Source organism: Nansenia antarctica (genome assembly GCF_963989245.1).
Source record: "Nansenia antarctica genome assembly, chromosome: 3".
In the NCBI taxonomy this organism is placed as follows: domain Eukaryota; kingdom Metazoa; phylum Chordata; class Actinopteri; order Argentiniformes; family Microstomatidae; genus Nansenia; species Nansenia antarctica.
In genome coordinates this window covers 1001642-1056170 of record NC_137688.1, presented here as the reverse complement: position 1 = coordinate 1056170, position 54529 = coordinate 1001642, and the positions used below count along the sequence as shown (strand labels likewise).

General features: G+C 44.5%; 2 protein-coding genes across 2 annotated transcripts in view; one reads left to right on the top strand and one right to left on the bottom strand.

Annotated features, from left to right (window-relative positions):
* Positions 1 to 2030: 2030 nt before the first annotated feature.
* LOC308153475 (integrin beta-1-like) lies at positions 2031 to 37005 on the top strand. Its single transcript, XM_080526633.1, has 16 exons — positions 2031 to 2117; positions 16152 to 16218; positions 16879 to 16964; positions 17674 to 17896; positions 18435 to 18605; positions 20556 to 20749; positions 21070 to 21231; positions 21388 to 21483; positions 21593 to 21682; positions 23213 to 23353; positions 23586 to 23782; positions 25418 to 25659; positions 26266 to 26488; positions 26918 to 27153; positions 27527 to 27587; positions 36263 to 37005. Exons 2-15 carry the CDS (start codon positions 16152 to 16154, stop codon positions 27559 to 27561), a joined length of 2163 nt encoding a protein of 720 aa, XP_080382759.1. The 5' UTR covers positions 2031 to 2117; the 3' UTR covers positions 27562 to 27587; positions 36263 to 37005.
* A 16430-nt stretch (positions 37006 to 53435) lies between these two features.
* Positions 53436 to 54529, bottom strand: part of LOC308153479 (sperm-associated antigen 6) — a gene marked incomplete at both ends in the record, with an annotated part of 9567 nt that continues 8473 nt past the window's right edge. Inside the window, 2 exons of the mRNA XM_080526637.1 lie at positions 53436 to 53499; positions 53764 to 53909. Of these exons, the coding sequence (XP_080382763.1) occupies positions 53436 to 53499; positions 53764 to 53909 (210 nt within the window). The remainder of the gene's footprint in view (positions 53500 to 53763; positions 53910 to 54529) is intronic.

Here is a 54529-nt window from a genome sequence, read left to right as displayed (position 1 = left end):
GTGAGCAACCATGCCGCTGACGCTGCCTCAAGGCACCCTTCCCCCTCGGGCTCGGCTAGCGGCCTCTCCCTGGAACCGCCAGGCGTGCCTGACACTGTCGAGTTGGCACTCATGGCTTCCATCTGCATCGATGCTCAGGAGCTCGGCGCCGTCTCCTGGCCCCTCCTCGCGCAAGAGACAGCGGCTGACGCACGCCTCGGCCGCCTGCTGGACATGATTGAGCACGGGGACGGAGTGGACGCGCATGACCCTGCCGTGGTGAGTTTGTCGCCGGTCTGTGACTCCATCTATGCGCAGGACGGGGTCTTGCTGTATCAGGATCGCGTCGTGATTCCCCTATCCCTCCGCGAGAGAGTCCTTCGACACCTTCATGCTGCCCACCAGGGGGTTTCGGCGATGGAGCAGCACGCCCGGGCCATAGTCTACTGGCCTGGGATGTCTGGGGATATCCGCACTGTCAGGACCGGGTGCGCGGACTGCAACCGCAATGCTCCATCACAGGCAGCTACGCCCCCTTTGTCATCTCCGCCACCGTCCACCCCGTTCGAGGCAGTGTTTGCTGACTTCTTTGATTACGGGGGCCGCCACTACCTGGTCGTCGGGGATCGGCTCTCAGGCTGGGTGGAGGTCCTGGGCGCTGCGGCCGGGACTGATGCTGGAGGCGCAGCTGGCCTTGTTCGCCACCTCCGCTCATTCTTTCGGACCTTTGGGGTGCCTGAGGAGCTTTCAAGCGATGGCGGCCCGGAATTTATGGCAAGCCACACTCAGGACTTCCTCCGCCTATGGCAGATCAGGCATCGTGTGTCCTCCGTCAGTTTCCCACAGTCTGTTAGACCCCAACCACAGCCTGTTAGACCCCAACCACAGTCTGTTAGACCCCAACCACAGTCTGTTAGACCCCAACCACAGTCTGTTAGACCCCAACCACAGCCTGTTAGACCTCAACCACAGTCTGTTAGACCCCAACCACAGCCTGTTAGACCCCAACCACAGTCTGTTAGACCCCAACCACCCCAACCACAGCCTGTTAACAAGCCACAAGCCCACTGTAGACAAATACAAATACAATCTTCATATACACCATGCAGGCTACTGATTAACAGTAGGCAAATGCCCATTGAACAGATTTATTCATTATCCTATCTTAAGAAAACTAATGTAACACTCTCATCTGGGGATTTACACGGCAAATCAAATGAAGAACTACAAATCCCAGATGACAGGGAGATGACGTATGACTGCTCTGATGAATCAACCCCTATTTCATTAATGTTCTCTATATAACGACGTCGATCATTGATCGGCAACGGCACTATATAATAGTTTGCCTAACTGGCCAACGGATTTGGGCTCCTAATATCTAAAAAGCACTACGGCTTTCTTATTTTTATCGGATTAAAGTAGCAAAGACCAGAAATTTCCATTGACCGCCAGTCAAACTTCTCCACTTCTATCACCCAAAAAGGGGCGTGGACATGACGGGAGAGCAAAGTACCCGGATGCGTTAGAATTGCATAGAGAGTTTGAATGTTGTCAGCTGGAAAGCGGATGTGTTTCCTAGAACATGTAAATGCAATTGCGTATCACATTATTGCATTACAATTTGAATATTGACTCAAATAACGCAGGCAAAAGTGGCAAATGAATATGCTATTTTGGGATTGCAAAGTAATTTGCACATTAGAATGAACTTTTGAATTTTGTCAGCTACAAAGCAGCGCATGACTTTGAAAATTAAATGTCAAATGGCTTTGCATTATAAGTTTAATATTGACAGCGAATGTGCACATCAGGTACATGCAAATGAAAATGCAAATCATTAGAATTGCATTTTAATTTGAATATTGTCTGAAAGAATACATGCAAAAGTGGAACATGCAATTGCAATCTCATATTGCATTAGCATTTGAATTAGGTCTACTATATGCTTCCATAGAGCTGGGCTCTCTGCCTACGTTATATAACGTCCTACATCTCATCCATCGTTTATTTCGCAATCGCTGACATTAATTATTTTCTTCAATATACAACTAGTCCAAGTCGTGGTGGATCCAGGAACACAGCTGTCACAGTTCTTCTTTGGATAAAACGCAAGGCAATAGACAATACAACGAAAGGTCAGTTTCTCCCGTTATTACTATTTTTATATTAACGTTATTACTCCCGTTATTCTCAAATTGTCCGTTTCTAAACTAAGGCTGGTCAAGACTGAACTTTGGGTGGGGATGGCGTGGCGACGAAAGACTTTGTTGTCAATCCACTCGTATCGAAATAAATACTTTTCGGCGCAATGTCACTTTTCTAAATGTTTTCTGGCTGTGTGTGTGTGTGTGTGTGTGTGTGTGTGTGTGTGTGTGTGTGTGTGTGTCCTGTGGAGGGCGATTTTCACATAACAACGTGGAGTCGAGGTGAGCGACATCTTACAGAGATGAGAGGTCTGGTCTGCTCAGAGTAACGGATCACTCATGACAACTCTCACGCTGCCCAAACAAGTCTCACGCTAAAAGAACTATTGTATTTTGAAATACATTTTCTATTGATCAATAAATTGTTTGTAACGTTGAATATACAGTGTACATATTCCAAGGGCATGTTTGAATGTTTATTAAAACAAAATACGCGTGATTAAGCCCATCAAAATCTCACTTCAGCCCAAAGTTTGCAACCCTGCATCACGATGAGCGCAATCAGCGCAGGTGTTTCCTTATGAATGTTGGTGATGGCACACAATGTCCTTTATGAATGTTGGTGATGGCACACAATGTTCTTTATGAATGTTGGTGATGACACCCAATGTCCTTTATGCATGTTGGTGATGGCACCCAATGTCCTTTATGAATGAATGAATGAATGAATGAATGAATGAATGGTCTTTATTGTCATTGCTATAGTACAGGTACCAAACAACGAAATTTAGGAGGGGTGGCTCCCCCGGTGCTAGGAAAGAAAAAAAAACTAAAAAAACACAAGAAGGGAAGGAGCTGGTTTACATAAATAAAGGCTATGTACACTATCCACTATACTATACTGTACAGATAGACGACTAGGGTTGTCATATTGCACATAGTGTTATTGCACATTCATTTGAAGTGTCGCAGTTTGCAGGCTAGAAATGTACATATTTGTGCCTCAGCACTACACCTGATTTTTTTTTCAGTCCAGCAGCTGCCATCAATCCGTCCAGACTGTCCAGGGCCCAGAACCTAGGTCTTTGCTGTGTTCAGGGCCTGGATGGCCCTGGGGTAGAAGCACCCAATGTTCTTTATGCATGTTGGTGATGGCACCCAATGTTCTTTATGCATGTTGGTGATGGCACACAATGTTCTTTATGAATGTTGGTGATGGCACACAATGTTCTTTATGAATGTTGGTGATGGCACATGTTATATCCTAACTAGGTATGTTGATATAACTAAATATACTTTCTATATAGTAGAGCAAGCAGGAGATGGAGACCGTGTTACGGTAGTGGTGATAACTTTATTAGTCAACAACGGAAACGGATAACACGTCATACATATATACTAGGCAGTACCCGGATGCCCCACAGGGTGGTAGTATAAGTACATGACAACTCCTTCCCACTTAATGAACAAGTAGGCTCACTAACAAACCCTTGAAATTAACAATCGCTCAGAACTCCCATCACAACAACAAGATCACTTTGTTAACTTGTTATAAACCATTCATCTTATTCTAAGGGAATGAGTTACGGACTACTCAAACCCTGACATGACCCAGGGGATTATTATGCCCCATTCTTGAGGGTCTGTCACATCCCTACTACAGATCCAGGCGTTTCGGCGGTCGCCGCTCTCTCTGTGACTGGCGATGAGTAGTACGGCCATCCGGCAGAACTACACTGTCTGTATCCGGAACAGGTTTCGGTGTGGAACACGGCGACAGTTCTGTCTCCGATACAGCGGTGAAAGTGGATCCAGAGTCAACAGGCTCCACTGTACCTGGTGTATCCTGGATGAGTGTGCTCTGGATTGGGCTGCCCCGGTTGCTTGGCTCAGCAGCAACCACTGGTGTGTTTTCCCCAGGTGTTGCAGACCCCGCGAGAAGCTGGTCGGTGTGTCTCCTCCAGACTAGGTCATCCTTGGTCCGCACTGTATAAGACACCGGCCCGGTCTGTTCCAGGACTGTAGCAGGCGTCCACTTAGCTCGGTTGTTATAGTTACGTGCCAGTACACGGTCACCGGGGCGGAAGGTCCTTTCTTTTGCTCTCTGCTCACGTCTCTTGACCTGAGCCTGTTGTTTCAGGTGCACAGTCTCTTTGGTCTTTGGGGGTTTCAGAAGGTCGAGATTGGTGCGGAGTTGTCTCTTCATGAGAAGTGCTGCCGGCGCGACTTGAGTGGTTGAGTGCGGTATATTTCTGTATGACAGCAGAAACCTATTGAGCCGCTGGTGGAGAGATCCTTGTCCCTGTGAGGCCTTCAGGCCGTTTTTCATGCTCTGAACAAATCTCTCAAATTCCCTCCAGGAATCTCTCAAACTCTTGTGAGACGAATTGGGGCCCGTTATCGCTCACCAGCTGTTCTGGAAACCCGAATCGACTGAACATCTCTCCTAGTTTCTCGATGGTTTTCTCTGCTGTGGTCGATCTCATTATCGCCACTTCCGGCCACTTACTGTGGGCATCAACCACCACCAGGAACATCCTCTCCTCCATCGGGCCAGCGAAGTCCACATGAACTCGCTGCCATGGTGCCTCCGGCCAATCCCACGGATGGAGGGGAGCTGGCTGCGGCATGCAGCGCACCTGCTGGCATGACGTACATGTTTTCACAGTCTCCTCGATCTGACCATCCAGTCCAGGCCACCAAAAGTAGCTTCTCGCAAGCTCCTTCATGCGGACGATCCCACTATGTCCTTCATGTAGCTGCAGTAGTAGCGTTTTCCGTAACACAGGCGGAATAATCACCCGGCGTCCCCAGAGGAGACATCCTGCCTGCACAGACAGTTCACTCCTTCTTGTGAGGTAGGGCTTGAGCTCGGGAAGGTCTCCCCTCCTACCGGTGATCAGTACATCCATCAGCGTTGACAATACAGGGTCATTCCGGGTGTGTCTCTTCACTTGAGCTGCTGTGATGGGCGCTTCCTCAACTTGACTGAAGTAGAAAATGCCGGTCCGTGTCGGCTCGGCACGGACCACAGGCAGGGGTAGTCTCGAGAGGCCATCCGCATTGGCGTGCAGCTCCGACTTGCGGTATTTGATGTCGTAGTCATGAGCAGACAACAACAAGGCCCATCTTTGCATCCTTCCCGCCGCCAGGGATGGAATGCCGGTGTGGGGCCCGAAGATTGTTGTGAGGGGCTGATGGTCAGTCAGGAGAACAAACTTTCTCCCAAAGAGATAGTGATGAATTTTTTTTACTCCAAACACAATCCCCAGTGCTTCACGTTCTATTTGTGCATAGCCGCTCTCAGCCTTGCTGAGTGTACGGGAGGCGAATGCAATTGGCCGTTCCTCCCCGCTGGGCATGATGTGTGAAACAACTGCTCCCACCCCATATGGGGAGGCATCACACGCCAGTTGTAGGGGCAGTGCGGGGTCAAAATGTGTCAGGGCGTCAGATTCCAGCAGCGCCCGTTTCGTTATCTCAAACGCAGCCTCACATTGTTGAGTCCATACCCAGGCTTGCCCGTGGCACAGCTGCTGATGTAGGGGTCGCAGTAGAGAAGACAGGTTCTGGATAAACTTCCCGTAGTAATTGAGGAGCCCCAGATAAGAGCGGAGTTGACTCACATTTTGAGGTGCTGGTGCTTCCACGATGGCCTTGGTTTTGGATGGAGCCTTGTGCAAGCCCTCCGCGTCAATCACGTGACCCAGATACTCGACGGAAGACTGGAAAAACTCACACTTTGACTTGCGAACTTTTAATCCATATTCTTCCAGTCGCTGCAGAGTGGCCTCCAGGTTCCCCAGATGTTCCTGTTCTGTCCTTCCAGTGATGAGTATGTCATCCAAATAACATTGGACCCCGTCTAAGCCGCTCAGTATCTGCTCCATCGCACGCTGGAAGAGAGCCGATGCAGACGTAATCCCGAAAGGTAGTCTGCAGTATCGGTACAGGCCCTTGTGAGTGACTATGGTGAGCAGGTCTCTAGATTTCTCGTCGACCTGCATCTGTAAGTAGGCTTGGTTGAGGTCGATTTTGCTGAATCTTTGTCCTCCAGCCAAGCCTGTGAACAGGTCCTCTATGCGAGGGAGTGGATAGTGTTCAGCCTCTAGCACAGGGTTCAGGGTGACTTTAAAATCTCCGCAGATTCTCACCGAAGTATCTTTTTTAATGACTGGTACGATGGGAGTGGCCCACTCACTTCGACTGATGGGCTCCAGCACCCCACTCTTGACCAATGATTCCAGCTCAGCTTCCACTTTTGGCTTTATGGCGTATGGGACTTGTCTCGCTTTCAGGAACTTGGGTCTGCTGTCTGGCTTGATGTTCAGACTGACTATGATGTCCTTCATTTTTCCAAGTTCCTCTTTGAACACCTCCGCATGTTTGTTCAGGATAGCAGTCAGAGGGGATTCCCCTTTGTTCAGCATGTGAACCTTGGGCCAGTCCAGTCGGAGTTCCGCCAGCCACGAACGGCCTAGCAGAGATGACAAGCCGCCCCCCACGACGTACAGTGGTAGGTGTGCGGTTTGCCCATTCACCTGGACTGTGACATGGATGACCCCCTTGGTTGGCACTGACTCGCCGGTGTAGGTTCTCAGTTTGAGTTTCGTTGGTTGTAGTGGCAGATGCGGCAGGGTTTCTTTGTAGACAGCATACGATATAAGAGAGACTGCTGCCCCAGTGTCTATTTCCATACGCACTGGTTTCCCCTCCAGCAGTGGAGTTTCGAAATAACCCCCTGCACCTCCCACTACTGACAGGACATACACAGGTTCCTCGTCTGATGAGCTGCTGAGATTAGCCGTAGCTTGGCTAGGTTGTACACTATGCACAGGCTGTCTCTTTTGGAATCTGTATTTTGACTTATTGTTGTCCAGACTAGGATTTTTAATCAGTCCCTTACTTTCGCATGCCCGTTCAATGTGACCTTTTTTTCCACACTTCCTGCAGTCCACATCCTTACTCCAACACTCAGCAGCCAAATGTCCACTCTTGTCGCATCTGTAACATTTGCTCTGGGTACCTCTGTCCTCTGCGGAGACTCTGTGCAGCGTACCGCTCTCCCTGAGCTGATGAGCGTCCTTGGTCGCTAATTCCATGGACACACTCACTTCAATAGCTCTTTCCAGGGTAAGTGCACTTTCAGTTAAGAGGCGTTTCTGGGCAGCCTCACTCCTGAGGCCGCACACGAGCCTGTCCCGTATGGTGTCGTTCAGTACATTGCCGAATTCACAATGCTCTGTCAGCCTTCTAAGGGCAGCCACAAATGTCACTACTGACTCCCCCTCCTCTTGGTTCCTTTTATGGAAGCGAAACCGCTCCGCAATCACCAGGGGCTTTGGTGAAAAGTGCTCTGACAGGGTTTTCACAATAGCAGCATAGTTTTTAGTCCCAGGTTTGTCCGGCTGGACTAGTGCACGGAGCAAATTATATGCTTTAGGTCCCATGACACTCAAAAACGTCGGCACCAACTTCACCCCTTCAATACCATTTGCTGCTGCAAAGTACTCAAAACGTTCAGTGTAGGAGTTCCACTGCTCCGTACCTTCCTCAAAGGGGCCGATGCTTCCCAATATCCCCGCCATAATAACAGCTGGGATAGGCTGGGCTGGTTCAGCTGGCTGCCGCTGTTCGCCGTCAGACATGCGTCACTTTCACTGCCGGTGCTAGCAATGCTAATGTTGTTAGCATACCTTGGTAGCCTGGCTCCGTCGTAACGTCTCCTAACTCTACTACAAAACCGACGAAAACACACGTAAGTCTTGCCGATCCTCGTCGCCACTTGTTATATCCTAACTAGGTATGTTGATATAACTAAATATACTTTCTATATAGTAGAGCAAGCAGGAGATGGAGACCGTGTTACGGTAGTGGTGATAACTTTATTAGTCAACAACGGAAACGGATAACACGTCATACATATATACTAGGCAGTACCCGGATGCCCCACAGGGTGGTAGTATAAGTACATGACAGCACACAATGTTCTTTATGAATGTTGGTGATGGCACACAATGTCCTTTATGAATGTTGGTGATGGCACACAATGTCCTTTATGCATGTTGGTGATGGCACCCACATGTTCTTCTGGGGAACATTCGGTACGTTTAATAGTGTCGTATATTTCTGTAGTATGTATGATCTATGTATGAATATGTAGTATGTTTTGAACACACACACATACCAGGGCATGCGGGGACATGATGCCCTCTAACGGTGAGGGTTCTATGGCAACCAGATGACCAACAGAGACCTTTGGGGGTTGGGCAGGGACACACATGCACGCTGGCCCCTCCCCTCTGGAGGGGAACGGGGAGAGAGACACAGAGAGCGCTCTCTTCCCACCCGAGGTCCATGGAGAACGCATGTAATGTATGAATCTGCCTGTAACTGATTAAATTGTCTTAAACTAACTGTTCTTTGATTCATAATCAATAAGAATACACGACAGTAAATGGCGAGCAAGCAACGGAGATAATATAACTTAATTTACAGTATTGTGCGGACTCTTCAATTCGACGAAGAAGGTAGATTTTCTGCAGAGATCTCTCTCTAGTCGATTGGTGTGTTTAAAATAGGCTGTAAATCTCAGATAAGTTATAGTCAAAAGAATCTGTGTAACGGTAATCTTGTTGGAATAGAAGCAAACTTTTCATAATCTTTGATGGGTGGGTGGTGAGAGCCGGACTTGGAAGCCCGTTTTTTGTAAAATATAGTGTTTGATGGTAAGGTTTGTTTGTACGGTATTGGAATATCGTGTGTGTCTGTGTAAAATTCGGTGAGGTTGTGTTTATGTGTTGGAGTGTGGGTGGACTTGGTAGTCTGTTTTATATTGTAGCAGTGGAGAACATGTGAGACTCTTTGTCTGTGTGAGAGGACGCCATTGTGTGGGCGGCCATTTGCAGTGTACTGTCGGCGGAGTTTAGACGCCATTTGCATTTAGACGCCATTTGCAGTGTGTCAGAGAGTCCATTCTTAGACGCCATTTTTCTTTGTCCTTGGGGAAGGACACACACAGAGGCCATCTCTGTGTGGGAAACGTGAATACATTGTAGTGATTCAAAGATAGAAAGATAGTGGATTGATCATCGGGGGATTTAAAGTAGTTTAAAGATATTTGTCATAGTTTGTTAAAAGTAAAGATAGATTGTGACTTTAGGTTAGATTCAAAGCATATGAGGCAATTTGTGCGTGAGCCTAGACAAGGCTGCTTTCCCTGAGCAGAATCACAGCAGGGTCACAGACCCCAATAAAACGGCCCTGCCTGCTTGCATAGAATGTTGACGAGAGATCTGTAGAGATCACTCATAGATTGATGTTTTTAAATGATTGTTCTATATTAAATTACTTTAATTAATTTAATTAATTACTTATCAGTTGAATTAATTATTCAGATCATTCATTTTCTGTTTCCCAAAACAATTGATTGATTCCATAAGTTTTAAATCAATGTATATGATGATATAGTGAATAATTCTAACTAATCATTCATTCCTTTCACTTAACAATTGATTTAGGTATAGATTGTAAAAGTAAAAAAGATAGATTGAGAGTTTTAGGTAAGATATAGTCATTCTGTAAGACATCTTCGGTGTGGCGGCCTCTACTGGTCGAAACACGATGGGATGTTTTTAATTATTGACTGCCCTCTAGTGGATGAAACAAGATAGGACGTTTTTAATTATTTACTGCCCTCTAGTGGATGAAACAATATAAGACATTTTTAATTGTTTGCTGCTCTCCAGTGGACGGAATACGATAAGACACTTTGGAACACTGGTCCTCCATCAGTGCATCCGCCTGAGGTCGACGACATAGTCTTTTACAATGATAAATGGATGGTTACTTCAATTAATTTAAGTAATTACAAATTGATTGAATTAATTATTCAGATTATTTCATTTTCAGTTTTCACAAAACTTTGATCAATTGGTTTATAGTGGTCTAGGGATGACGTTTTCTTCCACAGGATTACATCAATGAAGTGTAAATGACTAAGTCTAGTTGATTGTGCATTCCTTCCGAGTAGCAGGTCGATTTCCTTACAGATTGTAATTGATAATTGATCATTTTGTTCCTTTCAAATAACAAGTCGATTTCCTTACAGATTGTAATGAATAATTAATCATTTTATTCCTTCCCAATGACAAGTCGATTTCTTTACAGGTTGTGATTAATATTCGTGTTTTACATCTTTTTATTTGCAGTTAAGTTCTTTTTTCACAGTTCTTGATTAAAGAATAGCAGAACAGTTTCTATCTGAGGATTGATCAAGCAAAGGGTTTTTGTGGATCGGTGAATACTTAGGTGTTGATCAGCCTTTGTGATTTAATAATTGTGTTGACCAGAACTGTAATTAGTATTGAATGAGTAATTAAGTGACACATTCATAAACAATTAGGAAACACATTTAAGTATAAAGTACTTACACAGAGATTAGATTTAAGTTAATACTGCACTGACATACACAAGAGGCAAGTCTGTTATTCTGGAGTTGCAGGGTTTTTGTGGGGATGGTTAATACAGTTATATTGGACTAGCATTTGTTTAGCAAACAAGACAAAATAAGGTGGGTTGTAAGAAGCGTACACCTTATCTAATATAGAATATTGTCAGCATATTGAACAAGTAGAATGGGGTCAAATTCTACGAAGCTGTTAAAAGATATTAGTGAACATCGTGGAATGTTGGCTACGTTATCCCCTATGGCTATAGTGGAAAAAATGAATCCTCTTGTTAGGGAAATTAGCAAAATGTCAACGAAATGGAATAGCCGTTGGGCATACATTGAACAGCCGTGGCCGAAAGAGGGCAGCATTAATTTACAATTAATTGCAACATTGGAAATACTTATCAATGGGCACAAAGCACATCAAAGAGGAAAGATTAGATCAGAGAAACGCAAGTTAGAGTTAGCTATTTTAGATCTATTTAAGGTAGAGGGACAGAAAATAGCTCAGTGTCCTGCCTCCAGTCCCCCTCCATATGCTAAGGCACTGGAGGATCATTCCCAGAAGAAGAAGAAGGAGCCAAGGGGAAAAGGGGACGACAGGAGTGACGAGGAGGATGACAGCGAAGATGGCAGTGAAGACTCAAGTGATGACGACAATGCAGATGGAGGCTACAACGCGCAGGTCAGGAAGATGATAGCCACAGCCGAAAGGAAAGGTGGGAGAAGACGCCCGGAGAAAGAGGGAGATTGTCACCGAATGTCATCAAATACATTAAAGAACTGTCCAGTGCTGATTCGGGGTAACAAGATGGAATATCATCCGTGGCATCATACAGATTTGTCTGAAGTGATCGAGAAACTCCCAGTTCTTCAAGAGGGAGGACATTCGTGGACGCGAGAGGTCGACGTGATACTGACAGGAACGCAGGCCGCGATGGGAGACCTGAAAAGACTCTTAGCTTTTATTGCAGGATTGGATACAATGCAGGAAATATTGATGAAGGCAGGACTTCATAGATATATCAATACATCAGTTTATGATCCAGAGCTCTTCGCAGCAAACAGAGGCAGGCTGTGGAAAGCAATCAGAGAGACCTACCCTACTCACATTCACCCAGACAATATCATTGTGAAGCCACTGGGGGGGGATGAGAATCCCAGGGGTTATATTGCCCGTATGCACTCTCAATGGAGAAGTGTGACAGGGAAAGACGCTGAAGATAACCCCTTAGAAAAATCCATAATCAGGGAAAAAATACAAGAAGGGCTTCCTACCCCAGTTAAGGATAAGCTAGCAGAAGTGGTGGGGCTACGACACATGAACAAAGCTGTTTATATAGACCACGTAGCTCATCAAGTTGAGTTATATCGAAAGAACATTCAGATACAGAAGGCACGAGACGAAGAATCCCTCAGAATATTGACTCATTTGCAATTGACTGAAAGCGAGAGGAACATAGAGGGAGTGCAGGCTTTAGCCCCACAGCAACAGCCCCCTGGAGTGCAGACTGCTACTTACCAGTCCTACTCACAGGGGCCACAAGGGGGGTATCCTGCTACTTACCAGTCCTACCCACAGGGGCCACAAGGGGGGTATCCATACCCACAAGGGCCACCAGGGGTGCAAGCGGTTCCATACCAGATGTACACACAGCCTGGCCAAGGACCACCACCAGGGGGATGGACAGCAGCAGGGAAGGAGATGCTAGAACCATGCCAATGCGACCAGAATGGACATCTAGCCTGTGCCTGCTGCAACAGGCCCCAGGGGGGCGCAGGGGGGAGCCGAGGAGGAGGATATTGGCCCCCTACTACACCTGCTCCAGGAGATATGAACCCTTACGGAGGCCCAGCAGCTGGCCTATAGGGGTGCCCGGAAGATCCGAGTGGGAGGTGCCAGCTGGTGGTGACAAAGAAGCCTGAAGGCGCCACGCACCTCCCTATGTCTAGAGAATATGTGAAGACAATCGGATTTGAGGGAATTAAACAGCTGATTCCTACAACTGAGCTTGTAGACTTAGAGTACAAGGGACAGAGAGCAACTCTGTCAACACTTGTGTCAGAACACACGCCAACAGGGCTGCTAGGGAGAGATGCTCTATGCCAATTGAACTGTACAGTAAAATGCACACCTGACGGCTGTCAGGGGACGATGCCATCCGGTGCTCAGGTTCCATCGACAGCCAGAGTGATTAAGCATAGAACAGACCTACAAGCTTTGCCTTTAAAGGGAGCTGATATAGAATATTGGGTTGATGGGTCTTGTTACGGGGTAGGAGAAACGTTGTGCGCTGGGTATTCCTTAGTTAAAGCACAGAATTCAAAGTTTATTGTAGAACAGGCTGAGGCAGTTCCTCAGCCTTGCTCGGCTCAGTTGGCTGAATTGATTGCCCTCACAGAAGCATGCAACTTGGGAACCGGACGGAGAGTGACAGTGTACACCGACTCTGCCTATGCACATAATGTTTGTCATTTTAATGGAGCTGTATGGAGGGGGCGGGGTTTTAAGAGAACTGATGGTACGCCTATACAGCATCACGCACAGATCATGAAGCTGTTACAAGCCATGATGAAGCCAAAGGAATTAGCTATAGTGAAGTGTGCCACACACAGGTCTGACTCATCACATGTCACACAAGGTAACAGGGCTGCAGAGGATGCAGCCAAAGCCATTACAGGAGCAGACAAGGCAGGTAAAGGTCTTCTGGTCACACATGAAAAGCAATTACAGGGCATGGTCACACTTGAGGATTTATTGATGTTACAGAGTAGAGTAACTACGTTAGACAAGAGCGTTTGGCTAGCAAGGGGGGCAAGTCAGGATGACACAGGTCTATGGAGGAATCATGAGGGGTTGGTTGTAGCACCCTCAGATTTATTAGGCATGTTAATACAGGAAGCTCATGGATTAGCACATGTGGCTAGGGGGGAGGTAAGACGCAAGATCACCAAGAAATATGGGTTTTGGAGTCCATATTTGATGGAACAGATTGACCATGCTTTAGGTCAATGTGGGGTCTGTTGGAGAAACAACATCAGAGTGGGTACACCAGTGGTGTCTGGGCATATCCCTACCCCAATAGGGCCACGGGTGGTGGACAGGGGGGTGGATGTACAGAGTAGGCAGGATGTTGTGCCAACAGGTGCCGAGGTCCCCAGAGAACCTGAGAAGGAGGAGCTACGAGGAGATGCTGTGGTGTTGCCAGAGCCAGTGGCAATGCCAGTGTTACAGCCAGTGACATTACCGGCAGTGCCTGAAACCGAGGGGACAGTGGAAAGCTGTCCAGATGCCAATAAACCAGAAACTAACGAAGCAGAGAGGGTTGACAGTCTGGAGGTCCAGCCTGGGAGTGTCCAAAGCCTGGACACCTGTGCTACTGGGGATGCTGGCGAGTGCCTGCACCATGCTTCAGATGATGCTGAGGGCGACTCCCCAGACCTTGATCAGCGTGGGAGGGGACCAGGCGGTTGCCTGAACCTCAATGACACTGACGGACGACGACCAGTTAGGAAAAGATTAAAGACTATGAATAGGGTAGTGAAGCAGCAGATCAAAGGGAACGACGGGAATGGACAGCAGATGATAGCATGGCTGGAAACGGTCTTAGGGGCATGGGAAACTTATTTTGCCAAGATAGGAGCACCTATTATAGCAGACATGATTTTTGACTTTCTTAGGAGGCAGGGCCTCATTGACTGTTTTTGGAAAATCAGTCACTCAGTCCACGTTAATGAACTTTTCAGAAGACTAGTCCTCACCTGAGGTGAAGATCTATGCATTAATGCATTCCCTTTGTCCTATGCTTACTGTTGGAAAATTATGTGTTATGATAACTGAATGTCATTATTTGTGTATTGTTTGTTTATTTCTATATCGTATGTGATTGATGTCAGTTGAGAAGTGATGTAGTGGTTATGCAAAGATAGGAAAGAGGTTCTGTTCCTAGCGCAACGAAAATGGAAGCTGCTGACTATGAAAGTGTTATCAATCTGAGACAGCGGTAAAGGCTGTTCTCCAACTGGGTACAAGTGCTAGTAACCTCTGACCCTGACGCTTCAAGGACAAAGAAAACATCGGTCGTTGGAAGTTTCTGTATTGATTTGTGCATGATGAACTGTGTTTAGTTTAATTGTGATTGTTATTTTCAAAATTCTTTTTATTATTGGTTGTTTTCTATTTTTTGTTTATGATATCTTTGGTTCCTAATACTGGTCCTGGGTTGGTCTGTGTTATTGTGCTTCTTGTGTTGTGTGTTGGTGTAGTTTTTCTGTCTGTTGTTGTTTATTTTTTAATTTTTAATTTTATTTGAAAAAAAAAAAAAAAAATTTTTTTTTTTTTTGGGGATGTTTTGTGGGGTTTTGTGTTTTTGTTTTTGTTTTATGGTAGTTTAGTTTCGGAACACCCTCTGGGTGGTCCGAGGGGGGATGTGTCGTATATTTCTGTAGTATGTATGATCTATGTATGAATATGTAGTATGTTTTGAACACACACACATACCAGGGCATGCGGGGACATGATGCCCTCTAACGGTGAGGGTTCTATGGCAACCAGATGACCAACAGAGACCTTTGGGGGTTGGGCAGGGACACACATGCACGCTGGCCCCTCCCCTCTGGAGGGGAACGGGGAGAGAGACACAGAGAGCGCTCTCTTCCCACCCGAGGTCCATGGAGAACGCATGTAATGTATGAATCTGCCTGTAACTGATTAAATTGTCTTAAACTAACTGTTCTTTGATTCATAATCAATAAGAATACACGACAATAGACCTGCCATCTGAGGGCTGAGGGGACATGGGACACCGGGGATTCTAGGGCTACATTTAGCTTACTTACACTGCAGTGAAATGTGACCCAAATCCGACCTGGGTCGCGTTTTGAGGTGGTATTATATCGGATACATGTCTGATATTTAACAACGTCTGAACTGTCAAGTCGCATTTAATGCGACTTTTACGTCACTCTAGCAGGGTTGCCAGATGGGATTGACAATTTACAGCCTAACCAGCCCATAACCGCTAAATCCAGTAGCCCATTCGGCGGTAATCCGCCCCATCTGGCAACCCTGCACTCTAGACGCAATTGCTCATATCTTTACCGGCTTCCACTGCACAAAAACTTGACAATGAAGCCGGTGTTATCCTATATATATTATCCTATATATTATATATCATAAATCTAGATATACTTGCAGTATACACTCAGAGTAGACCTACAAATCCTACAAAGAGACTTCGATTTAGATATAGTAATCTAAAAATGTATTAGGCCCCTATACTTTATTTTATTTCTTTTTTTGTTTCTTTTTATTTTACTACTTGATCTTTTCAGTTTGTAAAGCATCAGAGGCTTGTTAGCCTACTTCTGATTTAATCGGATGGGCCAGATTTCCTAGGCTTTTTGACAGTATGTGGACAGTAGGGTTGGGCAATCCAATGCTTAAAACCATTAAACCGTCCCCAAATTTCACCGCAGTATGCGGTATTACCGCGGGATTAAAAATCACATTGGAGGGCTTTGACGGAGCTGCCAATTTCAACCCTCTCTGCTCTGTGTGTTTCTCGTTGCAGATGGATCTGAGGCTGTTGCTGATAGCAACGTTACTAGGAATCCTTTGTTCCTGCAGTGCACAGCAGGGTAAGGGTCGCTCCGTTCACTCACACTGTTGTACGACATCTCCTCTTTAGTCTTTACTGTCCTGTTTAGTGTTGGAATATATATATATATTAAACGCACGTTCGCCATGTTACCAAAGTGTGGTAACTCATTTGTTAAGGCAGTAAGTGTAGGAAAAACTCGCACACTGCTTAAACTTTAAGGAAAACTCCTTAGACAGAGATTAGAAAAATATTAGTTTCTTTATTTTATCATGCTCTTAGAAAAGTGCTAAGTGATCTGGTGCAAAAAGAATGCACTAGAATAGAATATTTAAATGTTTTATTTTAACTAATGACGTTACTTTTCAGGATGCCATGTTGCAACTGGCCGGGGACTTCAGCTGAAAATTAGTCGACTAGGCTAACGCTGCCTTTTTTACCGTATTTTATATGGTTCATGTATTTGGATTGTCCTCGATATAATAAACTAATAAACTAAACTAAACGAAACTCATTTATGCTGAATGTCCTTGTTTGATGATGTCATTAAGTGTAGATGGCTTCGGCATGACTGGATAAACTGAAAGCAATGTTGTGTTTCAGAGCCAAGAAGAAGAGGCTGTAATTGAATTCAATCTTTTTTTGTGAATGCTGTCTCCGTTAGAAAAGTGTCTTCATGAAATGATTTGTGTGTTTTCAGAGGGCAGTGATTGTATCAAGGCCAACGCCCAGTCCTGTGGAGAGTGTATCCAGGTGGCAGAGAGGTGTGGATGGTGTACAGATGCTGTAAGTGGAAAAGCTAAGTTATCAGAGGAGAAACCTGGCTTGTGCGTGCGTGCGTGCGTGGATCAAAGTAAAGGCCGGTTTAGGCTTCTGCGTAAAGTCGACGCCGTAGGCTACGCGTAAGCTTACGTAGTCCCGCATGACCGTGCGTAGCCTTGACGTGCTCCTCTCAAAAAATCTAACCACCCGTCAGAGCGCACGTAACCGTAAGCTCTGTGATTGGTCCGCTTGGTAGAACATGATTCAGACAAGATTCCGACTCTCTCGTCGCCCAAAATGCGGAAGTCATGACAGAAATGTCATTCACCTTTTCTGTAATTACTTATTAATAACGATTTGAAAAAGTATGCTAACCATCGTATTATCTTAGTTTAATGTCATTTCAATGCATCATAGAACTTTTATATACAACAAACATAACAACAAAAAGATCGCTATTATGCCGCTTTGAGCTTTGAGCTCCGTTGAGTTCCTAACCGGAAGAGGCACAGCACAGGGGCTGAAAACACACTGCCACCTAGCGATGTGACGGTGTAATTGCAGCGCGGACCAACGTCGAACTATAAACTTGGAGAGCCCTCGCGTAGTCTACGGGGTAGCCGCACGTAAATTCGACGCAGAAGCCTAAACCGGCCTTGAGTACGTCAATGTTGTTGTTTTTGTTGATGTTGTTGTTGTTGTTGTTGTTGTTGTTGCCGTTTGTGTCCTGCAGAACTTCCTGAAGCAGCTGGGAGAGTCCAAGTCGGCCCGCTGTGATGAGCTGGCGTCCCTGATCAAAAAGGGCTGCGATGAGGCCAAGATCGAGTACCCCAGAAGCCATTACGCCATACACGAAGACAAGCCCTTCACCAACCGCCCGAGAAGCTCAGCCCAGAACAGCCCAGAACAGATCACTCAGATTCAGCCTCAGAAGCTCACGCTGACCCTCAGATCTGGTAAAGCCCTCACAGACTCCTGCCCACCTCACCCCCCTGGTCATGTTTATGTTGAATGACATATTTAAAGTATATATAGAGTTGCCTCAGCCACTTCAGTACAACAATACTTCAAGTACTTTCATTTCAGCATTCAATGTGTCCCTGGTCCCACCTTTCCCAGAGTTAATCTGTCCCTGGTAGGGGTGGGCATCGACGATCGATAATTGATCGATAAGGATCTTGGTCGATCACAAAATAAAACATTTGGTCGATCACAAACAAATTATTATTATTTTTATTTTTTTGTTGTGATCGACCAAATGTTTTATTTTGTGATCGACCAAGATCCTTATCGATCAATTATCGGTCGTCGATGCCCACCCCTAGCAGTGACCCAAAACCCTGGTCCAGGATTCCTCAGGTGTGACATAGCAGTAGGCTGGGATAAAAACCTGGACCCACTGCAGCTCTACAGGACCAGGATTGGCTATCACTGCTCTAGTGAATCCTTTCCATTTTCATCACTGATGTCTCACCCTGTCATTATCTTCGCTAGGTGACCCCCAGAGGTTTAACCTGAAGTTCAAGCGTGCGGAGGACTACCCCATCGACCTGTACTACCTGATGGACCTGTCCTCCTCGATGAAGGACGACCTGGAGAACATCAAGAACCTGGGAACTGACCTCATGAGGGAGATGCAGGAGATCACATCAGACTTCAGGATTGGTGAGAAGAAGAATAGGGATTACATTTGATATTGTTGGATCTAATGGGGTTTTCTAAAACATATATTCTCATGTCACTCACACACTCACATACACACACACACACACACACACACATTCTCTCTCTCTTTAGTTCTCTCGTAACAAAAGTATCAGGCTACGTCACTGCTAAGGTCAGGATGATCTTGACTGTTAGTAGTTGACACCACAAATAGGCAGATTCGGGGGTGTTATCTTAAGACCTTGGGGGTCGTAGGCGCCAGAGATGGGCAGGGGAGTGTGAGCTAACTTACTGTGTAACATCTGTGATAACATGAAAGGTATTTAAGTCTGCCTGTATTCAAGAATGGGTTGTCTAAATGCTTGTACGAAAGAACTAAAGGACTAAAGAGTTCATCATTACGACCCGTGTTGGATTTCTATTCCTTGTCCAATCGTGTATGCTGCACACCTGATCTATAGAGATGACACAACGCATTTAAGATCACAAAAGCCTCAATAGATTGATCCATTCCATCTTTACCGACGAGAAGAAGGCAGGTTTCTCTGGACACAGATGAAGTCTAGTTTATAAAACTCCACACCAAATGTTTGCGTACGTACAAATGAGGAAATCTACGGCAAAGATATAAATCACTTAGTTCACTCCCACAATTACCCATAAATGGTTAAAGAAGCACCCTCAATTCATATTATATGCCGATAAATGTCCTTGATAATTATTATTAATTAAATTATTATTATTATTGATAATCCCTATGTAGACTATGTCTGTGCGAAAATGGCAATTTCAGAGCGCAAAGGTAAGAAGAGAGATTTCTCAGACTGTGAGACTGAGACGTTTGTTGAGGTCAGAAAAAAGCTTGGTTTGTTAGCCTTAGCGCTGGCATTACAAATAAAAGGAAATGTGTTTAGTGGCAACATGTAGTAGCAGCTGTCAGTGCTGCCAGCTCTGAGAGCCAAACCAGAGTTGAAGAAGAAGTGTTTTTTATAATGCTATGTGTAATTGTGTGGTATGAGACAAGCTTGAATAGGCTCCTGTGAATCTGTTTGTATGTAGTATATATTTTTTTATATATACAAGGACGTCTTCTTTGGTATTTCTTGGCAAACTGCCCCTCCAAACAAACACATAAGATTAAAACCAGGGGTGTTGTGGTAGAAAACAAAGTTGGGTAAATGCTGGACACCGGAGAAAATGTTGATCATAAACGCTAAAGTTCGCTATAACAGTCTCACCCGTTGGTCACCCTCCACCCGCTGGCCCCACCCTCCATCCGCTGGCCCCACCCTCCACCCGCTGGCCCCACCCTCCACCCGCTGGCCCCACCCTCCACCCGCTGGCCCCACCCTCCACCCGCTGGCCCCACCCTCCATCCGCTGGCCCCACCCTCCACCCGCTGGCCCCACCCTCCACCCGCTGGCCCCACCCTCCACCCGCTGGCCCCACCCTCCATCCGCTGGCCCCACCCTCCATCCGCTGGCCCCACCCTCCATCCGCTGGCCCCACCCTCCACCCGCTGGCCCCACCCTCCACCCGCTGGCCCCACCCTCCATCCGCTGGCCCCACCCTCCATCCGCTGGCCCCACCCTCCATCCGCTGGCCCCACCCTCCACCCGCTGGCCCCACCCTCCACCCGCTGGCCCCACCCTCCACCCGCTGGCCCCACCCTCCATCCGCTGGCCCCACCCTCCACCCGCTCTGTCGCTCTCTAACCTCCAGTACCTACAGGGGAGGGAGAGGGGGGGGGTTGATAAGTCATGGGCTCCCTGCCTTGTTATTTTGTATTTTATATTGTTAAACTTCAGGCAGGCAGCTATACAAAGCGGAGCCATCCAATTACACCAAACTTAATGTATTAAAATGTTTAATTAAACAATGATTAAACAACGAAAGTGTCCTGACTGAACCAGTAATAATAGACTCTAAATCTATTGTTTACCATGGCAGGCTTCGGCTCAATCGTGGAGAATCCGTGCACGAGCAACGAGAACTGCCCCCGCTCCTTCAGCTACAAGAACGTCCTGAAGCTGACTGACCAGTACCACGAGTTCAACGACCTGGTCAGCAAGCTGCAGATCTCTGGCACCCTGGACTCACCTGAGGGGGGCTTCGATGCCATCATGCAGGTGGCTCTCTGTGGGGTGAGTGGGGAACCTGGAGTAACAGTAGTATTTCAAGCAGGATTCAAATTCGGAGGTGGGGGCGACTCTTGGGGGTCCCAGTCAGGGGAGGCTGGTGGAGGTGGAAAACGGAGGACAGGCTCATTGTAACAAGTGTAATGGAATGAGGAATGGTATCAAACACCATTCAAATTAGTTTACATTTGGTTATGGACAGCTTTAGGTTTTGACTTAGTCAGGCTGTTAATGGGATGCTGGTCAGAGAAGTCATTTTAATCTCTCCCTTGGAAGTGTTGTTTCTCTAACCCACTGCCCCCCCCCCCCCCCCCCCCCCCCCTCAGGACGACATCGGCTGGAGGAACGCGACCCGTCTGCTGGTGTTCTCCACGGACGCTGGCTTCCACTTCGCTGAAAAAAATCGTTCTGACAGGAAAAAAAAACAAATAAAAAGGGTCAAGAAGTGTCACCTGGAGAACAACATGTACACAATGAGTCACTACTACGTACGTGTTTCCTGTCTCGAAAAAATGACCCTGTTCACTGTTTTATTTCACCTTTAAGTATCCAGGTAAAACCCATCAGTCAGACTAACCATTGACATTTGGAGCTGGAGATTTGTGTTTTTACGTTCTTCTCTTTTTCATCTTTTTAACTGGCAGGACCATCCCTCCATCGCACATTTGGGCCAGAAACTGAGCGACAACAACATTCAGACCATCTTTGCTGTTACTGAGGAATCCCAGGCTGTTTACAAAGTAAGGAGTGTGTGTGTGTGTGTGTGTGTGTGTCTTCACTTCTAATCAGTTTCATATTGGGCTAATTCTTCTATGTAGAAGATTGATGTTTGATGTTATCCCTCTGTAGGAACTGAAGAATCTCATCCCCAAGTCTGCTGTGGGAACCCTGTCCTCCAACTCCAGCAACATTATTCCAGTCATTATTGATGCCTACAATGTGAGTACAACAACTAAAGGCATATTTGGCTCAGAGACACTCTTAATTCGATGTATTATTGTTATTCAATGCTCCTTTGCATACACTAGGGCAGGGGTCACCAACTACATTTGTCCAAGGGCCAGAATTTTTCGAAGCATACACTGTGGGGGCCGGACTTATATTAATTTATTTTATTTAGGCATAATTAGCATATTATTGTTTAATATTTTCACTTTCTTTCAAAATGTATGTTATTAATGGCTTATTATCAGTGTTAACAGACTCCTGACACCTATACTGCAGCCAGCCACCAGGGGGCGATCAAGATATTTTGGCTTCACTTTGTTATTACACATTGTAATAATTTTCAGTTATCAATCATGCAAAATGTCACTCTCAAACAACCTGAAGCGTAAAATTCACGTGGAAAACCGCAGCTTTAATGAGGAATGGACTGACAAGTACGCATTCATCTTGCCAACATTTAGTAAAGCAAAACCTGTATGCCTCATCTGCACTGAAACGGTAGCTGTTGAAAAACGATACAATCTTCGCCGTTACAATTATACAAGGCATGCAGCTTTCAGAGAATCATACCCTGAGAAGTCATACCCTGAGAAAAAAAATTGCAAGCTTAAAAGCTGGATATGGATATGCCAGTGGAATTATTAGCAGAACGTTATCTGAACGAGAGGGCAACTAGTGCATCTCTCCATGCTGTCTGGGTTCTCTCCAAGCATAACAAGCCATTTACCTCATTCATTTTTTGACTGAGAAGTTAGTTGTTATTTAAGTCACTATAATGTGCATGTGAAAAAATAGGCTATAACACGAAATGTTAAACAAGAGCATGTGTGGAAAAGAAACACGAAATGTTAAATGAGATCTATGAGTGTCCCCTCATTCTTGCATGCGAATAGGCGCTACGTCTGCCGCATTCCATTTAAAAGATGGGAATTAGTTTCAGCTTTGCTACTGCTATTTAGATGCAAGGTTGCAGCTTTGTGAATGAGTTAGGTCTGAATTGTCCTGCATTGGAAGAACTATACATGCTATGGCCGCGTTCGTAAATTCGCTCTGAGAGAATCAGAGCGTCCACGTGACTGCCTCTAGTCCAATCAAATTACTTGGTTCCATGATGACGTTGAATCCAGTGTGCGCATCGACGAATTTACGAACGCGCCCTACATGTTCTAAACGGTATTTCCGTCCTCATATTTTCTGAATTCATTAATATTTTAAAAACATAAATATTCCACGGGCCCGATGGGAAGCTTTGGTGGGCCGCATTCGGCCCGCGGGCCGCCTGTTGGTGACCCATGCACTAGGGTAAGACAAGTTGCATTAAGCTCATGAGGCAAATTGTATATATTTTAAAGTAAAACAATTTTGGATCAATGCACAGTGGAGGCAGAAATCTGAGGACGTGTGTTTAATTCCATTCCATGCATTACAATGACTTTGTCCTCTGATTTCTGCCTCCACTGCCTTCCACCTGGTCTGAGTTGGGAGGATTGTTTTAACGGTATTCTCTCTTTGCTGTATTAGTCCCTGTCGTCTGAGGTGATTCTGGAGAACAGCAAGCTGCCTGAGGGAGTGTCAATCACATACAAGTCCATCTGCAAGAATGGTGTCACGGCAACAGGGGAGAATGGAAGGAAGTGTTCTAACATCTCCATCGGAGACGAGGTAAGTCAGAGAACCCACAGGGCAGGGGTTGAGTTATACATTCTCTTGGGAAGTTATACCGACATAGCGTTCTGAGTAGAGTATGTGAATGCAATGTCCATTGACAATGAAAGAATAACTGGACTTCACCATTTTCTTTGTTATTCATCAATGGCTCTCTTTGTGGTGTGTTTGGAACCAGGAAGTGTCGTCTCACTGAACAGTTCTTCTTCATCTTCATGTCCTTCTCCAGGTGTCTTTTGACATCTCCATCGAGTCTCAGAAGTGTCCGTCTAAAGGCAAGCCTGAGGTCCTGAAGATCAAGCCCCTGGGCTTCACCGAGGAGGTGGAGATAGTCCTCAACTTCATTTGTGAATGTGATTGTCACAAAGACGGGGAAGCCAATAGTAACATCTGTCTCAACGGGACCTTCGAGTGTGGAGCCTGCAGGTAACTAACAAGATACTGACAGCTGTTTCATACTTCATGTTTTTGGGCCCCTTCTTTTGAGTCTCCGTTGATTTTAGCAGTGACATCTCTTTTGAGCGTTTGCTTGGGTCTGAAGTGCAAGATGGCTGGGGGTTTGCAATTTGTAAAATATTCCATTGGCTCCATTGTGCCATGGCTCCAATGTGCCATGGTACATGCCGGCATGCCTTGGTACATGCTTGGTACATGCCGGCATGTACCAAGTCGACGGTTTATGCTGGCATGTCCCGGGAAATGCCGGCATAAACCATCATGAACTCTAATGCAGTGAACTCTAAAAGTAGGACCAACACATTTGTAAATGGGGAATGCGGAGTCTGCTATGTAAGGGATAAAGTATGGCCAGCTGGTCAATTCCCTTCAGTGCTTTAGGAAACCTCTCGGCTTCGCCTCGGGGTTCCGAACGCACTGTCGGGCGCTTATTTTTCGACGATGACCGACATTATCCCGCTTATTACACGGCTACTTACCAACGACATGAATAATTAATCTTGTGAGAGGCGACATGGTGGCTGCTCTCCGTGTCAGATGAATCTTCTCGACGTCTGACCGTCTGACCATCATTATCAAAGCTAATATCTCCTCATATCCTTCTCAGTATCATACATGTTCTTTGCCATGGTGGAAATAAAAAGAAAGAATCAAGCTCACCAACAGCTCAAATGTGTGTCAACGAAATGTTCTCGAAATGCGCTCATCTCACTTTGATGCACACACGCCTAAAGGCTTCCTGTGGTGCGGGACCACTTCCTGTGGCGCGGGCGGGGCGGGACCACTGGCCTTGTTTCTAAAGGCTTCCTGTGGCGCGGGACCACTTCCTGTGGCGCGGGACCACTTCCTGTGGCGCGGGCGGGGCGGGACCACTGGCCTTGTTTTGTGAACATTAGGGTCTAAACTTTAAGCAACAGTTGACAGTTAACGCCATCGTCCTGTTTGTCTTGTTTGGGGGGGGGGGTAGAAAACGACACAGTTTTTTCAGCTGGCCCGCGGGGTCGTCGGGTCAAAGGAGAAATAATTCACCGGTAGAACGAGCGATTGTCCAATCAGAATCGAGTATTTTAGAGAGCCATGTAATAGCCTAAATAATAAAGAGAGCATTACAGTGACCTCTGAATGCATGACATAACCTGCCCTATCAACTGTTTTAAGCAGAATAAACACATAATAATATTTGACATAAACCGTTTTTCCACATGTACCATAACATATATATATATATTATTATAATATTAGGTATAATACCATGAGCATATTAACATAATACCAACAGCATATTAGGCTAATATGCTGTTGGTATTATGTCTAATATGCTGTTGGTATTATATCTAATATGCTGTTGGTATTATTACTCACAAGACTTGTCAAAATAAGCCTGGATTTTCCTTTAGTGATGTTGATGGAATAACCCCCAGGTCTTTACTCCTGCCTATTACTCCTGCATCCAACACGTCAACTTCAAGAACTGACTGTTCACTTGCTGCTTAATATATCCCACCCCTTGACAGGTGCCAATGTAACAAGATAATCAATGTTATTCACTTCTGTAAGTGGTCATACTGTTTTGGCTCACAGCCCATGTGTCTTGCTGTGTCTCAGGTGCAACGAAGGGTTTATTGGAAGTCTGTGTGAGTGCAGCACATACGATGTGGGGGCTGCTGTTGACATGGACGCCAACTGTCGTTGGGACAACGGCATGGACATCTGCAGAAACAACGGAGACTGTGTGTGTGGGTCCTGTGAGTGCAAGAAGAGGAACAACCCAGAGGAACGCTACAGCGGAAAGTACTGCGAGTGTGACAACTTCAACTGTGACCGCTCCAACAACAAACTCTGTGGAGGTGAGGGAGGCGTGTGTGTGTTCAATTATGAGAAACACGTTGGTGTGTGTGGTTGTAGAAACCTATTGTATTCATTCGGTACTGTTGCCATCTATGGAATAAACGACTAATACAATAAAGAAAGTGTTTTAGATCAATGAGTAGAAGAAGGATGGTTTTTGAGTTGTGTAGCACTGACTAGCAAAACAAAACAAAATCTGTAGAGGTGAGGGAGGCCGTCTTGTGTGTGTGTGTGTGTGTGTGTGTTCATTCAATTATGAGAACCACGTGCATGGCTGTAGAAACCTGTTTTCTCACTGATCTGAGGTAAACTATGGAATAAACTACTAAACAGAATGGTTTTAGAACAATAAGCTCATGGAGAGGGTTTTTCAGTTGTGTAGCTGACTAGCTCAATATCCAATAGCCATCTTGGTTAGATGGCATTGTGTGCAACTTTGCATACAATATCCATTGTGTTCTTCACTATTGCACGTATTTGGATTCAACCGCTGTATAACAAACCAATGTTTTTTTATGAATGCACTGAGGAGGACTGATGGATTGAGTTGTGCAGCACTGAAACCCCATACCTCTCTCTTTCTCCTCTCTCTCCTCTACCACCAGGCCACGGGCGCTGTGAGTGCCGGGTGTGTGTCTGCGATGCCGGCTACATAGGCAGTGCCTGCGACTGTTCCCTGGACATCACCAACTGCCTGGCGTCCAACCAGCAGATTTGTAACGGCCGGGGTACCTGTGACTGTGGCCAATGCAAGTGCACCAGCCCCAATTTCCAGGGCCCCACCTGTGAGCTCTGCCCCACCTGCCCGGGGGTCTGCGCCGAGTCCAGGTGAGTCTGAGAGCAGGATGTCTGTTACCCATAGGGCAGGGAAGAGAGGGGGGGATGAGAGGGTACCCACAGCTGGGGAAATCTTGATTGATCATGGGAGGGTGTGTTGTCTACAATAAGACAGTTGGGGATCTTTGGATTGAATGTCCTGCTGCATTCAAGTGGCAATGTCATCTCTGAACAGTGGAGGCTGATGGAGGTAGAAATCAGAGGACGGGCTCATTGTAATGCATGGGGAATGGGATCAAATACGTGTGACAATGGGCGCGTCCTCCGATTTCTACCTTCACCAGCCTCCCCCATCTTTGAACCAGTTGATATCGTTCTTATGGAATCAAGAAACAAATGATAATCATTTAACTGCATTATCCATAAGCATCCGCTCCTCATACGTCTCCTCTGTCCTGCTCTCCCTAACGTCCTCCACAGGGAGTGTGTGCAGTGCCGAGCCTTCGAGACGGGTGAGAAGAAGGACACGTGTGAGAGAGACTGCAGCTACTTCAACATGATCAGAGTGAAGGACAGAGACAAGCTGCCCCAGCCCGTGGAGCAGAGTTACCCCCTCTCACACTGCAGGGGGGGGGACGCCAACGACTGCTGGTTCTACTACACCTACGCCGTCAATAAGGACACAGAGAAGGAGGTGCACGTGGTCGACACTCTGGGTGAGTTGGGCCCTCTGGGGGGAAAACATATATTTTGGGTGAGTGGCCCCTGGTGCTGGGTGAGTGGCCCCTCTGTTGACTCTCTCTACGTCTCATTAACAATGCATGTGAACAAAAGACCTTTCATGGTAAACTCTGTGATATCTTGGTCACGATTGTGTCGTGCTGTTCTATACTATCTTTGACACCGGGTGAGTGGGACATTCTGGGGACTGTGGTCATCCCTTTGAGGCATACTGCCACTGCCATCTACATACAAGTATTTACAGTGTGTGTTTACAGTCACTTTTATTTCCGTCAAGTCAATCAAAGATACTATACTATATATTGACAAGTTATATGAAATAATTTCTCTGTGCTCTGCGTGTAACAGAATGCCCCACTCGTTCAAGCTGGCCATGGGAGTGAAGAAGAGGAATGCAAATTGAGACACGGTATGTACGGCATTTCATCTCACAGCATACCCATATCATGTATGGCAGTCAAACGTTGGTGCGTTTGATCCAGTAAATGATGGTGGAGTTTTGCACTGAACACCAGTGTGCATTTCAAATCATATGTTACACCAGCTAGTTTTCCAACAATAGCACAGAAACCTCTCTGTTGTCTATGTAGCCTGTAGTGGCCTGTCGTCTAGTGGCCACCACCTTTCCCTGGCTAGGGTCTCAGGTGCTGCCACCTACTGGCCAGAGAGCTGCACTGCATTCTCAAAATAGGCAATGAAGCAGAGCGAGGGGAATGTTGGGACAAAAGACAGTTCAGTCCAGATTTGTGACCAAAAACATTATTTTTGTGTTCAAATGTCACACCCTACTAAACTATAATTACTACGTCGTCCCAGCCCTAATGAACAAACAGGTCTGTTCTCGAATGGAATTCATCTTAACCCACCAATGTGTTTTGTCACGTGATGTGGAGTGTCTCTAACCCAGTGATCCTCACTCGTGGTCCTGAAGAGCCGTAGGACTGCAGGCTTTTAGCCCAGCTCAGCACTGACACACCTGACCTCACCTGGGACAACGACCTGGACCCAGTGGCCTGAGGTGGTCCAGTGGTCTAGCATCTACAGTGCACGCCCATGTCGGCATTAGGGGTGCAACGGTTCAGTTGGTCCACGGTTCGGTATGAACCTCGTTTTTTGGGTCATGGTTCGGTTTCGGTACGTGTTTTTGTGCGTAAGGAGAAAAAAAATGCTACTATAAACAAATATAAATATGTATAAACAAAAAATAACAAAAACACTTTCAAATGTGACACCAGCCAGTGTTTTGATAAATCAATAGGCTACATTACTTACTGAAACTACAGATTGTATTTGTAAGCTTTCAAATGACGTGTCATACATTGGAATCCGAAAAAGGATGACGAAGTTAGAGTCATTTGAATGTTGTTAGACCTCAGGCACATATTGGGTTAAACTGGCTGTATAATGAAACCGGAAACTAACGCTGCTAACAGCTAGCGGCTAACAAAACACAGCGCTACGAAGGTTTAAACTGTATTTTAATAACATCACAACATGCTGATAGAACATCAACATGCTAAAAACACATAACTACACGTAATTAGATGATCACACAGTCCTTGCTTTTGTACGGAAGAGTATTAGGGCCACGAACTGAGTTTTTGTTTTTTTCTCCCGAAAGGGGGGGGGGGGGGGGGGGGGGGTTATATTCTGAGTTAAAAGTCAGAATTTCTGAGATAAAAAGTCTGAATTTCTGAGATTAAAGTCAGAAATTATTAGAAAAAGTCAGTTTAGTGTTTATTGGTATTAGGCTACTCAGATTTAAATCAAATCAAATCAAATCAAATTTTATTTGTATAGCGCATTTCTTACAAGATGCAACTCAATGCGCTTCACACAATGAAAATGTTCAGTCAATCAGTCAATCAATCAATACTGACAGAGCCGCGAGCAGGCAAAAGTAAAAACCTGTATACTATGTAGCCAGGAAAAAATTCCCTTGCAGCCCTCTACCAATAGAGCGACTACTAGCCAGTTTGCCTACCAGTACCCAGCGGTCCCCAAGGGGAGGCCAAGGACCACCGGCACAAAGCAAGCAAGCAAGGGCAAAAACCTGTACACCATGTATCCAGGAAAAATTCCTTGCATATTATCGGCGTACACTCTGTCCATAAATTTAGTGTTATATTTGCATCGTTCTGCATCCGGATGGTCACAGGTCCTGCCAAAAGAGAATCTTAGGCACAGTTATGATGCAACAACACAATAAAGACAATAAAGATGACAGCAATACAACCTGATGGTGGTCCTGGTACACCCTTGTACTGGTTCCAGTACTGCTCTAGGTGCTATTTGGAGCTGACAGTGCCTCATCAGCACCCGGGTCCATTTTCCTGTCAACACAAATCTCAAAACACGAGTATGGTGTAATGGCCTAGTGATCCTAGTTCTATAATGTCCAATGTCTCCCGTAGTATCAAAAGGCGACATTGAATAAGTAGGTTTTGAGGTCACGCTTAAAAATGTCCTGAGTTTTAGACAACCTCAGGCCCTCAGGTAGGGTGTTCCACAATCTAGGAGCATATTATGCTAAAAGCTGATCCTCCAAATCTCTTTGTCCTAGCCTCTGGCACTATTAAAAGTTCCGTGCCACTAGACCGTAGGGGTCTAGCTGGTGTGTATCTTATGAGCATGTCCACCATGTAATTTGGTGCATCACAGTGAAGTGATTTATAAACTAGTAAAAGGATCTTAAAGTCTATTCTATGACTGACAGGGAGCCAGTGTAGTGATCTCAAGACAGGTGTGATGTGCGCTCTTCGTTTGGTCCTAGTAAGGACACGAGCAGCAGCATTTTGAACCATTTGTAGTCTATTTATCATTTTTTTGGGGAGACCTGTCAGGAGAGCATTACAGTAATCTAGCCTACTAGTAACAAACGCATGCATTAATTTTTCAGTGTCTGCCTGGGAGAGAAATGATTGTACCTTAGTGATGTTTCTTAGATGGTAGAAGGATGTTTTAATAGTATTATTAATATGAGTTTCAAAATTTAGATCTGAGTCAATTATGACACCAAGATTCCTGGCCTGACACTTAGTGTTAAGAGCTAGTGTTTTCAAGTGTGCAGATAATTTCTCTCTCCCAGTTTTCTCGCCAATGATCAATACCTCTGTTTTTTCTTGATTGAGTTGGAGAAAGTTTTGTGTCATCCAAATATTAATATCGGCAATCAGTGGCGGCTGGTGCTAAAATGTTTGGGTGGGGCACAGGTTATGGGGGCATGCTCCACGGGGAAGAATATCAACTTTAAAATCTGGATTTACAGTCAATTTTGGCATGAGAATAGCTCTACCCCCCTGTACAGACCTCGCCATCCCCTCTACCCCCCTGTACAGACCTCTTCATCCCCTCTACCCCCCTGTACAGACCTCTTCATCCCCTCTACCCACCTCTACAGACCTCTTCATCCCCTCTACCCACCTCTACAGACCTCTCCATCCCCTCTACCCACCTCTACAGACCTCTCCATCCCCTCTACCCCCCTGTACAGACCTCTTCATCCCCTCTACCCCCTGTACAGACCTCTCCATCCCCTCTACCCCCTGTACAGACCTCTCCATCCCCTCTACGCCCTGTACAGACCTCTCCATCCCCTCTACCCCCCTGTACAGACCTCTCCATCCCCTCTACCCCCTGTACAGACCTCTCCATCCCCTCTACCCCCTGTACAGACCTCTTCATCCCCTCTACCCTCCTCTACAGACCTCTTCATCCCCTCTACCCCCCTGTACAGACCTCTTCATCCCCTCTACCCCCCCTGTACAGACCTCTCCATCCCCTCTACCCTCCTCTACAGACCTCTCCATCCCCTCTACCCTCCTCTACAGACCTCTCCATCCCCTCTACCCCCCTGTACAGACCTCTTCATCCCCTCTACCCCCCTGTACAGACCTCTTCATACCCTCTACCCCCCTGTACAGACCTCTTCATCCCCTCTACCCCCCTGTACAGACCTCTTCATCCCCTCTACCCTCCTGTACAGACCTCTCCATCCCCTCTACCCACCTCTACAGACCTCTTCATCCCCTCTACCCACCTCTACAGACCTCTCCATCCCCTCTACCCACCTCTACAGACCTCTCCATCCCCTCTACCCCCCTGTACAGACCTCTTCATCCCCTCTACCCCCCTGTACAGACCTCTTCACACCCTCTACCCCCCTGTACAGACCTCTTCATCCCCTCTACCCCCCTGTACAGACCTCTTCATCCCCTCTACCCTCCTGTACAGACCTCTCCATCCCCTCTACCCACCTCTACAGACCTCTTCATCCCCTCTACCCACCTCTACAGACCTCTCCATCCCCTCTACCCACCTCTACAGACCTCTCCATCCCCTCTACCCCCCTGTACAGACCTCTTCATCCCCTCTACCCCCTGTACAGACCTCTCCATCCCCTCTACGCCCTGTACAGACCTCTCCATCCCCTCTACCCCCCTGTACAGACCTCTCCATCCCCTCTACCCCCTGTACAGACCTCTCCATCCCCTCTACCCCCTGTACAGACCTCTTCATCCCCTCTACCCTCCTCTACAGACCTCTTCATCCCCTCTACCCTCCTCTACAGACCTCTTCATCCCCTCTACCCCCCTGTACAGACCTCTTCATCCCCTCTACCCCCCCTGTACAGACCTCTCCATCCCCTCTACCCTCCTCTACAGACCTCTCCATCCCCTCTACCCTCCTCTACAGACCTCTCCATCCCCTCTACCCCCCTGTACAGACCTCTTCATCCCCTCTACCCCCCTGTACAGACCTCTTCATACCCTCTACCCCCCTGTACAGACCTCTTCATCCCCTCTACCCCCCTGTACAGACCTCTTCATCCCCTCTACCCCTCTGTACAGACCTCTTCATCCCCTCTACCCCCCCTGTACAGACCTCTTCATCACCTCTACCCCCCTGTACAGACCTCTTCATCACCTCTACCCCCCCTGTACAGACCTCTTCATCACCTCTACCCCCCTGTACAGACCTCTCCATCCCCTCTACCCTCCTCTACAGACCTCTTCATCACCTCTACCCCCCTGTACAGACCTCTTCATCACCTCTACCCCCCCCTGTACAGACCTCTTCATCACCTCTACCCCCCCAGTTTTCTCTACAATTTCTACAATTTTCTCTCTACAGTTTCTACACGTCAACGTGTACCGAAACACTTGTTTCCAACGTGGTCCTACGTTTCTCCTACACCAAGACACATACAAAGAGCATAGAAACATACAAAGAGCATAGAAACATACAAAGAGCATAGAAGATACAATCAGAATACAGTCTGCCATTCCTTCTCCCAGCATCGATTTGGTTTTCCTATCATGACTGAAGGACAGATGATTCACTTACTTACACAAGTTTGACTTCGGTAATAGGTCCAGTTGCAATATCAAGTTGGGAACAAAAGATGCCTCCTTCTAATCCATTTGTTCAATTTGTTTACAAAGTCCGGTAGTGGAAAGCAGAACAACGCATTTGTTACTTCACATCCCGCTAGCCATGTTTTCTTCTCATACCAACCCCTCGTAAATCCTCGGTTATACGATTTTCCAATTTTCCCTGCCTTATAAACTTGCTTTATAATTAAATTTGGTCTGGGTGGTCCTAATTCCTTTACTGTTAATTTCTCCTGGTTGCTACGACGGCTGAACGGTGTTTCTTTTAAAGATTCAACCGAGTTGTTCAGAACATTACTAGCCATGGTGAAGCAGGTGAACGAACGTGACGCCGGCCGTATGACATGACGTAAGCACGTACGATTCTTTGTGCATGTCCCAAAACCCCATAGACAAATGACCGAATGGCCTGAAGTTACCAAAATAGATTTTACATGCAAGTCTACGAGAACAGCCTAGTGCAATTTCGAGTAGACTGAAAGTTGCCCTGAAAGGGGCGGGACTTGAAGCTGATTGGAACATACTCCACAGAACACTAGCTGATTGGACTATGATATACTCCACAGAACACTAGCTGATTGGACTATGATATTCAGAAGCAACACTGTCTAGAAGTCATAGGAAAAAAATCTCTCTCTTCTCCCTTTGGTGGGGCATTGTCCAATTGCCCCTAATGAACCAGCCTCCCCTGTCGGCAATACAATCTATCAGGTGGTCAATCATCTTGTAGTCGTTGGGAGTTACTGAGATATAAAGCTGAGTGTCGTCAGCATAGCTGTGGTAGTTAACGCTATGCTTCTTGATAACAGAACTGAGGGGTAGCATGTATAGGCTAAAGAGCAACGGTCCTAAAATGGACCCCTGGGGAACTCCACAGGTTGTGCTATAATTTTTTGACTTATGGTCACCAAGGGCTACAAAGTAGTCTCGGTCAGCCAGGTAAGTCCTGAACCAGTTCAAGACCGGACCTGAGAGGCCAACCCAGTTTTCAAGTCTCTCAATAAGTATGGAATGGTCTACCGTATCAAAGGCTGCACTTAAGTCTAAGAGTACAAGAATCGAGAGTTTTTTCGAGTCTGCATTTATCCTAAGGTCATTTGTTACCTTAAGCAAAGCGGTTTCTGTGCTGTGGTATGATCGGAAACCTGACTGAAGTGGGTCATACCTATTATTTAAGACTAAGAATTCATGAAGCTGTCTATACGCTGCCTTTTCTAAAATTTTGCTTAGAAAAGTGAGATTGGATATTGGTCTACAGTTTTTTGGATCAGAAGGATCTAGGTTACTTTTCTTCAGGGTGGGTCTAACCAGGGCAGTTTTAAGCGCCGCTGGAAATATCCCTTTAAGTAGGGAGTGATTTACAATGCCTAGTATGTCATCAGACACAGATTCAAAAATGTCCTTAAAAAAGGTGGTCAAGAGGGTCAAGAGGACACGTAGACGGTTTAAGCTGTGACACAATTTTACCTAATGTTTCCGTACTAATCATGGTGAACATGCTCATAGTCATGTTCTGTGGCGGCGGATCTGTGGTGCTACACAAACCTAGTCTTTCCTGAGTAATACACATTCTAATATTTGTTATCTTATCCCTGAAGTGGGCTGCAAATTCCTCGCATTTGGTGACAGAGGCTGCGCCGTCTAGAGTTTTAGGAGCAGGGTTTACAAGGCAATCAATTGTCGAGAACAAGACCCTGGGGTTATTCTTGTTTGTAGATATTATCTTTGAGAAGTGATTTTTTTCTAGCATTTCGCATTGCCAAGTTAAAGGCAGATAGATGTTCTTTAAAAATATTCTGATCAATCTGTAATTTGCTCTTTCTCCATCTGCGCTCAGCTTTCCTACATGTTCTCTTTAGGAGATTTATTTCACTGTTTCGCCATGGTGCTCTCCTCTTGGCTCCAACCTTTTTTAATTTGGTAGGTGCCAGGGAGTCTAGGGCCATTTTTACTTTATTGTTAAAGGTAATTACTAAGTCGTTTTCACATAACGTGGGAGTTGTGTGATTACTGTTCATTAAAGCTTTGAAATTCTCAGCCACTGCAGGGGTAAGATAACGTTTTTTAACAACACGTTCAGCATTGCTTTCAGCTTTACGTGTTACAATGGTAAAGAAAATACAGAAATGGTCAGAGAGGGCCAGGTCGCTGATACCTGATATTGAGACCTCAAGACCCTTTGTAATCACAAGATCACTAAATGAGGTAATAGCCTTTGTGCTGGAGGAACTATCAGGAAGTGGCCAAATGCAAGGCTATCGTTGGATGCATCTTCGTGCCATTCGAATGGGATTCGTGGTGCAACAAAATGTGATACGACAGATTATCAAATTAATTGACCCTCAAGGTGTGGAACTGCGACGGACACATCGTCTGCGGCGATGGCAGCACTCTACCTGAGGTCCTAATGCCCTCTGGCATATGGACTCTTACGACAGCCGTATGGAATCAATAGGGATCAATGGTTGCATCGATGGCTATAGTCGTTATGTGGTATTGATGGAAGCGTACACTACAAACAACGACCCGAAAGTCATAGCTGGATATTATATTCAAAGCATTGTGTTGGAGGATGTCCAGAGAGGCTGCGAACTGATAGGGGCACAGAACATGGGTCAATTAATTTGATAATCTGTCATATCACATCTTGTTGCACCACGAATCCCATTCGAATGGCATGAAGATGCATCCAACGATAGCCTTGCATTTGGCCACTTCCTGATAGTTCCTCCTGCACAAAGGCTATTACCTCATTTAAATCTGAGTGATTTCTCCTTCTGTAGCCTAAAGACCCAGTTCGCGACAACGTTGCTTCAAAGTACGAATACTTGTTATAATAAGGTGATTTTGTGCCAATAGACAAAGAATGTCCTTATTACTAAAGCCAATTCCAAAGTATAACTTGATAAGAGCATTCATGTCATTCATTTTAACCAGTAGGACCAACACTAATAAATTCTGACTTTTTATCTCAGAAATTCTGACTTTAATCTCAGAAATTCTGACTTTAATCTCAGAAATTCTGACTTTTTATCTCAGAAATTCTGACTTTTTTCTCAGAAATTCTGACTTTAATCTCAGAAAGTCTGACTTAAACTCAGAATATAACCCCCCCCCTTTCGGGAGAAAAAAAAAAAACTCAAGTTGGTGGCCCTAATACTCTTCCGTACTTTTGAACACGTAAATAAATAACTAAATACTTAAATGTTATAAATAAATTCATAAATGTTTATCTTCAGGGGAAAAAGTGCAATAGAAATGTGCAATAACTCTATTCTAAGTGCCTATTTATACATTTATATATTTTTACAGTATTATTATAGTATTATAACACCACTGACCTCATGTCTTTTAGCTTGCTTTTATAGTTGTTTTTATTTTCTTAAGATTGTTGTCTTTATTTGCACTTGACACCACGGACCTCATTGTCTCTTAGCTTGTTTTATAGCATTTTCGCTATATAATATACAATATATGCATTGTGCGCATATTATGCGCTTATACGACACACGTGAAGCATTTCTGCGACACGCGTTTCTGTTCACTATTTTCATTCCCTCATCGCTGTATTCAGTGCCAAAACCAGTGCAGCTCTCCAGGACCAGGACTGGGTATCTCTGTTCTAACCAAATCACTCTTCTAGTACCCATGGCAACCGTTTCCTCACCCTCGTTCTCCTTGTGTCCTCCAGGACAAGAACCCGATGTACAGTACCAACAGTGCCAACCAATCAACAACAAGCCAGCTGGCTAACAGATTATTGCTTGCCTTATTCTTCTTAAATATGTTATTGTTTTGTGTTTGTGATTGGTGTAAACCCAACTAAGTGAGACCTATTTACAGTCTATATCCCTATAAGCCACAACATTATGCACAGGCCGGCTGTTATGCTATCCTTCACAGTCACAGTCTGCAACAGTTTAGATGGCAGATTAGAGCTTCTGTGTTTTGCCCTTTGTTTTAGAGAGGGGGAGGGAAGGAGGGAGAGAGAGGGAGAGACAGGGAGAGAGACAGGGAGAGAGAGAGAGAGAGGTGTCTCTCTAATCAGTGGTTACTGCCCTAATGCCTTTGTTTTAGAGAGGGGGAGGGAGGGAGTGAGAGGGAGAGAGAGAGAGAGAGAGGTGTCTCTCTAAACAGTGGTTACTGCCCTGATGCCATCAGAATGGCTGTGGTCACATGGTCGCTGGCCTTTCCTCAAGTTGAGAGAGAGAGAGAGAGAGAGAGAGAGAGAGAGAGAGAGAGAGAGAGACAGAGAGACAGAGAGACAGAGAGAGACGAGAGAGAGAGACAGACACATACAGACACAGAGGACATGATATAATGCTGAATTATACAATGATATAGATGTTTTTCCTTATTGTAAAAAGCTACACATGTCTCTAATAACGTTGCGTTTTATTTACTTGCTGTTATATGATATCACCTTGTGTTTTTGTACCGTCACAAAATGTATTAATAAAAAAACTATACAAAAAGTATGATTTTCAATACTGCTGTTGTAATTCACTGTCTCCATGCATTCAACTCACCCCAACTCACTCTCCACTGGTCATCAATAACTCCCCTGTCACAATAATGGAAATTCAAGTTTCTGGGCACTGCCATCTCCAACAAACTAGAATGGGATAACAACATAACAACATCACAACATAACAACATCACCCATCTAGTTAAAAAAGGCCAGCAGCGCTTGTTCTTCCTCTGTCAGCTGAAGAGACGCCACATCAGTCGTCACATCCTGGTCCAGTTCTACAGGGCCGTCATAGAGAACATCCTAACATCTTCCATCACTGTCTGGTACGACTCTGCGTCTGCCCGATCCAAGGCCAAGCTACAAAGAGTCGTACGGACAGCTGAGCGGATCATCGGCTGCCCCCTGCCTCCCATCACAGACCTCCACAGCTCCAGATCACTGAAGAGAGCATGCAAGGTTGGGTCTGACCCCTCACATCACATCCAGCTCACAGCTTGTTTACATTACTCCCTTCTGGACAGCGCTACAGGGCCACCAGGGGCCCATTCCACTAAGGTGGATTATCTTCTAAGCCTCGATAAAGTTCTAAGCCTCGATAATGTTAGCTTGCGTTCGGTTCCATCAATGTGGCTCAAATAATTCGCTGCTTGGTTGAGCTCCTTCTGAGTCAGATATATTTAGCCTGGTCGCGAGCAGGCTAAAACACTGGCCAAAGTAATACCTGCGTCAAAAAAGGCTCACAGGCGGAAACTACATCCCGAACGACAGTTCCTCTTTTAGGAAATATTAGTTCCCACTTCACACGAGATAGATTGATTAGATAGTTTGACTGTGTGATAGATAGATAATTTGATATTTGAAAGTGTGATCGATCGATAGATAGTTTGATTGTGTGATAGATAACTTGATATTTTGAAAGTGTGATAGATAGATCGATAGATCAATAAATAAAAGAGTGTAAAAAAATTGTCTCAACTTGCATTGCTGTCATCACAGCGGTCTGGCTGGCGCAGTGGTTAAAGCAGCCAGCTAGAGTTCCAAAGGTTGCGTGTTCGAGACTTGACTATGTTTTTTTTTTTTTTTTTTTACATTTAACCGAAGATTTCATGCAAAGGCTTCAAACACCATTGTAATCGTGTCAGTTCTTGTAAATTAGCCTGCACCATAATTTTATAGCCTACATACTTTTTTAGATGAGATTTTAGATTAGATTCAGACAACGAAATGCAGTAAAAAGTGTGTCTGAAGAGGGATTTGAACCACGTCTAAAAATGACGAATAAATACTATGGCAGCGGTCGATACCTCTATGCCATCGTGACGATATGACGGTTTGTAGCCTGCTGCTGATATCACCACAGTAGTAAAATTCATTTATTAAAATATGAACATATAACAATAACTGGGGCTAGTATGACCTACGCATTTAATCTGTCAGCAATTTCTTGCCAAACCATTTCCCTCGCCTTGTTAATTGCGGCAGTATTGCACTATTTTACATCTTATTTTTCCGTCTTCATAAAGATCAATAATTCGGAATGCTGCGCAAATGTAGGACCCCTGCAGAGTGGAGTATCTTCATTTCGACAGATCGACTCTTCGGGGCTCTTTATGTCTGCGTGCACGCGCCCATATCGAAGATTTGTAAGCCTGTCTTCTGTGAACACTGATAACACAAGTCTGATCCTCGTTCGAGGAATCACCTGAGGCTTGAATTCCAATCCCGAGTTGCCTGATCGCCTGATTTATTTCAATCGCCGATATACTAATCCACCTTTAGTGGAACGGCACCCAGGACAAATACATCACGCCACTTGAACAGTTTCTTCCCCAAAGCCACAGCCCTTCTCAATAATTGCTGATCATTGTACCTTTGCATGTAGATTGAGATATCCTACCCTCTTCAATGAGAATTACTGATGACCACAAACCAATCACAGACCTCAACCGAGCCACGTCCATTGAGGAGTGTGACAGTGTCAGCATTGAAAAATGTTATTCATATGTTACACACCCGAAGGTAGTAACAAATAAGGGAGTCCACACATGTGTTTAAATGATACAATTAAAGTTTTATTGATATAACTGAACCAACATAAACTAAATAACATATGTATATGATTATGGATAAGAATCAGTAGTGTATGCCATGAGTGAATGGTTGTATATGTATGTTGTGGTGTAAGAAGTGTATGGATGTATGTAGTGTAAAACTACGGGGGTAGTGGTGGCAGAGACTACGGGGGTAGTGGTGGTCTAGTGGATAGTGAGTGGTGGTCTAGTGGTGGTCTAGTGGATAGTGAGTTGGACTTGTGATCGGAAGGTTGTGAGTTCAAATCCCGCCTGAAACCACACCACTACTAGTGTGCCCTTGAGTAAGGCACTTAGCCCTCAGTTACTCCAGGGGGAATGTCCCTGTAATTCGTAATTGTAAGTCGCTTTGGATTAAAAGCGTCTGCTAAATGGCAAAATTATTAATTATTAATTATTATTATTATTATGTTATTTAGAAATATACCTCGATACATTAAGCCATGGATTTGACACAACGCACATTCAGAAAAAAACATGTCATCCCTTCGACTACTATGGGATCTAGAGCCTCCCCGCCTATGGAACTCTCTGCCACCTAACACTCTGGAACTCTCTGCCACCTAACACTCTGGAACTCTCTGCCACCTAACACTCTGGAACTCTCTGCCACCTAACACTCTGGAACTCTCTGCCACCTAACACTCTGGAACTCTCTGCCACCTAACACTCTGGAACTCTGCCACCTAACATTCTGGAACTCTCTGCCACCTAACACTCTGGAACTCTCTGCCACCTAACACTCTGGAACTCTCTGCCACCTAACACTCTGGAACTCTGCCACCTAACATTCTGGAACTCTCTGCCACCTAGCATTCTGGAACTCTCTGCCACCTAACACTCTGGAACTCTCTGCCACCTAACATTCTGGAACTCTCTGCCACCTAGCATTCTGGAACTCTCTGCCACCTAGCATTCTGGAACTCTCTGCCACTTAACACTCTGGGACTCTCTGCCACCTAACATACACAATATTGACACTCTCACCACTTTCAAATCCAGTCTTAAAACACACCTTTTCACAATGGCTTACTTGGTTTGATCTCCTGTATTTTGTTTGTTGTTATATCTGACTTTGCTGTTTTTATCTCATTTTGCTTTGTTGATTTTAATGTTTTGATATGTGGTTTTAAACTGTTTTGTAAGGTGTCCTTGAGAGCCTTTAAAGGCGCCCATAAATAAAATGTATTATTGTTATTATTATTATTATTATTATTATTATTATTATTATTATTATTATTATTATGTTTTTCCATCACTGCTTGCAAATGTTTACTATTGTATTCAGGCCTTATCGTACATACGTGACATCATATGATATATGACATGTCATTGATGTAATGGCTTGATCAGAGCCGGGGGGGTTATTCCATCAACGTCACTAAAGGACAACGTCACTCTCAAGACTTATCAAAACACGCCTGGATTTTCCTTGACGTTGATGGAATACCCCCCTGGATAAGTGTGTGTGCTGTGACGATATTAATAGCGTCACGCTTGGAATCAACCTGTGAGCCGTCTGATGGCAGGCTGAAGTATTACACCTGAGGCTGACATACCTCATATTCACATAACTGAAGTATTACACCTGAGGCACATATACACTATATATGGACAGAAGTATGTGGACACAAATATCGTCTGGGGCCGTTGTCATGGTTTGGGCTAGGCCCCTTAGTTCCAGTGAAGGGAAATCTGAATGCTTACAGCATACAATGCGATTCTAGAGAAATTATTAACTCCATATTCACATAACTTCATAACGTTCCCCAGTAGGCTACCTGTAGGAGGCTACCTGTAGTAGTATTCCTCAGAGAGCAGAAGTTAGTTCCATCTCTGAACATGGATGATCTGGTGGAGAGTTGTTTTTTGATTGACTAATGTCCATGTCTTTGCTGCTATGAACTGCACTGCCAATCTCATGGTCCCTGCCTGGTACACCGTTGCTGTCTACATCTTTCCTAGCAGGTGGACTTGGTTCAATCTCCTTACAAGCAAAACAAAACATTACAGATTTAGCTAATCTCAACTCTAAAGTAAGTAACTGCATTGTTAAAATCACTACTATTGCAAGACCTCGCCTGTGTCCCCGCACTTTGACCAAAAAAGGTCCTTGACCTCAAAAACATGCTTGCACACACATATAACTTACTCACACACAAGTTAGTGTTAATGGCCCCAATTTGGTACAGTTATTATTGAGACTAGAGACATGGTTGACATACTTAAACTAGCTGTTGTACCCTTTAACGTTAGCTAACTAGCTTGAGTTAGCTTCACAATCGTGGGTGACGTTAGGTCGGGTTTTTCCACTAAAAGAACATACTAGAACATGTTTGTATTGACACAACATGACATGGTCTTGTTCATTAATATGTTACATTTGAACCTGTAGTATATTTTACTTACACACACACATGCATGGGTATATGGTATGGGCCTGTTCTCCTGACAAGGGGGGTTTTATGACACCTTGTAAACACATCCTTTGTCTTAGTATATGTTTACCTCCTGTGAATCTGACTGGAACTTTAACCTGGAATGACTTTTAGGCCAGGTGACATCATTGTGGGGTCTCCTACTCTTCACACCTCAAGCATCTATTCTAGACCCACAAAAAACACAGCATGGCCACCATGACTGCTACCTGCCCTTGCTTTGCCGCCTTGAAATATTTTTAACCTTAAAATTGTTGTGTACGCTGCTAATATTTTTGGTCATGTATGAATTATCTCTTGTCATGTAAGTTCTGCAGTTTTTCAGTGGGGCCTTGGCTCCACTGCAAGCATGAATTAATAAAATCAATTCAAGCACTACTACCACTGTACTCAGCAGCACTTCTAGGATACAAATCAAGTGAGTTTCAACCATGAGGCGTATTGTCATACCAAGTGGTGTTGTCCCTTTACTATGCCCAAACAGTTCAAAGTGTCTCGTCTAGACTGCGTAGGTAACACATAATAGACTACACAAAACATTTTCCAAGGCTTAACTTGATTTTTACCACCACTCTACTCAGCAGCTAATAGTTGAATAGATAGCCAACTGACATTATTTGACTACTTGATTGTATTCATCCACAACGTGGAATTGGCTACCTGGAATGGTGCATGGTGTGACATGTATAAATTATCTCTAAAGCATTGAGACAATCTGATTAAATATCGCATACATATTTATTGTCTCAAACAGCATACATGACTTCATTTTAACAATAAAACTATTCTTAAAATGAGTCTCCATTACATCTGCGTCTTCCATGGTTGTTGCTGAAGAATCTATTCACAGTAAATTCCCAGTTTTAGCCCTAACAGTGTGGTAGTATTGGCTTTTCATTAGATTTCATGAATTAACTCATATCAGAGTGAAATATCAGTTTCTGAGTTTATTTTTGGGTGTTGCAAACCTACACACCTGTCATGTGTGAACTGAACATCTGGCAGTACAATGACAGTAATAGTTTTAGGTAGGCTACTCTTTTCTAAGTGGAGGGCAGAAACCAATACAATCTATCATGTAAAGCAGCATGATTCCTTTCTGACGGTGTAAAACTGTTACTGAGAGGAATAACATAAATAAACTCTACGCGTTTGGCCGAGCTGTATGGAAGCATATAGTAGACGTAATTCAAATGCTAATGCAATATGAGATTGCAATTGCATGTTCCACTTTTGCATGCATTCTTTCAGACAATATTCAAATTCAAATGCAATTCTAATGATTAGCATTTTCATTTTCATGTACCTGATGTGCACATTCGCTGTCAATATTAAAATTATAATGCAAAGCCATTTGACATTTAATTTTCAAAGTCATGCGCTGCTTTGTAGCTGACAACATTCAAACTCTCTATGCAATTCAAACGCATCCGGGTACTTTGCTCTCCCGTCATGTCCACGCCCCTTTTTGGGTGATAGAAGTGTAGAAGTTTGACTGGCGGTCAATGGACATTTCTGGTCTTCGCTACTTTAATCCGATACAATAAGAAAACCGTAGTGCTTTTTAGATATTAGGAGCCTGTCGAATATTTCTCTGTTTCAGTGATAAAAGAAGAGGTGAAAATTCCTGGCCAAAGTTTTAAAAGTATTTATTCAAAAAAGGTCGGGTCCTCAGATTACAGGCACACAAAACAGTCACAGTCGAGATAGTCAGCAGAGCAGGCCGCTCGAGCCTCTGCACAGAAGTTTTATAGCGGCCCTCAGCCAATCACATCACAGTATGTTCTTGGCCAATCATGACCCTTCCTTCTAGGCCTCTGATTGGCCTAGACCCTCGGGGGCGTGCATATGCGTGTGTGTGTGACTGCGCATGCGCGACAATTCAAAAGATCTTCCCGAGATCTTTTGTATTGAAATAATAAAAGTATTTAATAAAGTGTATTTGAAGTAATAAAAATATACGTGTAATATGTGTAAAATATACGTGAATATATGTGTAAAATATACGTGAATATAAGAAGGCTATTAATGTGTAAAAATATACTACACATCCCCCCTCGGACCACCCAGAGGGTGTTCCGAAACTAAATGATCACAAAAACCAAAACAAAAACACAAACCCCACATATCACAGCTAAGAAAATATAAAAAAATAAAAAAATAAAAAATAAAAAACAACTATTAAGAACCCAAAGACATCATGCAAAAAATAGAAACCAACCAATAACAAAAAGAATCTTGAAAATAACAACCACAATTAAACTAAACACAGTCCATCATGCACAAATTAATATAGAAACTTCCAACGACCGATGTTTTCTTTGTCCTTGAAGCGCCAGGGACAGAGGTTACTAGCACATGAACCCAGTTGGAGAACAGCCTTTACCGCTTTCTCAGATTGATATCCTTTCCCAGTCAAGAGTGTTTTCTTCGTTGTGCTAGGAACAGAACCGCTTTCCTTTCTTTGCATAACCACCACACCACTACTCAACTGACATCAATCACATGATATAGAAAGAAACAAACCGTAATTGAAGCAATTAATCCTAAAACATCACTTAATAAACAAATCATCAAAAGAGGAAACAAAATCAGAAAGCAAAACAGAATCCAGCTTTTGCTCATCAGCTACGTTGGTCAACATTAAAGCATTAACAGGAACATCAGAAATACACTTTCCACAACATTTGATCAAAATACCAAGTAACATAATACAGATGATAATGACAACAAAAATAATAGCGACGGACCTGATCATATTACCAATACCTGAAAAAGCAGAATCAAAGAAATCTAACATATTCCAACCGTGTTCTTTATGTAAATCCTCTACACCCTTCTTGTTAGATTCATGAAAATCATGCAAAGCGTTACCAGAATCCGAAATATAACTGCAGCATTCACCGCCTATCAAAGCACAAGTACCACCCTGACTGGCCAAAATAATGTAAATAAACAAACAATACACAAATAATGACATTCAGTTATCATAACACATAATTCCCCAACAGTAAGCACAGGACAAAGGGAATGCATTAATGCATAGATCTTCACCTCAGGTGAGGACTAGTCTTCTAAAAAGTTCATTAACGTGGACTGAGCGACTGATTTTCCAAAAACAGTCAATGAGGCCCTGTCTCCTAAGAAAGTCAAAAAATCATGTCTGCTATAATAGGTGCACCCATCTTAGCAAAATAAGTTTCCCATGCCCCTAAGACCGTTTCCAGCCATGCTATCATCTGCTGTCCATTCCCGTCGTTCCCTTTGATCTGCTGCTTCACTACCCTATTCATAGTCTTTCATCTTTTCCTAACTGGTCGTCGTCCGTCAGTGTCATTGAGGTTCAGGCAACCGCCTGGTCCCCTCCCACGCTGATCAAGGTCTGGGGAGTTGCCCTCAGCATCATTTGAAGCATGATGCAGGTACTCGCCCGCATCCCCAGTAGCACAGGTGCCCAGGCTTTGGACACTCCCGGGCTGGACCTCCAGACTGTCAACACTCTCTGCTTCGTTGGTTTCTGGTTCATTGGCATCTGGACAGCTTTCCACTGTCCCACTGGCTCTGGCAACACCACAGCATCTCCTCGTAGCTCCTCCTTCCCAGGTTCTCTGGGGACCTCGGCACCTGTTGGCACAACATCCTGCCTACTCTGTACATCCACCCCCCTGTCCACCACCCGTGGCCCTATTGGGGTAGGGATATGCCCAGACACCACTGGTGTACCCACTCTGATGTTGTTTCTCCAACAGACCCTACATTGACCTAAAGCATGGTCAATCTGTTCCATCAAATATGGACTCCAAAACCCATATTCCTTGGTGATCTTGCGTCTTACCTCCCCCCTAGCCACATGTGCTAATCCATGAGCTTCCCGTATTAACATGCCTAATAAATCTGAGGGTGCTACAACCAACCCCTCATGATTCCTCCATAGACCTATGTCATCCTGACTTGCCCCCCTTGCTAGCCAAACGCTCTTGTCTAACGTAGTTACTCTACTCTGTAACATCAATAAATCCTTAAGTGTGACCATGCCCTGTAATTGCTTTTCATGTGTGACCAGAAGACCTTTACCTGCCTTGTCTGCTCCTGTAATGGCTTTGGCTGCATCCTCTGCAGCCCTGTTACCTTGTGTGACATGTGATGAGTCAGACCTGTGTGTGGCACACTTCACTATGGCTAATTCCTTTGGCTTCATCATGGCTTGTAACAGCTTCATGATCTGTGCGTGGTGCTGTATAGGCGTACCATCAGTTCTCTTAAAACCCCGCCCCCTCCATACAGCTCCATTAAAATGACAAACATTATGTACATAGGCAGAGTCGGTGTACACTGTCACTCTCCGTCCGGTTCCCAAGTTGCATGCTTCCGTGAGGGCAATCAATTCAGCCAACTGAGCTGAGCAAGGCTGAGGAACTGCCTCAGCCTGTTCTACAATAAACTCTGAATTCTGTGCTTTAACTAAGGAATACCCAGCGCACAAAGTTTCTCCTACCCCGTAACAAGACCCATCAACCCAATATTCTATATCAGCTCCCTTTAAAGGCAAAGCTTGTAGGTCTGTTCTATGCTTAATCACTCTGGCTGTCGATGGAATCTGAACACCGGATGGCACCGTCACCTGACAGACGTCAGGTGTGCATTTCACTGTACAGTTCAATTGGCATTGAGCATCTTTCCCTAGCAGCCCTGTTGGCGTGTGTTCTGACACAAGTATTGGCAGAGTTGCTCTCTGTCCCTTGCACTCTAAGTCTACAAGCTCAGTTGTAGGAATCAGCTGTTTAATTCCCTCAAATCCGATTGTCTTCACATATTCTCTAGACATAGGGAGGTGCGTGGCGCCTTCAGGCTTCTGTGTCACCACCAGCTGGCACCTCCCACTCGGATCTTCCGGGCACCCCTGTAGGCCAGCTGCTGGGCCTCTGTAAGGGTTCATCACTCCTGGAGCAGGTGTAGCAGGAGGCCAATATCCTCCTCCTTGGCTCCCCCCTGCGCCCCCCTGGGGCCTGTTGTAGCAGGTACAGGCTAGATGTCCATTCTGGTCACATTGGTAACACGGTTCTAGCATCTTCTTCCCTGCTGCTGTCCATCCCCCTGGTGGTGGTCCTTGGCCAGGCTGGTTGTACATCTGGTATGGAACCGCTTGCACCCCTGGTGGCCCTTGTGGGTATGGATACCCCCCTTGTGGCCCCTGTGGGTAGGACTGGTAAGTAGCAGGATACCCCCCTTGTGGCCCCTGTGAGTAGGACTGGTAAGTAGCAGGATACCCCCCTTGTGGCCCCTGTGAGTAGGACTGGTAAGTAGCAGTCTGCACTCCAGGTGGCTGTTGCTGTGGGGCTAAAGCCTGCACTCTGTATGCTGCGAAGAGCTCTGGATCATAAACTGATGTATTGATATCTCTATGAAGTCCTGCCTCCAATCCTGCAATAAAGGCTAAGAGTCTTTTCAGGTCTCCCATCGCGGCCCGCGTTCCTGTCAGTCCCACGTCAACCTCAGTAGTCCACGAATCTCCTCCCTCCTCCAGAACTGGGAGTTTGTCCATCACTTCAGACAGATCTGCATGATGCCACGGATGATATTCCATCTTGTTACCCCGAATCAGCACTGGACAGTTCTTTAATGTATTTGATGACCTTCGATGACAATCTTCCTCTTCCTCCCTTTCTCGTTGCTCCTTCAGCCATCTGTGGTGTCTTTTTGCTGTGGCTATCATCTTCCTGACCAGAGCTTGGTAGCCTTCGTCTGCACTGTCGTCATCTCTTGAGTCTTCACGGCCATCTTTGCTGTCATCTTCCTCGTCACTCCTGTCGTCCCCTTTTCCCCTTGGCTCCTTCTTGGCCTTCTTCTTCTGGGAATGGTCCTCCAGTGCCTTAGCATATGGAGGGGGACTGGAGACAGGACACATGTCTGTGTATGGAATGTTCAATTTCTGTTCCAGTGTTCTGGCCAATTCTTTTTTCTTTTCCGGTTCCATCTGAGCTATTTTCTGTCCCTCTACCTTAAATAGATCTAAAATAGCTAACTCTAACTTGCGTTTCTCTAATCTAATCTTTCCTCTTTGATGTGCTTTGTGCCCATTGATAAGTATTTCCAATGTTGCAATTTTTTGTAAATTAAGGCTGCCCTCTTTCGGCCACGGCTGTTCAATGTATGCCCAACGGCTATTCCATTTCGTAGACATTTTGCTAATTTCCCTAACAAGAGGATTCATTTTTTCCACTATAGCCACAGGGGATGAATTTGCTAATATTCCCTTGTCTGTATTAACAGCCCTCACAATGTTACTGGGTTTGGCTCCCATGTCTGAAATATTTATACTGCTTAATATGCTGAAAATATTCTATATTAGATAAGGTGTACGCTTCTTACAACCCACCTTATTTTGCCTTATTTGCTAAACAAATGCTAGTCCAATATAACTGTATTAACCGCCCACACAAAACCACTACACCCCAGAACAACAGATTTGCCTCTTGTGTATGTCAGTGCAGTATTAACTTAAATCTAATCACTTTGTAAGTACTTTATACTTAAATGTGTTTCCTAATTGTTTATGAATATGTGTCACTTGATTACTCATTCAATACTAATTACAGTTCAGGTCAACTTAATTATTAAACTACAAAGGCTGTTCAACACAATTATCAAATTACAAAAAGCAGGTCACGCTTTAAGTCTTTCTGATCCACAACCCCTTGCTTGATCAATCCTCAGATAGAAACTGTTCTGCTATTCTTTAATCAAGAACTGTGAAAAAAGAACTTAACTTCAAATAAAAAGATGTAAAACACGAATATTAATCACAACCTGTAAAGAAATCGACTTGTCATTGGGAAGGAATAAAATGATTAATTATTCATTACAATCTGTAAGGAAATCGACTTGTTATTTGAAAGGAACAAAATGATCAATTATCAATTACAATCTGTAAGGAAATCGACCTGCTACTCGGAAGGAATGCACAATCAACTAGACTTAGTCATTTACGCTTCATTGATGTAATCCTGTGGAAGAAAACGTCATCCCTAGACCACTATAAACCAATTGATCAAAGTTTTGTGAAAACTGAAAATGAAATAATCTGAATAATTAATTAAATCAATTTGTAATTACTTAAATTTATTGAAGTAACCATCCATTTATCATTGTAAAAGACTATGTCGTCGACCTCAGGCGGATGCACTGATGGAGAACCAGTGTTCCAAAGTGTCTTATCGTATTCCGTCCACTGGAGAGCAGCAAACAATTAAAAATGTCTTATATTGTTTCATCCACTAGAGGGCAGTACACAATTAAAAACGTCCTATCTTGTTTCATCCACCAGAGGGCAGTAAATAATTAAAAACGTCCTATCTTGTTTCAACCACTAGATGGCAGTCAATAATTAAAAACATCCCATCGTGTTTCGACCAGTAGAGGCCGCCACACCGAAGATGTCTTACAGAATAACTATATCTTACCTAAAACTCTCAATCTATCTTTTTTACTTTTACAATCTATACCTAAATCAATTGTTAAGTGAAAGGAATGAATGATTAGTTAGAATTATTCACTATATCATCATATACATTGATTTAAAACTTATGGAATCAATCAATTGTTTTGGGAAACAGAAAATGAATGATCTGAATAATTAATTCAACTGATAAGTAATTAGTTAAATCAATGTGATACTGAAAAGTCATTCACAACATCAATATATGCATTAACCTTTTAGATTCTTTCACCAATATTCTGTAAAGCGGGCCTATTGGCTCCGCATGCTCTCTTCTGTGTTTGAAATGTGCTGGCCTCTGTTTTCCCTCCCGTTTTCCGAGTAACCGTACCTTTAAACTTATTTGAAATACCCCGAGATCAATTCACTCTATCTCTATTTTTATCAATCCCAGTCTATGTGTATGGTTTTATCGTTATCTTTTAAGAGATGAGTACTGAAATTTATCAAAACCCGCGCGTGTGTATTTGAAAAAAATGGATGTCAGGGGGAAAGAAGCCAAGACTGTAAGATTAATCTTCACAACACTGCTTTTCCACAATAATTATTATTCTCCACGACACAGCAATTTTCAAGAATATCTTTCAATGCAGTTCAACGTATTATTTGCCAAGATAATCTTATTCAAATACTTCTAAAATGGCATATCCTTTCTACTAGGCCCTGTGTGTCTACTGAGTCTGCATCCATTCACACAAAGGAAAAAATTGGCGCCAATTCAGACATGCATTCACACAAAGAAAAATATGGCGCCCTTTTCAACTAGCGGCCTTATCCACAGGTCTGACATGCGTTTCACACAAAGAAAAAATATGGCGCCCTTTTCAACTAGCGGCCTTCTCTGACATGCGTTTCACACAAAGAAAAAATAGCGCCCTTTCTATTCAAACCACGTTTTTCCTCCGTGCTTCTCAAGTAATTTAACAATGCATATCTCTAAAATAGCGCTATTTTCTGCTCACTAGCACGGACTCTGCTCTTTCAAACTAGGAATTCCAATTCCATACCATTTGAATAGAGCTATCTCCTGAGCTTTTACACTCCACCAGACTATTGCCTGATACAAACCACAGTTATTAGCCCGCTAGAAAAACGTCTCCCCCTAGCTTGTGCTAATACCTTGTTCTCAAAACAAGACTACAGCAGCTTCTTCTCTGCTATACCACAATAACCACACACACGATAAAAATCGTACAATTAAAACACTTTTCACAATACAGGTTTTACAACCCGGCTCTCTCTGACTGACCTCGACCCAGTTATATATTAAAGATTCGGTTTAAATATAGCTCATTCGATTTACACAGTCTATTTTGCACAGCTTCGCCTTGTACTTACCCTTTGTTCCCCTGAAGATTTGCAAAACGACCGATCATCCAGAGCTATGGAAATGTCCCTTCGTGGTTGCCACTTATGTCGAATATTTCTCTGTTTCAGTGATAAAAGAAGAGGTGAAAATTCCTGGCCAAAGTTTTAAAAGTATTTATTCAAAAAAGGTCGGGTCCTCAGATTACAGGCACACAAAACAGTCACAGTCGAGATAGTCAGCAGAGCAGGCCGCTCGAGCCTCTGCACAGAAGTTTTATAGCGGCCCTCAGCCAATCACATCACAGTATGTTCTTGGCCAATCATGACCCTTCCTTCTAGGCCTCTGATTGGCCTAGACCCTCGGGGGCGTGCATATGCGTGTGTGTGTGACTGCGCATGCGCGACAATTCAAAAGATCTTCCCGAGATCTTTTGTATTGAAATAATAAAAGTATTTAATAAAGTGTATTTGAAGTAATAAAAATATACGTGTAATATGTGTAAAATATACGTGAATATATGTGTAAAATATACGTGAATATAAGAAGGCTATTAATGTGTAAAAATATACTACAAGCCCAAATCCGATGGCCAGTTAGGCAAACTATTATATAGTGTCGTTGCCGATCAATGATCGACGTCGTTATACAGTATAGAGAACATTAATGAAATAGGGGTTGATTCATCAGAGCAGTCATATGTCATCTCCCTGTCATCTGGGATTTGTAGTTCTTCATTTGATTTGCCGTGTAAATCCCCAGATGAGAGTGTTACATTATGCGGGGTACACACATAAGGATTTTTTGGATGTCTGAAAACGACAGAAAACGCCCGATTATCAGATGGATCTTAACATTTTCCTATAACAAAATCCTGGGGTTTGAGGTGTGTTAAGAGTCAATTCTCTTCAATTGTGCAATCAACTCTCCCGACAACCTGCTCGGAAAATGGGCGTGGCCGGCAATCGTAAATGTGAAATGTGTTCAATAATTACGACCAGAAATCATAGGGTTGCCAGATTGTTTGGTGAAATTAGCTGTTTTAGACTGTGGTTAGGGTGGAAAATGTCATTCCCATCTGGCAACCCTGCTCGCCAATCAAGAAGCGAGCTGACTTCTTCTTTTCATTATTCGGCACTTTATTTGCCCTGTCGCACATGGCTGCCTCGTACAGGTCAGTCAGGGTACTACGTTAGATAATAATAATAACTTTATTTGTATAGCGCTTTTCCTGCAAACGTTGCGGCTCAAAGTGCTTTAATCATTATATAATCTTAATTTAATTATTTTGTAATTTAGTTTAGTTTATTTATTTAGCACACAAGAGATTGTGCAAGGAGGGAACGAAGCCCAGAAGGCTTGTACATAGTTCCACTCCCGTCAATATTTATGTTTCAAATAAACATCAAGGAACACTTAATGCATGTCAATAAGAGAAAATAAACCAAAAACAAAATCATATCCATAAAGGCAATATTAAAAGGATGGGTTCACGCGAGATTTCTGGCTTGGGGAACGAGACTAGAGAGTCTGGAGTCTGTCGTAACGAACATCTTTATGTCTGTGGGGTGCTGAAATGGGGAAATCGTCGCACACCACACACAATACGATCAAGGCTGTTCAATCCAAGATTTTGTTTCTTCATGTGTGGGGTCTGTCTCAGATAAGATTTCGGTTAAGATTTAGAAAATCCTTATGTGTGTACCCCGCTTATGTTTTCTTAAGATAGGATAATGAATAAATCTGTTCAATGGGCATTTGCCTACTGTTAATCAGTGCCTACTGTTAATCAGTAGCCTGTATGGTGTATATGAAGATGTTATAGCTAGCTACGATTTATCATGAAAATAATGAACAGCAAGCTAGATCCAAAACTAGGGCCGGTGGAGGAGGGCAAGTGTCACATTGGACAGACTACCAAAACAGAAACATAAAGTATCTTAACGACAGCAAAAGTGATGGATGTCAGAAATAGCCTACATTACCTGGAGATTGAATAAGGTACTTTTATATGACATGATATGGGTTAGGGTTATATGACACCTGTAGCGAGATAGATAGATAGAACCAAAAGTAAAAAGTCGCTGAGAGACGTAAGCAGGGTCTGGGCTGGTAATTGTATGATGCGCCAAACAATCTGCTGAGATGAAAAGTACGTTTTAGAGCATTTATTGAATAGAACAATCAAACTTGGCGACGTACAAAAATAATCCATAAGCGATCAAAACCAGAAAAATAACAAACAATGCGTATAGAATATGCTAATGCGGTCAACAAAAATACATCGCTCCCCTCTCTCTCCACTACTGCCATGCAAGATGCGCAGGTGCTTAAATTACCTTGCAATATCACCCCCCATAACCATATGACTTCTCAATACGGTGATCAAGGCAATAAACAAACAAGTAAACTCACAATAAACCCAGCCTGTTATACTAAATACCCCCTAAATCATATTCATGCCTCCGACAACACCTCAGGCCTTTGGGTGGTTCATCCACATGCATGGAGGCAGACTGAAAGTCTGTAATCCTACTTTGATTGTTTGTTTATTGCCTTGATCACCAAGATTGGCAAAAGATTTGCGTGGTGCAACCGAAATTAGTAAACAACTAGTTTGAAACTAGCTAGTAACAACTAGGGGTTTAGTAACTACTGCAGCATATTGGTGCAACCCAGTCCAGTAGGCTACCAGATACGATGTTGTAATGTATGCACATAATTATTTTGCTACCACGGTTGCCAGACGGAATTGACAATGTCCAGCCCAACCGGTCTAAAAGCTGCCGAATCCACCCGTCCAGTGTGACCAAAAGTAGCCCAATCTGGCAACTGTTCTGTAATGCAACGGCCTCATGCATGCGGTGCTGTGACGAATAACATGACAATCCACAGGACTACTGAGTAGGAAACACAACATTTGAGTGCCACCGTAAGAGACGTAAAAGAGACGGTTTTAATTCACTTAATCCATATAGTCTGCCTGTTACAGCGTGGGAGGGGTACTGGAGGAGGGGAGCTTGGGTCTTCCTGAGGGTGGAGGGGGGGGGGGGGGGGGGCGTCACACCGGCTGGTACTTCTCCACCCGCTCCAGCAGGGTCTCTGAGTACCCCGGGGAGTAGTACCTGGAACAGGAGGAGAGGGGGGGGGGTCATCATTACATCATTATACACCTGAATAAGTAGGCCTTATTGGAGCGTGTGTGTGTGTGTGTGTGTGTGTGTGTGTCCGCGTGCGTGCATGCGTGTGTCCGCATGCGTGTGTCTGTGTGTGTGTGTGGGGGCGCTAGCATGTGTGCATGTGTGTGTCTGTGTGTGTGTGTGTGTGTGTGTGTGTGCTAGCGTGCGTGTGTGTCCGCATGTGTGTGTGTCCGCGTGCGTGTGTCCTACCGGACGATCTCCTCGGGGTAGCAGTTGTTGATGGAGGTGATGAACTCCTGGAGGGCTGACCCTGGGTCAGCCTTAATCTCCTGCACCTTCTTCAGCCCCCCGCTGGTCACAAACAGGCGGCGCGCCTTACTGTCATGTGGCAGCACCTAGAGGAGAGAGAGAGAGAGACAGGTACTGTCATGAGGCAGCACCAATAGAAGAGAGAGAGGGGCGGTTTGGCTGAGTCAAAGATGTTCTATATGTGACAGCAGCTGGTGAAACCGGGAACAAGTCGCCAACCGACAGACTTTTATCCTGGAAAATGTAAATAAATGTCAGAGTTGTTGAAAATCAACGACACACTCGTTAGTCAAGCCAAAACATTGCAATGCAATGGATACGGTGAGTAATCCCCCACTCCTACCTAGTTAGTGTAGATGACTCACCGAGTCCATTGCACTACAATGTTTTGGCTTGACTAGCGAGTGTGTCATAGATTTTTCAACAACGCTGAAATGTATTTAAATTGTTCAGAATAAAAGTCATTTTGAACATTTTGATTGGTTGGCGACTTGTTCCCGGTATCACCAGCTGCTGTCACATATTGAGAGTCTCATCAACAGGAATATAGGGTCGGATCATTATGTTCTTGAACGTGCCGTTGCTGAAAAACCTTGCTGAAGCTAGTGTCGTTAGTATTGAATCTCATGTTTGGTGGACAGGGTTGGACGGGTGTCGTGTTTGTGTGGTTGTGTTTGTGTGGTTGTGTTTGTGAACGCCCCCCCCC

Bases quoted from the DNA above. Each gene is read 5' to 3' on its own strand.
- LOC308153475 (XM_080526633.1), top strand. From the start codon at position 16,152: ATGGATCTGAGGCTGTTGCTGATAGCAACGTTACTAGGAATCCTTTGT. The intron at 16,965-17,673 runs GTAAGTGGAAAA...TGTGTCCTGCAG, and splicing joins GTGGATGGTGTACAGATGCT to AACTTCCTGAAGCAGCTGGG. The intron at 21,683-23,212 runs GTGAGTACAACA...TTGCTGTATTAG, and splicing joins TCATTATTGATGCCTACAAT to TCCCTGTCGTCTGAGGTGAT.